Source organism: Salvelinus namaycush, chromosome 7 (genome assembly GCF_016432855.1).
Source record: "Salvelinus namaycush isolate Seneca chromosome 7, SaNama_1.0, whole genome shotgun sequence".
Lineage (NCBI taxonomy): Eukaryota > Metazoa > Chordata > Actinopteri > Salmoniformes > Salmonidae > Salvelinus > Salvelinus namaycush.
Genome location: NC_052313.1, coordinates 22,172,039 through 22,232,986, shown reverse-complemented (window position 1 = coordinate 22,232,986; position 60,948 = coordinate 22,172,039). Strand labels below are relative to the sequence as shown.

General features: G+C 41.0%; 4 protein-coding genes across 6 annotated transcripts in view; 2 read left to right on the top strand and 2 right to left on the bottom strand.

Annotated features, from left to right (window-relative positions):
• Positions 1-498: 498 nt before the first annotated feature.
• On the bottom strand, positions 499-12,125 carry prtfdc1a (phosphoribosyl transferase domain containing 1a). Of its 2 annotated transcripts, XM_038997755.1 has the most exons (9): positions 12,008-12,125; positions 11,662-11,768; positions 10,411-10,594; positions 7,971-8,036; positions 4,761-4,778; positions 3,006-3,088; positions 2,461-2,507; positions 2,043-2,119; positions 499-918 (listed from the first exon to the last, which is right to left on the bottom strand). In XM_038997755.1, exons 1-9 carry the CDS (start codon positions 12,056-12,058, stop codon positions 871-873), a joined length of 681 nt encoding a protein of 226 aa, XP_038853683.1. In that variant the 5' UTR covers positions 12,059-12,125; the 3' UTR covers positions 499-870. The 2 variants fall into 2 exon arrangements, with proteins under 2 accessions (XP_038853683.1, XP_038853684.1); XM_038997756.1 differs by lacking the exon at positions 4,761-4,778.
• Positions 12,126-12,772: 647 nt separating this feature from the next.
• On the bottom strand, positions 12,773-15,705 carry enkur (enkurin, TRPC channel interacting protein). The gene is made up of 7 exons (XM_038997244.1): positions 15,659-15,705; positions 14,567-14,646; positions 14,384-14,433; positions 14,032-14,238; positions 13,751-13,857; positions 12,928-12,937; positions 12,773-12,895 (listed from the first exon to the last, which is right to left on the bottom strand). The coding sequence occupies exons 1-7, from the start codon at positions 15,703-15,705 to the stop codon at positions 12,773-12,775; spliced, it is 624 nt and encodes a 207-aa protein (XP_038853172.1).
• LOC120051096 (threonine synthase-like 1) lies at positions 15,660-20,877 on the top strand. Of its 2 annotated transcripts, none has more exons than XM_038997753.1 (3): positions 15,660-16,418; positions 17,541-18,986; positions 19,276-20,877. In XM_038997753.1, exons 2-3 carry the CDS (start codon positions 17,565-17,567, stop codon positions 20,077-20,079), a joined length of 2,226 nt encoding a protein of 741 aa, XP_038853681.1. In that variant the 5' UTR covers positions 15,660-16,418; positions 17,541-17,564; the 3' UTR covers positions 20,080-20,877. The 2 variants fall into 2 exon arrangements, with proteins under 2 accessions (XP_038853681.1, XP_038853682.1); XM_038997754.1 differs by having other exon boundaries at positions 15,664-15,786.
• Positions 20,878-44,800: 23,923 nt separating this feature from the next.
• The window catches only part of gpr158a (G protein-coupled receptor 158a), a 108,594-nt gene continuing 92,446 nt past the window's right edge, over positions 44,801-60,948 (top strand). The window contains exons 1-2 of the mRNA XM_038997243.1: positions 44,801-44,837; positions 49,633-50,341. Of these exons, the coding sequence (XP_038853171.1) occupies positions 44,801-44,837; positions 49,633-50,341 (746 nt within the window). The remainder of the gene's footprint in view (positions 44,838-49,632; positions 50,342-60,948) is intronic.

Genomic DNA, 60,948 nt, shown 5'->3' with positions numbered 1-60,948 from the left:
GCACTAAAATCTTCCCAATGGATCATTATTTTCCTGGTTCATTGTATATACTGTATAGCAGCATACATGTTTGGATAGTCGTTGCCTCCTTGCATGGTTGAGCTAGCTTCAAGCTAATGCGAACCATGTTTTGTGGCTTTCCAGGAGGGTTTCATGTTTGATTCCAAATTTTATCATAACATATAATGATTTACTAAGATAAAAGACAGAAAGACAAAGCGAGAGAAAGTCAACTTATGCCAGATAATAAACTGAGCTCAAATGACACTGAAGCTAAACATGCAGTGTAGTTTTGGATCAACAGCTGGGTAGAAAAGACATAACATACATTTCAGGTGCTCCCTTTTTAGGTCAACATTCAACTCCTTCTTTAAACCTCTTCTCTTTCAATCAAAAGCACTCGGCCACTGATAACCCAGACACTTTATCTTCACAGACGCAGGCACAAATAATTTGTTATTCAAAATTGCATAGTTTATTTTTTTGTGCTTGGCACATATTAGATCATTGGGGACAAAATTAGTATTTTACATAAAAAGTTATAAATGCATATTATGTAAAAGCATATTCTGCCAACAATGTAATATGATGTTTACAAAAACAATAGCATATGTAAAAAAAAAAACTCCAAAAAACATTCAGTGTGACTATCTTAAAATTTGGCAATCAAGGTTGTACGTAACATGATTAACACAGATCTCATATTTTTTTGCATAAAGCACATGCAAGGTGTGTCTCTTCTTATGAAATGAATAAACCAACAATAATCCTCAACAGAGCACGAAAGAAGATATGAGAAGGGAAGGCACTTGCTGCCACATGTTGAAAACACTGCAGCTCTGAACAACCCATGTATGTGTCGACTTCTCTTCAAATCTTGTACTTCACCTTTCCAATCTCACTTATGACACAGATATGCTGGAGGGAGGAAGAGAAAGAGTGTTGTTCCCCTCAGTCAGATGTTAAATCAAGCGAGCAACACTTTGATCGTTTATAGACCGTCACTGAAATATGTTTTAATCCCCCATGTTTACAGAACATAAATTAGTAATTTGTTGTGTTTATCTGCTGGAGTGTTGAAATACCACGGTGATGACGAGCCCTCAGAAGATAAATGTTTTGAGCTGATTAGAGATTGTGGAGGGATGTGAATTTGGGAAAGCAAGGTCAGACTTTCCCCATATGACAGGAATCATCTCGCCTCTCCATTATGCTAGTGCACTGAACTTTACATAATTTAAAGATGAAAAGTTCAAAGGTCATCCAAGGTCAATCTCAAACTGATAAATGAACACATCCTTGATAACAATCATATGACTGTACTGATATGTAGCATGTGCTAACTGGTAATACTAATAGTCATTAAGTGGGGAATTAAGATGACTCACTCCGCCAGATAAGCAGATCCTAACCCTAACATTCCTTTCTTCACCTTCCTTCCAATTTCTGTAATGAATACACACACACACACACACACACACACACACACACACACACACACACACACACACACACACACACACACACACACACACACACACACACACACACACACACACACACACACAAAATGCACACAGGCCAAAGGGGTGGTTGTGTGTCTGGGGTGCTGTGTTTCAGATAAATCTGAGTATCTCCTTGATACAGGTATTCATAATAGAGGTAAGGGCAGTACATTTAAAATAAGAACACTGTAACTTAATTTAACATAGGAGTGTTGGCATGGGGCACAGCGCAAGAGGTCAGGAAAACATACAGGTATTCCATAACATACAGTGCACACATATACACCCCCGAACGCACACACTCTCGAAGGCCCATGCGCCCCAACAAGCACCCGCACCCGCGCGCAAGGACACACGCACACACACACAGAGAGAAAAATACACACACACAGAGGATACCTGGGTGAGTTTAGATTTCAGGGAGAGAAGTGTCTCTTTGACTATGTTTACTCTCAGCTCCCGGCTCTTTCATCCCTTTCAAACAGCTCTTTAAACTAAAAGGTCATGTGTAGTTCAGAAATAAAAGTAGAGCCTTACATTCAGGTCACGGAAATACTCGTTGTAGTCCAAAGCATAGCCCACGACAAAACGGTTGGGAATTTCAAACCCCACATCTGTTGAGATAAATACAGACACAGAAAATTACCGTAGATATGTGTAGAGATGGCCTGAATAAACCATAAATTCAAACTTGAGTCAGTGCCAGGGGTTATATCAGGTCTGCATAACAGAGAATCTTCTTGAAAAGTCTCACGATCAAGCACCAACCACAAACAAAGAACCTTGAAATGATTTAAACATAGAACATAGAACATTTAAAATGCTACCTCATTCAAAACCACCTGGGCTTAGACTGAGATACGAGTAACATGACATGTACAGTATAAATCTTGTTCTGACGGCTGAATGAAGGATGAGTGACATCCCGGATGGCATTAAACAGAGATGCACTTACAGTCTGGAAGGCTTCCAACCACATTAGAGACCCTTTTCACCAGCAGACTGAAACAGACATGACAGTACAAGAATTAACAAAGCTAATATCCACAATAATTTGCAATGAATCATGCAGAAGAGATTTGAACTCGGATTTAAAAAAATGTACAGTGAAACTACATAAGCAGTTCATGACTAGATTATAGTGAAGATGGCGATAGGGTAGCTATTCTTATCATTCAGACAGGAAAAACACTGATTACGGAAGCTTCAAAGGGGGAAACTAAGGGAAAACAGTACAGTACCTATACCATTCTAAATCAAAACAATATTGTGCAATACATATGGATTGATTTATGAAAAAAATGCAATACTAACAGAGTTGTATTCAAGCAATGAAACACAATTGCAAACTTTACATAAAACAGAAGACAAATTCAAGTTGAAGTATGGTGACTGGAGGCATGCATATCTATAGTCCCTGCTGTAACTACGGAAGAGTGACATCTTGTTCCTGTGACAGCCCCCCCCGTGGACATGGAGAGCTCTGACAGACTGACTCACCCGGCGACCTTTACCATCTTGGGTTCAAAGGCCTCCACATGCTTCAGAAGGGCCTTCATTGTCTTTCCTGTGTCGACTATAGCCTAGAGGCAGGGGAAAGAAGAGGGACAGAGGGAGGGCCATAAATGTGGACTGCTCTCAGAAGAGAATGGATCACAATAGAAAATCAACCAATAACATGCAGTATGCTATAACGTAAATTAATCCATATAGATTTTCTACAGATGTCAAATTGTTCCTTGAGTTCTGAGATTAAGAACTACACGAATTATATAGAAGTACAGAATGCAATGTGACAAAATTCATGCAATTGTGTATGTGTGTCACACAGCCCATCTAGAATATTGATTGAATCTTAGATGCTGTTATTTCTCTAGAGTGGGGCTAAACAGCCATCATGTGGTGAAGGCCTAGTGTTTATGCATGGATGACATCAGTCTGGAAACTTTCACATCTGAAACATCTCAAAGGGAGGAAAAAAATACAAAAAAGAGAGGTCTGGCCTATGTGCACCTGGAGGTTGGAGGGTAGGAGGAAAACTATTCATTTAAAGCAATTATTGCCTGTATGCAATGATAGGCATGTTATATGTTATGATGTAATCTATGCAATTTATCAATCCCTTGCCGTTTGGCTGTTATTGCATAATTTAAGACCTGATTATCAAATTAGTGAATGAGAATAAGTGTCATGCAGCAAGACAATGATCCAAAACACACAATCAACTCTACATGAAAATGGTTCAAAAGCAACCAATTTGACATTTTGCAATGGCCTAGGCAAAGTCCAGACCTAATCCCAATTAAGATGTTGTGGAAGGACTTGAAACAAGCAGTTCATGCTTGAAAACCCACAAATGTCGCTGAGTTAAAGCAGTTCTGTATGCAAGAGTCAGCCAAAATTCCTCCACAGCGATGTGAGAGACTGATCAACAACTACAGGAAGCATTTGGATGCAGTCGTTGCAGCTAAAGGTGGCACAACCAGTTATTGAGTGTAAAGGAGCAATTCCTTTTTCACACAGTGGAATTAGATGTTGCATAACTTTGTTAATTAAATAAAATAAGTATATATATTTTTTTGTGAACTCATGTTCCCTTTATCTAATATTAGGTTTTGGTTGAAGATCTGATAACATTCAGGATCAGAATCATGTAAAAATAAAGAAAATTAGTAAGTGGGCAAATACTTTTTCACGGAACTGTACTTTGTAAACAACAGGAGTGGACTAACAGTGAAATGCTTACCTAAGGGCCCTTCCCAACAATATAGAGAGAAATAATTTAAAAAGTCAAACACGTAATAATAGATACACAATGAGTAACGATAACTTGGCTATGTACAATTGGTACCAATACCGAGTCGAAGTGCAGGGGTACGAGGTAATTGAGGTAGACCCTGCATGTACATATAACTAGGAATAAAGTGACAGATAATAAACAGTAGCAGCAGCTGATGTGATGAGTCAAAAACGTTAGTGCATAAAGGGTCAATGCAGATAGTCTGGGTAGCTATTTGGTTAACTGTTTAACTAACTAACTATTTAGCAGTCTTATAGCTTGTGGGTGGAAGCTGTTCAAGGTCCTGTTGATTCCAGACTTGGTGCATCGGTACTGCTTGCCTTGCAGTAGCAGAGTGAACAGTCTATGACTTGGGTGGCTGGAGTCTTTGACAATTTTTATCAACTTTATTCAAGGCATCAAGGCAAATTCAAGGCATTTGCAATACTGTACCGTGAGATGATGCAGTCACTTACCTCTACAATCAAGACATTCTTTGTGCCATGTAAAAAAAAAAAAAGAGACAAACCCATTTTTAATATCTCTGAACTGAAACATCACAACTTCCATTCAAACATGGGGGAAAATACTTGGGAGTTTGACTTCTCATTTCTTAGACTGTAGCTATAGTGACAATCTTGGATCTAATTTTAGTCCCTTAGAGACACACAGACATGTCATTATACTCCCTCATAATGTACGGTTGTTCCTAACATTGAGCCAAAGGCCCTTCCAAATGTCTTAGACAGTAAAGATAATTACAGTTGGACACTTTCTCTGGTGCAGGGGTTCAAATGACAGCTTTTTCCCCCTTGGCTGTGTATGAGGCTCTTTGTCTGGCTGGTGGAGTGTATCTATGGTTTGAGGCGAGTGCTCTGAGAGAATGCAGGCAGGAGGCCAATGTTGTGGGCCTACACGCTACACCTGAACCGTGTTATGTAACGCTATGAACAGGGAGTAAGGATACGTAACTATGCTGAACAAAATTATAAACGCAACAGCAACAATTTCAATGATTTTACTGAGTTACAGTTCATATGAGGAAATCAGTCAACGGAAATTCATTCATTAGGCCCTAATCTATGGATTTTACGACTGGGAATAGAGATATGCATCTGTTGGTCACAGATACCTTGAAAAAAATGGGCCTCATAATGGGCCTCAGGATCTCGTCACAGTATTTTTGCTATCGATAAAATGCAATTGTGTTTGTTGTCCGTAGCTTATGCCTGCCCATACCATAACCCCACCGCCACCATGGGGCACTCTGTTCACAACGTTGACATCAGCAAACCGCTCGCGCACATGACGCTATAAACATGGTCTGCAGTTGTGAGGTTGGTTGGTTGTAGTGCCAAATTCTCTAAAACTACATTGGAAGCGGCTTATGGTAAAGAAATGAACATTAAACTATCTGGCAACAGCTATGCTGGACAATCCTGCAGTCAACATGCCAATTCCACGCGCCCTCAAACCTTGAGACATCTGTGGCATTGTGTTGTGTGACAAAACGACACATTTTAGAGTGCCGTTTTCGTTTCCCCAGCACAAGGTGCACCTGTGTAATGTTCATGCTGTTTAATCAGTTTCTTGATATGCAACACTTGTCAGGTGGATGGATTATCTTGGCAAAGGAGAAATGTTCACTAACAGGGATGTAAACAACTTCGTACACAACATTTGAGAGAAATAAGCTTTTTGTGAGTATGGAACATTTCTGGGATCTTTTATTTTAGCTCATGAAACATGGGACCAACACTTTACATGTTGCATTTATATTTTTGTTTAGTGTAGTAGAGAGAGAGAGAGAGAACATGGAAACCTTGAGCAGAACTAACCTGCTTTGCCACATGGAAAAGATGTGCACAAAACAGCCTCAAACAACCACATTAGTGATTTTTATATGACCTTATTCGATATGGATTACATTTCCCCTCAAGAATGTTAAAGATACGAAACACAAACACTTGGAGGTAATAGGTGCATTATTCTACCAGACAATGTGCTACATCATTCTAACCCCCTCCACTACTCCCAAAGGCTTGTGCCCTCATACTGCTATCTGTTCTATTGCTGAAATCCCAAATAGAATCCTGTACATGCCTCCCTTCTGTTGATGATGGACTGGGAAGGGAGGTAGGCTATAGAAACTCGACCCCATGCAGAGATTCCTGCAAAATCAAGTCATTTGACAGATCTGTTCTTGAACCTATCCAGCCAACCTCCCAACTTACATATTTGCAGCAGTGTTATGCATTTTAACTTTAACACTCCTCGCCTTTCCATGATGACATTTGGGATTAGGAAAAGCAAGTGCTGTAAATGGTATGCCATTGCCAATATGCTAGTTGACGGTTGGCCAGAGTCCATGTGCCAAATAACTAGCACCCCTTATGACTGGCACATGCCCCAATGACTGGCACCACTCAGTTGTGCCATGGGGTGACGGCATGACGCTGAGATGGCAGCCATTTAGTGAAGATTGATGTCAGCCATCTAGTTACCCTTAGTGAAGATTAATGTTCCTGACTTGTGTAAATTTGCTGGGTTAGACAGACAGGTATTCTTGTTGACCTCCTAACCCTAAGCAAAAACAAATCTTAGGTAAGGTTTTTGCCATTTTCAGTTTTATGTAAAAAAAAAAAAAAAACTTCTCATGACATTGCCTGCTGTCCTCTTCTGACTCCTAAAATATACCTTGCTACTGAGATAGAGACAGTAACTATGTGCTGTAAGACTACATTCTATCTAGATGGGGGCGTCAATTCCAACACCACTCACATACCACCCTCTTGAGCACCCTTGACTTAAACTCCATTAAATCTTTCATATGGGGTAGGTTACAGTGTGGGGTGGATGATGGTCCACCAAAACCCTATTTTTCATCGTCAAGTATTTCCTCAGAAAGAGGATATTCCTGGTGCAACCATTCCTGTACTGTCCACAGGACTAGATTAGTGATTCATTCTCAACCTGGTGATGGCTGCACCACACTGACAAAGTGACTCTTATGAAGGGTACACAAAGAGGACGGTTGTCGGGGAAGACCCAAAAATGTATGACGCGCCTAATGAACGCAGGATGACACCCAGTCACTGGGTTCACTCTCTTTGCTCCAGTCCAGAAATGTAGTTCAGTAGACACAGTTTTACACAGGAATGTCTAAAACGGTCTGTCTCTTATGGAAGGACCTAGCCCTTGCCTCACGCCATAGAGTCAAAAGATGTATTTTCATTAAATGGATCTACTATGCCTTGTGGTGATACGTTGGGACCACTCCTTAGACATAGAGGGCCACACCTATGTGAAATATACCAGGGTAGTTCATCCTTCAGCTCAATCTTCTTATATCTTCTTATAGATCGTATACCTTATCTGAATTTGTCTTTAAAGTGTGTATGTGTCTTTCCCTTTCTTCCTTCACCACCCAAATGAGCACACTGATGCATTTCCAAGAGCTTTGTCGACGCTCAACAGCAGAGCTGAGAGCTCCCCCTTGTGGCTAGTTATGACCTTATATCAAAAACGTTCTTAATGTTCAAATTCTTTAGAACAAAGTGTATCTGAATGCATAGAATCTAATTTCCCAGAGAGGGATAAAAATGGAAAGATTATTTACAGAAAGAAATATGGTTTGAACAAATGTCCATATAAAATCATTACAATTTATTTAGGCACGTACATACCTTGCCTCGTAGAACAGATAGATCTTGACTACCTATTATGTGCAGGTCCTCTGTTGATTGGTCATTCTAGAGAAGAAGAAAAAAACTTTCTTGAGTGTGTGAACAGTCACCATTCTGTCCTGGACAGAGGCAAGACACAGATAACCTGACAGAGATGTCCCCAAACATGACATCCAGGATGACTACGCTGCACAGATCAGGGAATTGTCCATGACGGTGACTGTCTAGTGTCTACGTAATCACTATCATTTAGACAGTGAGGCTTTAGATGGAATGGAAAAAGGCGAGAATGAAGGGCAGTAACAATGGAGAAAATACAGACACTCAGGTCAGCTCAATTCTACCATCATGCTGGAGTCAGATATTTCAGATGCTGAGTTAGCCAAAATACAAAATCCCAAGTGAAAGGGAAAGGGGATATCAAGTCAGTTGCACAACGGAATGCATTCAACTGAAATTGGTCTTGCACATTTAACCCCTCAATCAGAAATGTGCGGAGGGCTGCCTTAAATCGATGTGACTTAAATGCATGGCCTTTCATAGGAGTATAGCGAACAATGAGGGAACTGAAAAAGTAATCATTTACAATCATTTCTCATTTCACGTTTCATTTCCTTAAACTAATTTCCTAACGCTCATATCGAAGCATCCTAAAGTACACTATATATACAAAGGTATGTGGACACCCCTTCAAATTTGTGGATTCGGCTATTTCAGCCACACCCGTTGCTGACAGGTATATAAAATCGAGCACACAGCCATGCAATCTCTATAGACAAACATTGGCAGTAGAATGGCCCGTACTGAAGGCACCGTCATAGGATGCCACAATTCCAACAAGTCAGTTCGTCAAATTTCTGCCCTGCTCGAGCTGTCCCGGTCAACTGTAAGTGCTGTTATTGTGAAGTGGAAATGTCTAGGAGCAACAACGGCTCAGCCGCAAAGTGGTAGGCCACAAACTCACGGAATAAGACCGCCGAGTGCTGAAGCGTGTAGCGCATAAAAATCGTCTGTCCTTGGTTGCAACACTCACTACCGAGTTCCAAACTGCCTCTGGAAGCAACGTCAGCACAAGAACTGTTCGTCGGGAGCTTCATGAAATGGGTTTTAATGGCCGAGAAAGCCTAAGATCACCATGCGCAATGCCAAGCGTCGGCTGGAGTGGTGTAAAGCTCGCCAACATTGGATTCTGGAGCAGTGGAAACGCGTTCTCTGCAGTGATGAATCACGCTTCACCATCTGGCAGTTTGATGGATGAATATGGGTTTGGCAGATGCCAGGATAATGCTACCTGCTCCAATGCATAGTGCCAAGTGTAAAGTAAATGGTCTGGGGCTGTTTTCATTGTTTGGGCTAGGCCCCTTAGTTCCAGTGAAGGGAAATCTTAACGCTACAGCATACAATGACATTCTAGACGATTCTGTGCTCCCAACTTAACTTTGTGGCAACAGTTTGGGGAAGGCCCTTTCCTGTTTCAGCATGACAATGCCCCCGTGCACAAAGCGAGGTACATACAGAAATTGTTTGTCGAGATCGGTGTGGAAAAACTTGACTGGCCTGCACAGAGCCCTGACCTCAACCCCATCGAACACCGTTGGGATGAATTGGAACACCGACTGCGAGCCGAACCTAATTGCCCAACATCAGTGCCCGACCATACTAATGCTCTTTTGCCTGAATGGGAAGCAAGTCCCTGCTGCAATGTTCCAACATCTAGTGGAAAGCCTTGCCAGAAGAGGGTAGGTTATTATAGCAGCAAAGTGGAGACCAACTCCAAGCAGGTGTCCACATACACTACATGACCAAAAGTATCTCAAATTGATTGTGTAGCTCAACAAAGACACTTAGAGGGAGGCCTACATATTTTTGCCTAATCCAATGAAATCCGTAAATAAAAGGAAGTGACATACATACACAGACATACTATATACACAGACAGACAAACTATAAACTCTTCCATCTCCAAACATGAACCAATTATTAATAACAGAAACAACAGGTTGTTTCGATATCTAATTTTCCTCTCTTATGTTGAATAAGCCTTTTCCTAACTGTTCTGGTCGGAAGTCAGCGCTAAAAGATGACAATTTCGAGATTTGAATGTTATACATTGAGGATACAGCATCTGAACAGGCTTCCCAGTTGCTCTGGTGAAGGGAAGCCCAGCTGCATAAACAATACATGCTGAAGATTTCAAAGGACAAATAAATAGGATATTGAGGAACCAACCAAGGTGCTCCTCAACTACATTAAACTAGAGAACGTCATATTCACTATGTTTATCTTTAACTTCATCACAAGCGACTGATAAATGATGTGATGATAGAGCCTTTCAAAAGACTCTTAAAGAACTTGATGCACTGTTGTTCACTGTACATTATTTATAGTCAATGATTGACTACTGTTGTTGTTGTTGTTGTGTGAGGGTGGGGTTACATACCAGGTAGCTCTTAAGCCTAATAAACTCCACTCTGGTCTCCAGGTGCTTGTTGGAGTTGCGGCATTGTACCTTAATGAACTCCACCAGGTCGGAACAGAACTTGTACCCTCCCTTCAGTACACACAGCACCACCATGTCATGATCCCCAATGTCATCCATGATGTGTCGGGCCAGGCGCTCCGTCCTACAGTACAAATCATGTTAATCCTTCCCAGGAAATCACAATTACATAGACAGAGCAGTGTGTGTGTGTGTAATTACATTTCGGGGTCACATGATACCAGAGTTGATGCTTTATCAATAATTGCCAAGGCATGCAGTGTGTATGATGTGCACACACACACACACACACACACACACACACACACACACACACACACACACACACACACACACACACACACACACACACACACAATGGCATCGTTTATTGTGTACTTTCAATACACAGTTCTCAACTCAATGACTTCTTGAAGTCCTCCAAGCCTCCCTGGTTGGTAAAAATGTGGCACGCACCAGCATTCCTTTCCACATGAGGTAGAAAACCTGAACTGTGAACCCAGGCCAATAAGTGCACCAGGAGAAGACCAATAAAGTGGATCAAGTTAAGTGATAAAGATAAAAACCGGGGTGCTGGCCTCCCGGATGGCGCAGTGGTCTAAGGCACTGCATCGCAGTGCTCCCAGAGACTCTGGGTTCGAGCCCAGGCTCTGTCGCAGCCGGCCGCGACCGGGAGGTCCATGGGGCGACGCACAATTGGCCTAGCGTCGTCCGGGTTAGGGAGGGTTTGCCGGTAGGGATATCCTTGTCTCATCGCGCACTAGCGACTCCTGTGGCGGGCCGGGCGCAGTGCACGCTGACCAGGTCGCTAGGTGTACGGTGTTTCCTCCGACACATTGGTGCGGCTGGCTTCCGGGTTGGATGCGCGCTGTGTTAAGAAGCAGTGCGGCTTGGTTGGGTTGTGTTTCGGAGGACGCATGGCTCTCGATCTTCGTCTCTCCCGAGCCCGTACGGGAGTTGTAGCGATGAGACAAGACAGTAACTACTAATAATTGGGGAGCAAAAGGGGGTAAAAAACGGTGGTGCTATTCCTATTTAAGATCATCCTTTAAGCACAGTAATGTAGTAACGTATGTTCCATATTGTAAACTACAACAACATAAATAGAATGGTAGATTGGCTTCTGATCACCTCAGCAAGCTGGTGAAAAGGTTTGTATGAATTTCCTCCAGATTATAAAATAAATATTACCTGTCCATGATAACCCCATGTGGAATGTAGACACTCTCTATATCTTCGCGGTAATGCTCTGGATAAGTGAAGAGCTCTAAACTGTATCCGGGCCAATCATCTTTAATCTAAAATATGATTAACAAAGATAAGAAACACTTGCAAAATTATGATACATTTATTCACGAAATATTCCCATAGGCTATATCTGTAAGTAGCCTATCAATTTAAAAAGTTCATGATCTGAAGACAGTGCTTGATCAACTGAAATCAGCTCCAACAAGTTACTCAAGAAAACAAATCACGATAGGATAAATATTGGTATATTACAATAGACCACTACAAAACAAAGTCTGAAGCTATTTACCACAATTCCGCCTTCCATTCCTGTGGCTCTGGATGGAACGCATTCTGCCATGATGTTTTTCCGCGATGACAGACAGTTGAAGTAAAACTTCAGTCAGTAGACTGAAGGGGAGCGAACAAATTACTACAATCACAAGCAAGATAACGGTGAAGTAAGTGTTCCTCGAAGTAACTGACAACTTTTCCACTTTATAAAGAGAGAATATTTGTGCAATTTTAGGCTGAAACTCAAAACTAGCCAACAAGTCAAGCATGCTGTGGTCATGCTAAAGTCATTAGTGTGACTATAAAGAGGTGGTTGTTGTTTTCCAGTCCTTCTGAATAAACCACCGAATGGCACAATTGGATCCACGGGGGTGGATAATCAGCTGCACGGGATTTCATGTAGTAGTTTTCCTGTAGGCACGGATGCTTGCTAAAAAGGAAAAGTTAATCATTTGGTTCAAGAAACTGTGGCAAAGGACCAGATAAGTATAGGCTCATTCAAGGCTCTTGTACAATGACCTACAAGGATTACATCATGACGTAGTATGTAGTAATATTTATAAACTGTTGTAAGCAGATTTTCACAAATATATTTAAATATAGTGCAGAGTTAATTTAGTTTACCAAAACAATGTGAAATCATAGACAGGCAGTGAGAGGGATATGACAATTTGCCAGACAATTTCATATCTAGCACTCAGGGCATATGTTTTTTTTCCTCACTGAATATCTGTTTACAATTCTGGCATTTGCCATTGAGACTTAAGAGGTGTCATGTGTGTTAGTTGTTGTTGACGATGTAGATGGTCTTGTATCGCTTGATGAGGTCAATGTCCCTCTCCAGCTGCTTCATCTCCAGCTCCAGACGCTCCTTGCAGTACTTCTTGGGGGTGGTGTCCATGACAACAGAGTCCCTGGTACTGATGGTGCAGCTCCCCCAGTTCTTCTTCAAGCCCCGGACAGAGAATGACCCATCAATAACACAGGCAAGGGAGATGAGCTTTCCATTCTTGCTCAAGAATAATTAATTATCAATAAGCCCATGTATGTCAGTGTAATGGGAATGTCTTTCTGGGAAATGTCACTTTTAAACCCCTTTGAATGTATGCAGGTGCTTAACAGAATTTGTAAGCCTATTCATCATTTGATACATTGATCAAATATTGAACCTTATCTAAATGACTGATCAGCTAAAACACATATATTAATGTAATGCATCTTTATGATCTATTCTAGGACAGATTCTATTGGCTTGGTTCTAAGGACCTATGTGGTTTACCTGTGTGATGTTTTTTTTCACTCATCCTCAGAGAGCTGTATAATGGCGCCCTTTCTCATGCTGTCACACCTGTCCTTGTGATTGTCTCCCCCCCCTCCAGGTGTCGCCCATCTTCCCCATTATCCCCTGTGTATTTATACCTGTGTTCTCTGTTTGTCTGTTGCCAGTTCGTCTTGTTTTTCAAGTCAACCAGTGTTTTTGTTCTCAGCTCCTGCTTTTCCCAGTCTCTCTTTTTCTCGTCCTCCTGGTTTTGACCCTTGCCTATCCTGACTCTGAGCCCGCCTGCCTGACCACTCTGCCTGTCCCTGAGCCTGCCTGCCGACCTGTACCTTGCCCCACCTCTGAATTGTTGACCTCTGCCTACCCTGAGCCTGCCTGCCGTCCGGTACCGTTGCCCCACCTCTGGTTTACTTACCCCTGCCTGCCCCTGTTGGAATATTAAACCATTGTCAATTCAATGTGTCTGCATCTGGGTCTTACCTTGATTCCTGATACATGCGCTCATTGACATAGCTCTCATACTTGTCCTGAACCCTCCTCACCTCATCAGCATGCTGCTGCAGGTACTCAGGGTTCTTTCCAAAGTCCTAGGGAGAGGATGGGCAAATAGTTATGTTGGGCGCCTCTTCAGTTCAATTCAAATTGATTGAGTGTCCAGTCTTGGTGCAATAAGTGTCTTTTCTTTGACTAGCACTACAAATTCACTACCTGCTTGACAGACAAAGTGAAAGCAGTCTTTTCATATGTAGTGAAAAGCTCACGTTTTTCTTGATGTACTTTGGGACCAGTCCTGAATTTTCCAGGAGCTGTTTGTCTCCAGTTTTAGTGTCGGCGTAGATAGGCTGTGGCTTCCTTAGCACTGCCATGATGTTCTCAAAGAGCTCCCGAGTTGCGCAGCGGTCTAAGGCACTGCATCTCCATGTTAGAGGCATCCCTACAGACCCTGGTTCGATCCTGCCGTGATTGGCAGTCCCATAGGGCGGCACACAATTAGCCCAGGGTCATCCAGGTTAGGGGAGGGTTTGGTCAGGGTAGGCCGTCATTGTAAAATATGAATTTGTTCTTCACTGACTTGTCTAGTTTAATAAAATAAAAAAAGGCATATGTCTTTACAAAGTCCTTTTTGGAGTGAATACCCATAATTCGATTGTCTGCTTTGGCCGCTATTTGTGTTTTCTTGAAAGTATCATACAAATGTGAAAAAGTTTCTCTAGTGGTGTAAAAATATAAACACAGAATTAGATTTAGGAAATGACCTCAAGTGATATTGAGATGTAATCTCGCCCTATTGCTTACTTTCAGTAAGTTTGGGTTCCTTGGAGTGCTCGAGCAGATATTTCTCTGGAGAGGGCACTTCTACTTTTGTTGGCCCCAGTCTTGTTTGGAACCTTATTCATACTTTTCGCATGCTTAACTTGTGCCCTAAACGTTGATATAACTTGACAATGGAATAATAAAAAATAAGATAGATATAGTACAGTAGCTAGATCATTTCAGGACATGAGTGCAAAAATCTGTCAGAAGCCCCGTGCACAGTGGTGCAGTCTTTTTCACGGTGCAGGTTGTGGCAACAAAGTATCCCCACACATTCCCAATCCCCCACACAGAAACATAGGTTTAAGAAAAATACAAATTAAGCTAGCTAACGTTAGATACAGTAGATATGCCCATGGGCTGTGTGCAATGCAAATAAGTTTACATAGCTAGCTAACGTTATACAGTTACTTTGTTAGCTATTAGTAGTTCACAGTGTGGGGAGAATATTCATCTTGTTTCTACCTTTCCTGATAAAGTGAGAGGTAAAATCCTCCATCTAAGATTTGAATGCAATCTGCGTTTTATCTGTTTTGCCTTCTCCCCGTTTACATGTAACACGGTACTTACGAAATACAGTTTGTCCCTTCACTTTTCCCGTACAATGTGTGACAATGCGAAAACAATGACATATACAGTGATTCGAGTTGTGGCCAATGAATAATGGTAAAAGGCCAGCAACACTCCGTATTAATCAGAGCGCAATTAAATGACACCATAATACATTCTTCAGACCCCACTGAGTATTCCCTACAATAATCTTACTGTGGCACCTACAATACTTTTCGCTCAAAAACCAATATGTATTCCATATAAAGTGATTCACATTGTGGCCGCCAATGGAATGGGTGGAGCAAAAGGCCAGCCTCATTTCTTAGACCTTGGAACATGTTTTAAAACATACATTGAATGCAAATGTCACTTAAATATGAACGAATATGATTCATTGTTACTGTTTAGACAATCATTTGTAATATACTGTATAATTAATAATACAGGTAATTGACACTTTTCTACTATTACGTAGGGGACATGTATTTCGAAAATTTTCGAAATTCCGTGACCCGGAAGTACCTTTTTAGTGTTGCTGACGAGAAGCTTAAGTTGAACGTGGCTGACATTGGTTTACTTTCATCAGCTCTTTCTTTACTCCAATAATTAAACGTTACTAGCTAAGATACTGTAAAAAAAATATAATCCAGGTAGGCCTAGTGTATAAAATATATTAAAAGTCATTATCGACTGATGCATGCGTCACATGATATCAGAGAGCAATCCCTTCATGATATAAAAGTTGCTGTAGCAAGCTAGGTACAGTAGCTATCTAAATAACCTATCTAGATAGAAACAGTAGATAGGTAAACGAAATTATTTCCAAAGATATGTGTTAAACAGAATAGTATTTTAGAAGACAGAAATGTAAGTATGAGCCCTATCGGGTCTATTTAGCCCTTGATCATGACTCAGTTCCATTACATTACACAAGTCTTTTGACGAAGGCGGCTTCTTCAGTGGGGTGTTTTGTTAAGATACCTGACGCTCGATCTGAATATTAATTAACACGCATTGCTTGCGGTACGGTATTGGAAGCATAAGGACCTTATCTTTCATATCAGCGAGAAATAATCATTAAAAAAGGCTAAATAAACCCCTTGATAGGGTGGTTTGTGTTCCCATACGGCCATATCACCATGTTACAGCGCTTGTTTACGGAAAACAGGAGCGACCACGTGCTAATTAGCTTTATCGCATGCTCAGAAGTGTAGCAGAAATGTAGTTTCGTTGGATGGAGGCATGCATCCATAGCTGTATGGATCTGTGCAAAATTGCTACAGTAAGTACACACTTGCTTTCAATGAGATTGACAGATCTATTTCTATGTTAGTTTCGTTGGGTCCCCCAAAAAGTTACATATTGCAGCTTTAACCCAGCATTGGGATTGTTCTTATGGACAGAGCTAATTGACTACCACAGTATGAGTCATTAAACCCAGAGATGGTTCCAATTGTTTATCCGCCATACATTTTTCCATCTTGGATTTTAGAACTACTTCATATAAGGTCTGTGTTTCGTGTAGGCTTATCCTGCCTTGACGTTTTGATAACCGAGCAAATCGCTCTAGGACAAGGTAACTTTTATCAATAATTAGCAATGCACATTTTTGAGTAAATTGAGGCTAATATATTGATAAAAACGCACCCTGCCCGAGAAAGAATTACACGGCTATCAAAACGTCACAAGGTAAGCCTACACCAAACACACAATTAATTGTAATTTCTTTGTAAAGTGAATGGCGGAAAAACCATTGGAACCATTTGTGTTTTTATGGGTATTATGATGCGTCCACTGTGACGGACTATAGCTGAGAACTGTAGGGAGAAGGCAGAATGCCGCTTAGTGTTTGATAGCTAGGGTCTATTCATCTTTTTAAAATATTTAAAATCATATTCTTCACCAACCATCTCCCTGACTACCTTCCTCTGATCAAGCCATGAACTGTCCCTCTCCACCTTTGGCACTCAGACTTGGCCTGTATTGGTTGACTGTATAGTTAGGTCAACCAATACATAATCATGAGTAGTCTAACTATGCAGTAGCTAGGCTACTCATGATGATGTATTGGTTGACCTAACTATACAGTTGCTAGGCTAGTCATGATGATGTATTGCTTGTTTGTGTTTTGGCTTTTGAAGCACTTTGAGGTTATGAAAAGGGCAATAGAACATGTGTAAATTATTATTCACACTGGTCTAGTAACTTAGCTACAGCTAAACCTAGTAACTGTTCAAATACTATAGCTATAACCAGGATAGATTGTTATCAACATGTACAGTAGCTACATACATTTTACATTTCAACAGCTCCTAACAAGGAACTTACGTCACTGAACATATTGCCTGTTATTATTTGATGTCATTAACCCTGTACAATCAGTCTTATCTTATCTGTCTTACAGATTTGACATAACAACCACATCAAAATGCTTCCAGTAGCCTACTGTCAAAGGGTGAAAATGTTTATAGCGATGGAAGTGTTGAACAACACACGGCAGCTTGCTCTGAAAGCTGTGAGATGGCGGACAAGCACAAGCCCTTTCTCAATATCCAGATCGTGGCTATCTACTGTACCCCAGATAGAGGACCGAAACATCCTGCTAATGGGTCCGCCTGGAGCAGGAAAAACCTCTGTGGGGCGTGTTGTTGCTCATAGACTGGGAGTGCCTGTCATTGACGTGGACGACCATATCCTGGAGGTGACATGGAAGATGCCGGTGGCTGACAAGCTGTCCGAGGTCGGAGATGAACATTTCCTGGAAGAAGAGGGTCGGGCTCTTTGCAAATTTTCCACCTCTGGTAGTGTCATCTCCCTAACAGGATCCAACCCACTCCATTCTGGGGCTATGCAGCACCTCAAACGCACTGGACTGGTAGTGTATCTGGATGTAGCCACCGATGACATCATACAGAGGCTCTCCAGGATGAAAGTGAACAGGATTGTGGGCCAGGAGGCTGGGGTACCCATCAGGCAGATTCTACACTACAGGAAGCAGTTTTATGAGAAATGGCTTGACACTAGAGTGCTCTGTGGGACTGGAGATACTGTTGAGGAGATTGCAGAGAAGGTGCTTCAGGCTGTGGAGAGATACCAGAACTCGAAATCGGAGACCTTTGTGTCAACCAGGAGGGAGAATGGATCATCTAGTGAATCAAAATACTTCAGTGACGTTGTTTTAGAGGGGTTAGCTCCCGATGGTGGACTATACGTGCCCCAAAAAGGCTTTCCGAAGCTCGACGTACGAGAATGGCTAAGAATAGCAGAAATGTCCTATCCTGAACGAGCCTTAGCCATGCTTGAAAAGTGCATACACCCCATGGACATCCCTGGTACCGATCTCAGAAGAATGGTGTTCAGAGCTTACGGGGTTAACTTTGCCAGCGAGGCCATTGCACCGGTGAAACACCTAGTTCATAACCAGTTTGTGCAGGAGCTCTTCCACGGCCCCACTGCTTCCTTTAAAGACCTGGCCTTGCAGTTGATGCCTCAGCTCTTCGCCTATTGTCTCCCACAAATGTGCAACTACCTCATCCTTGTGGCAACATCCGGTGACACCGGCAGTGCAGTGCTGAGTGGGTTCGGCAACCTTCATGACCTGGACCGGCAGAGGGTCGGCGTGCTGGTGTTCTTCCCAGAGGAAGGAGTGAGTGAGATCCAGAAGCGACAGTTGACAGCCTACAAAGAGGGCAACGCCAGGGCTGTCGGTGTCCTATCCGACTTTGACTTCTGCCAGAGGGCCATTAAGACCATGTTTGGGGATTCAGGTCTGACAGGGCATTTGGTTGTGGAGTATGGCACTGTCCTCAGCACTGCTAACTCCATCAATTGGGGAAGGCTGCTACCACAGGTGAGGTCCTGCTGTAAAATGACACAGTAGTACTTGTGTTTTTAAGGCTCAGAAAATGTGCTTGATGTATGTTATTTTTTATTTCTATTATAGGGGATTAACAAACCCATCTTAATTATATACAGGGGTAGGGGTGAATACATTCTAAATTAACATTAAATGCATATAGCTATCCTAAACAATTAATTGTTTTATTTATTCATTTCATTCAGTCTAGGCTACTTAATGTCTTGGTATGTTGTTGTACAGCTCAAGTAGCATTACTTCATTACCTCCTGTTTCTCCCCAGGTGGTCTATCACGCCTCAGCATATCTAGATCTTTTCAAAGATGGGGTTATCAAGTTCGGAGAGCCCATCGATGTATGCATCCCTACCGGTAACTTTGGCAATGCCATGGCAGCCCTGTACGCAAAGCAAATGGGAATCCCGATAAGAAAAATCATCTGCGCTTCCAACCAAAACCGAATCGTTTCTGACTTTATTACGACAGGGGTGTGTGATCTCCGAAACCAGCCTCTCATTGCCTCGCTTTCCCCAGCCATAGACATCCTCAAATCCTCCAACCTGGAGAGATTTCTCTACCACACCTCAGGTGGTGATGGCTGTCTTGTTAGAGATCTGTTCACGCGCTTAGAGAAAGACCAGTACTTCAAAGTCTCTGAGTCATTGCTCCAAAAGATCCAGGAGGATGTGGTGGCTGGCTGGTGCTCTGAAGAGGAATGTCTGGCTGCCATCCTAAATGTTCACACCAAAACTGGTTACGCGATGGACACACACACCGCCGTTGCTAAGGCGGTTGCCGACCGGCTACAGGACCCATGGTGTCCAGTGGTGATCTGTTCTACAGCGCACCACGGGAAGTTTGCCCCCACCGTCCTCAAAGCGCTGCAGTGCCCGAACAACCCCTCAGATCCTGTGGACCAGCTGAGGGAGCTGGCCTCTGTAGCGTCCACACCTCGGATGCACCAAAACATGCTTCAGTGCCTGAAGGAAAACAGTAGAGGAGAACATACAGTGTGTCAAGCAGATTTCAGTGTGTTAGTGGAGGAGGTGGAATCCATGATTCAAGACTCTTTCTTGAAAGTTCTTTAGGTCTCTTTCAGATAAACAAACCGATAAAGACTCTGGGGTAGGGTGGTACTTTTTTATTTTCATTCAGTGTGTTGAGGAGGGCAGTTGAAAATGAAAGTCAACCCATGAATTAATAAATCATGAATTCATGTGGGGGTTTTTTGTCTTATGAATTGTGCAATTGATCTCCTTATTTGACAGAATTTGGGTTTAGATGGATGTTTCTACAGCGACTGGGGATGTCATAACATAAGTCTTCTGTGCCCACTAGATGGTGATATTTACCACATGGCTCCTATGCAGCCAAGAGGTCCCTTCAGGTTTCATGATATGTAGTTGTGGTTCAGAAGCTCCTAACTAGCCCCAACGGCTCAATACATGAGACTAAATTGTGGAGTCATTACCTTGTGCCAAAGGAACAACTATATATAGAACTAAATATGCTTGTTCATGTTTGTTATGTAGTATGGTTTAACCCAGATGTGCTGTTTGTTACAAGCATTTCACTACCACCCGCAATAGCATCTGCTAAACATGTGTATGCGACAAATACAATTTGATTTGCTCTTGTTTTTTTTTTTACAAATGTACATTCATTTCCCTTCTTTTGTATGTACTATGTTATGTAACTGTCATATTACAATCCTAAACAACACGAAGGACATACTCAGGTTGATTTTCATCTGTCCATTGGTATTAAATATTTGTTTGTGTGAAGTAATTTTCTCTTTTGATATGAAGGTTTTTGAGTATAGCTTCATCCACTGAATGACAGTTACACATCAGTCATAGTGATCCATAAATAAGAAATACAACTTTGCTGGGAAAATATTTCTCTAATTAACAAACCAAACTGCTCTCTGAGAATGAGTGCAATTGTATCCAGAACCAGAAGTTCCAGAACCACCCTCATCCTCCACTTCCAGAGAAGCGATGAGAATAGCTGAGGTGCTGATAAAGCAAAATTGCGGATCTCTCCTCGTGACATTAAAACCTGGCTAATTAATCTCGACGAGGTTCATGGTCCAGTAATTGCTGGGGAAAGTTGGAGAGGCAGTGAGAACCTCCTATCAATGTCCACACACTCATTAACTAGGCTTCTACTAACACAGCTGGCCTTTTTTGCTGCACAAAATCCTTTTGCTGTTTGCACTATTCCGCAGCTCTTTCATACTACTACATTAGCTGTCAAGCCAAGAAATAAGAGTCAGGTTTCAAAGCTATTTACATTTGTATTTAAATGTTAAGCCTATTTTTCTGTCATTTTTACTCTCTTTTGTCTCTACCGTAGATAATTTCAGGCCCATGCCGAAATTGGTTGTGATAGCATAGTATTTCATCATGACACATGAAGAGGATAAACAATAGGGACACACAAGGAAGTGACTTTGCTTTTCCTGTTCAGGTTCCATATAGACAGAAATGGAATGAGGAAGGGCATCAGTATTGTCCCCCAAACACCTAAAAGATTAGTAGAAGATAAGTTAGTATGATGTTCAAGGTTTCAAAGCCAACTATGGTATCAGTATGACCTCATTATCAGAAGTAAACCTAGGTCCAACAACGCATGTATATTCAACCTAGGAGTGAACCAGGAAATGATCTGAAAATATAGAATGGAACATGTAATTTGCTCCTCTACTATTCAAGCCTACAAATCCTCTCCCATTGTGCTGCTAACATTCGACCAGCTTAAAATAGAACTGTTCGCCATTCTGGAAGGCGACACACAATGAATGATAATTTCATGCTGGGGGACTTTCTCCTACCTCTCTCCATCTACGGTGATAGAGAGGACAGAAATGAATCCGTCTCCGTGGATATCAATGGAGTCATTTAAATCCATGCAGGTGCTGCCTCAGCAGCTGGAGGGGGGAGGGAAAATATATGTTTCATAGATCTCCAGGATTGCTTATGACTGCAGTTGTTAAAATAGATCGAGGTTCAGGCCACGTTAGATGAAACACTTCTCCGGCATGCCTTCTCGTTTGGATCACTGTCTCTGGCAGAATAGTGAAGAGCTTGTTTGTTTTTTTGCCTTGTCTACATTTATTCAGCTGTCGAATGCAGTTTGCCTTGCGTTATGCGTTGTCTTATCATTACACAGATGCATGACAGTTAAAATTAGTCTGGTTTTTGTGTACTTAAATCTTTATGCCGTATTCTGATGCTAACCAATTAAAATGTCCAAATGTTGCCACAACGCAGGTTGTATGGAAACATCTGGCAAGTTCCCTCTGTAGAGTTCTGTTATTCTCCCACATCAACTGTGTCTTCACAACAGAACTGTGTGTGTGTGTTTGAATGTGTGAGAAATGGAGAGAGAACGGAGGGGCCTGGTTTAAGGTGATCTATTTGTCTTGTCACAATGAAAGGCTTCTGCACCTGGGTTATTGGGCCTGAGGGAGATAGATAGAGAGAAAAGGACTGGGGACATTAGGATAAATTATGGGTTAGACTGTTTGTGTGCCGAGTGAATGCGCACCTGTGTGTGTGTGTCTCTGTCCACATTATTTGTGAGTTTGCCATTGTATCTATCCACACTGTATTTGTGTTAGTGTGCACTGAAGGGTGTGTGTAACCGCACTATATGTGCCTATAGCAATAAATGTGTTGGTGATACATGCATGTTTACATCTGTGCCTGTGTGTGCATGCGTGTGTACACAGAAACCTACACAGTGCTGCAGTCTTATTAATCAGGCTATTTGGCAGGTGTGTGAAAAGTGTGGGGGAGGTGTGTTTGTGTCTGAGAGAGAGAGAGAGAGAGGACTGTTCCTCAGCACCTAACGGCCCACGGCTGGGTGAGCAGGGATAATTGCAGGTGCCGGCCTGTTTCCATCTCCTTAACGTAGACCTGTGGCATAATGGAAACTGCTCATTTGCCATGAAGGAGGGAGGGAAAAAGAAAAGAAAGGATAGAGAGGTTAGGAAATGAGAGAGGGGATTGCTATGGTTCTGTGATAGCAGTTCTCCCAAAATATGTTATATTTTATTCATACATTTGTGTTATTCCTTCTTTTAATGTTATTCAATTGGAATCCAAGGTTCCATGGTTCCATGAGATGTATAGGCTGTATGGAAATGTTACTGTACTAAATGACCAGTTGAAGAACAGTGTGATTATGGTGGCCCAGAGGTGTGTGCTGCACGAGTTTCGCATTTTTAAACAGTCACACCCATATTGATCAGGCCACACCTCACCACACCCACCAATCGGGAGCAAACGTACCTCAAAGGCTATTATAAAGAATCGACACACCGTTTTGGGGGAACGTTTCACTCAATACAAACACTCACGCAACGTAGCAAACGTTGAATCGAACTGAACGCACCCTTGGTTTGAGAGAGTGGGTGCGTCAGGATGGGGGAAGCCATCTTGACTGTCTGTGAATGTTAGAAATGTTTGTAACTGGGCAATTCCACAGTAACAGAATGATGTAGATACTCAGAATTCTTCCTTTAAAATGTATTCCAAACAAAAACCAATGATTGCAAAGTTAAACAAACCATACAACATTTCCACAGAACATTTTACAAAAAGTAATTTACTTGAAGAACAGTGCAAATGCAAAGTTGACTATCAGAATGATGGTTTGTGCTGTCTTTCTGTTAGGGTTAACCCACTTGATGGGAATTGTAATGTGGCTCATGTAATGAGGATCGATACACTGCCCTCTCAGAAAAGACTACCTGTGCACCGACTAACCTCACACGTCCAGAGCAGTGTTCCGATGGCCCCACGGCCGCCATCCCACTTCGGATACCAACGAAGCGAACTCAGGTTTTTGGCGTGAAAGGCAAACACCCTACACATCGCGCCAATAGGGTTAACCCATTTAACGGGAATTGTAATGTGGCTCATATAGCGAGGATTGCTACAATATCATACAAAATGGATGATGGACAAGCATACATATCATACTAAATGGAGGGATACAAATCTAACTTTAGAAGATGATCGTCAACCCGATCAGAAACAACTTTTATTTCCTAAATGGCGTAGACTGATGTATTCACTGATGTATTTAATGCTGACTTCCAGAGTTCCTCTGTGGAGATGGGAGAACCTTCCAGAAGGACAATCATCTCTGCAGCACTCCACCAATCAGGCCTTTATGGTAGAGTGGCCAGACAGAGCCAGTCCTCAGTAAAAAGCATGACAGCCCGCTTGGAGTTTGCCAAAAGGCACCTAGAAACAATATTCTTTGGTCTGATGAAACCAAGATTAAACTCTTTGGCCTGAATGCCAAGCGTCATGTCTGGGGAAAACTTTTTTTTTACCCCCCTTTTTCGATCTTGTTTCATCGCTGAAACTCCCCAACAGGTTCAGGAGAGGCGAAGGTGGAATCTTGCATCATCCGAAACATGACCAGCCTAACTGCACTCCTTAACACCCGCCAGCTTAACCCGAGCCCAGAAACACTGTTCAACTGGCGACTGTGGTCAGCCTGCAGGCACCCAGACCACCACAAGGAGTCACTAGGGCACAATGAGCCAAGTAAAGCCCCCCCCCGGCCAAACCCTTTCCCCACCCCAGACGACGCCATCCTGTGGGACTCCCGGCCACATTCCTGGGCTGTTGTGGTACAGCCCAGGAATGAACCCAGGTCTGTAGTAATGCCTCAAGCACTGTGATGCTGTGCCTTAGACCACTGCGCCATTCGGGAGGCCACTGTGGTGATGTTTTTCAGCGTCAGGGACTGGGAGACTAGTTGGGATCGAGGGAAAGAAGAACAGAGCAAAGTACAGAGATATCTTTGATGAAAACCTGCACCAGAGCGCTCAGGATCTCTGACTGGGGCGAAGGTTCACCTTCCAAAAGGACAATGACCCTAAGCACAGAGCCAAGACAACGCAGGAGTGGCTTTGGGATAGGTCTCTGAATGTCCTTGTGTGGCCCAGCCAGAGCCAGAACTTGAACCCAATCTAACATCTCTGGAGAGACCTGAAAGTAGGTGTGCAGCGACACTCCCCATCCAACCTGACAGAGCTTGAGAGGATCTGCAGAGAAGAATGGGAGAAACTCCCCAAATGCAGATGTGCCAAGCTTGTAGCGTCATACCCAAGAACACTCAAGGCTGTAATCTCTGCCAAAAGTGCTTCAACAAAGTACTGAGTAAAGGGTCTGAATACTTATGTAAATGTAATATTTTATTATTTTATTTTTAATACATTTGCAAAAATCTCCCCCAAAAATTCTGACATGCACTGTCAACCGTAGAACCGTGTATAGACAGGTGTGTGCCTTTCCAGATCATGTCCAATCAATTGAATTTACCACAGGTGGACTCCAATCAAGTTGTAGAAACATCTCAAGGATGATAAATGGAAACAAGATGCACCTCAGCTCAATTTCGAGTCTCATAGCAAAGGTTCTGAATACTTATGTAAATAAGGTATTTCTGTTTTTATTTTTCATACATTTATAAAATATCATAAATTTTTTATAAAATGTCTAAAAACCTGTTTTCACTTTGTCATTATGTGGTATTTTGTGTAGATTGACGAGGGAAAAAAATATTTGATCAATTTTAGAATAAGGCTGTAACTTAACAAATTGTGGAAAAAGGGAAGGGGTCTGAATACTTTCCTAATGCAGTCAAAGGTTTGGACACACCTACTCATTCAAGAGTTTTTCTTTATTGTTACTGTTTTATACATTGTAGAATAATAGTGAAGACATCAAAACTATGAAATAACACATATGGAATCATGTAGTAACCAAAACATGTTTAATGAATCAAAATATTTGTTATATTTTATATTCTTCAAAGTCACCACCCTTTGCCTTGATGACAGCTTTGCACACTCTTGGCTTTCTCTCAACCAGCTTCACATGGAATGCTTTTCCAACAGTCTTGAAGGAGTTCCCATATATGCTGAGCACTTGTTGGCTGTTTTTCCTTCACTCTGCAGTCCAACTCATCCCAAACCATCTCAATTGGGTTGAGGTTGGGTGATTGTGGAGGCCAGGTCATCTGATGCAGCACTCCATCACTCTCCTTCTTGGTCAAATAGCCCTTACACAGCCTGGAGGTGTGTTGGGTCATTGTCCTGTTGAAAAACAAATGATAGCCCCACTAAGAGCAAACCAGATGGGATGGCGTATCGTTGCAGAATGCTGTGGTAGCCATGTTAGTTACATGTGCACTGAATTCTATCTGGCCTTCTCTGTCCACCCGGCACAGCCAGAAGAGGACTGGCCACCCCTCAGAACCTGGTTCCTCTCTAGGCTATCTAGGGAGTTTTTCCTAAACACTGTGCTTCTACATCTGTATTGCTTGCTGTTTAGGGTTTTAGGCTGGGTTTCTGTATAGCACTTTGTGACATCTGCTGATGTTAAAAGGGCTTCATAAATAAATTTGATTGATTGAAATAAATCACTGACAGTGTCACCAGCAAAGCACCCCCACACCATCACGCCTCCATGCGTCACGGTGGGCACCACACATGTGGAGATCATCCGTTCATCTACTCTGCATCTCACAAAGACACGGTGGTTGGAACCAAAAATCTCAAATTTGGACTCATCGGCCCAAAGGGCAGATTTCCACCGGTCTAATGTCCATTGCTCGTGTTTCTTGGCCCAAGCAAGTCTCTTCTTCTTATTGGTGTCCTTTACTGTAGGTTTCTTTGCAATTCAATCATGAAGGCCCGATTCACGCAGTCTCCTCTGAACAGTTGATGTTGAGATGTGTCTGTTACTTGAACTCTGTGAAGCATTTATTTGAGCTGCAATTTCGGTGGCTGGTAACTCTAATGAGAGCCGGTTTCATCATAGTGCTTGATGGTTTTCACATTTCACACACAGTTCTTCACATTTTCCGGATTGACAGCACATTTCAGGCTGGATCTGATTTATCTGTAGAGAAACTGTGCAATGTGCACATTGAGTTCACAGAAGAAGAAAAAACGAACAAAATGGAATTCAAATAATTTAACTGATGTTTTCCAATTAGTTGTTTAAAAAGCAGTCTCTTTACAATGCGTTATGATAATCTATAATCTATATGAATAGGCATACAAAATTAGGAGTAGACAAGACATTTGATGCAAACTTATAAGTATAACTTTTCTATTGTCTTAAATCATATTAGACTTTGACAGTTCAGTCCTGCTAGCTCGCTGGAGAAGGCTTGGCTTGCTTGCTCGAAGGCAGCTTGTAAAAAGATAAAAACGGTTACAAATTTAGTCTAACACGTTTCTAATTTGGAAAATAAAAATGTTATATTAGAACATTATGCCTATCCCAATCACAAATTGGTCAAGGAGCACAAATCGCATTTCTATAGTTGCATGGGATCATTTGGAACGGGGAAGTTATTTTCCGAGGGTCTGATAGCTTCCAGAAGTTCCCTTGCAGTGGGAAAGTTAGACTAATCAAAAATAAGGCTAATAGATTTTTTTCTGTAGGAAATCCCTTTAGCCTATACTTATGTGTCATCCTATGAAGTGGACGTTATGTTGCACATCCCTATCTGATCTAATTCAATTTTGCCATACTAGTCTGATGAGACCATGCATGCAACAACAGGAAGTATTCTGCGTTCACGTGCAAGTCAGAACTAGGAAACTCCTACATTTTCGACTTGCTAACAGGTTGTAGTTATACACTTGCTGTGTTCAACCAGTTAGCAGGTCGAAAATATCAGAGTTTTCTAGTTCCGACTAGCATTTGAACGCTGCAGTGCTAACACCAACCGAACATGATGGACAATGTTGATAGGCAAGTGGAATGATGTCTTCTTCTTCTCTGGTATAATGGCGTTCGCAACATTTGGATGTGCATTCCAAAAATCTACTGTGCTGGTGGATAATAAAGATCCCAAAAAGGAAATAATGCGGGCTAAAAACGATTCATATAAACTATCAAAAATATATTTAAACTAAACCAAATCTACCTGTTTTTTTGAAATCCAAAATTCTAATCAGGTCCCTACACAGGCTCAGAAGGATCCTGTGAGAGCGGGACATTTACTGGCGACAGTGCTTCTGCCGGGAAGTCTTGGAGCCCCAAAAACTACTCAGCTGCAGATATAATGATGTCCAGCTTCTTGGACTTCTTGGAAACTTGTGCAGTACAAATAATATCTGTGGCTATGAAATCGATCTTCTTCACAATGAGTGTATCCCGATCACTTGATTGCGTTAAAACATTTGCAGCTGGTTGCGGTGCATCCATAGCCATATCTTCTTCAGCATTGTGGTCTCTTGGCCCTTCGACTCTCTTCCCTGCCTGCACATAGGAGATCTGCTGTACAGCCCTGATCCTTGACTCCTCAATCTCTTTCATCCTAATAGGACACTCAAGGAAGTCCAAAATATGATCCCCACCACAGTTGCAACATTTTCCATTCACAGATTCAATAACATACTTCTCCTGTTTGCAAACATTTGACACGTGGCCATGATATATTTTGCAATTCCCATACTGTAGTGGTTTGGATACAAATGCTTTCACCGCATACCTCACATTTCCAAGCTTCACATGTGCAGGTAGTCTCCTCAAACAACAATAGTGTCGATAGGCTTTTCTCCTTCTTTCCATTTACCATATGGGTCAGGCGACATGAACGGTCCACTCCAGGGAGTTTCTGAATAAGGTACTCGTCATCTAGATCTAACGACACTCCAGATGTACCTCCTCTCATGAATCTCTCTCCTTTGTGAGGATCAAAGGTGACAGATCAGCTGACAATGGCTGACAGATAGCCAGACGCTGCCTCTCCCACAGGAGAGGAGAAGGGGGATTTGGGCTGGTTTGATGACTTAACAGCCAGTCGTAAATAGTTTGCAGAAACTCTCCCTCTGGCTCTCTAGTATGGGAAGACTGATATCTCTTTGTTACAGAGAGACTTTTGCCACCAAAACCTTTTTCTCCAAGAGACTGAACTTTGGTCTAAAGAATCATTCTGTCACATTGTTTATTATTTTGTGATGTCATTAAGGATGGTATAACAAAGTAACTGTAACTCTGAAAGTGTACACATCCTATTTATCAAGTTTACACCTAAATGTTGTATGAAATATATTATTAAATATGAGAATACTTTTGTGAAGATAGCAATGTGATTTTAGCCTTCTAAATGATAATTGTTTTTCATTTAAACTTGTGGCCAGTCAGTAACCACGCCCAAGTGAGCACAGACATTGTGTCGGCGTGATGGAACACCCCTTTTTACCCAAGGATTAAAACCTTGGTAACGAAATGTACATTAGACCAGCCGACGTACAGCACGAGCTGGGAGTTACAAAATGGTTAAAACTACAAGACCAGACAGCGTGGAGCGGTGGCTACACGGCTGAAAATGGTGAGACCCATATATTGCCGGCTTACTACTGGCATGTAAAGTGGTCAGGAGCTGAACCCTGAATAATCAACCATTGATACCAAAAGACGTGAGACGGTGGTCTACACGTTGAAATGGTTAGAAACTCTGAAGCTCTCAACCTCAACACAAGTGAAGAAAATCACCTATGAGACCAGAAACATTCACAGTCTGCAGCTGTGCATGTTAAAGTGGTCCTAGAACTTTGACTAAAGACACAAGGTGGGAAGGAGAATCCCCACAGACAACCATTGGTACATCTGAAGTATCTCTTCTAACAACCACTCCACTACCAGAAAAGCTCTACAAAGGACATTGTGACCTCTGGTGGACAAGCCGAGCCTTACACCGAACGGGACAAACCAGAGCCTTACATCCATCGACAACTTCATCCTAGGAGTCATCGAGTTCAACAGAGATAGATGACGATCAAGGACAGCTACGCGTAAATATATATATATATATTACACTTCTTATCCTAATGAGTGGTGGTTCATGTGCAAAGTATTACTATTCCTTTGAGTGTAGGTTCCAAATGTAACAACGATAAGTTGACTCTCTTTGTCTTTCCCTCTCTTTTTATTGACCCTTCCCTCTCCATATATGCAACAAGCTGTCATATCTTGTCAGTCCACTAGGGACTTTTATCTCATGTAAGTGTGTATGTGTATTCTGTGTTATTATTTAGTTTGTTAGTAAATAAATAATTAAATCAATTTGTGTAGTACTGAATATTTTCATATGGGCTAGGGTTCTGCGATGTTCAGAATGAGACTGATGAGGTATTAATTAATAATTGACTGTTATTGATGTTAGAGATATCTATATATCTTTTGAGTTCAATCCGGGAGATGGTAACTTGTTAAAAAACTTATTCCGTGGTGCCCCAAATTCCTAATAAGTTAATTGTGATTAATTGAATCGAGTAACAATTAAACATAGTTATTTATTTTATCAACTAACAGTCATCAGATTAATGATAGTCACGTCACAACACTCCTTTGGCAGGCACCCTGCTCTGAAGATCAATACAGGTTATTTCCGACGTGGGCAATTTTGCCATATTCAGTGCACGCTTCTTCTGTCCTTCATCTACACAATTAATCAAAACAAGGCCGCTTCTAGTCACCTTGATTGAATCCACCTTTCCCACTGCTCTCCTCACAGTCCTACATAGTACAAATGGATCTCCCAAATGAACCTCCTTGTCCAAATAACGCAGTCCAACAACAAATGCATTATTGGAGCAATGCTTGTCTTCCACTGCAACTTTTGCTGGTTTTGTTCCACTCTTTGATTTCACAATTTTCCATTCATTGTCACACACTTCACTTACCACACTTCCAGATTCAAGTAACATTTCCATGGACGCTGCCATTTTGGAACCGTAATTGACAACCAGTTTTTGCTGTCACATGGAATGAGGTTGTAAGGTAAAAGGGGGAGGCGGGATCAGGTTGGCCCATTATTTCCAATGAGGTTGCAGGGCGGGGCCAAGTCTGCTCAGTACACCACAGAGCACATGCACACTACATAGTTTTTTTTTTGCAGTATTTGTGCACACACTGCAGGGCTCATGCACAATTTTCGGGGACCATTTTGGCTCTTGAGCACTGCTTTCAAAACTACTGGCTTAAAAGTATACACAACTTTAGTAGAACCTCTTTAAATTATACAGGGCCCCAGGACTAGTGGAAGCAAAATAGCCCCATAACATCAAAGATCCACCACCATATTTTACAGTATTTTACAGGTATGAGGTTATTTTCTTCTCATGTATTCTCATTTGACTCCAAACCCACCACTGGTGTGTGTGGCCAAAGAGCTCTATTTACATGCCATCCAGCAGATGTAAAGGCCTGGAGTTTGCAAAACGGCATTGACACTTGGATTGGAACCAGTGCTTTGATCAGATGATATGAAAATAGCGCTCTTTGGCCATGCACACAAGTGGTGGTTTTGGCGGGCTAAATGAGAATGCATGAGCAGAAAAGAATTCCATACCTACTGTAAAATATGGTGGTGGATTTTTGATGTTATGGGGCTTTTTTGCTTCCACTGGTCCTAGGGCCCTTCGTTAAGGTCAACGGTATCATGCATTTTGCCCAGTACCAGGACATTTTAGCCCAAAACTTGGTTGCTTCTGCTAGGAAGTTGAAACTTAGCCGAGACAATAACTTCAAGCACACATCAAAATACACAAAGAAATGGTTAATTGGCCACAAAATCAACATTTTGCAATGGCCATCTCAGTCTCCGGACTTCAAACCCATTGAAAACACATGGTTTTAATTGAAGATGGCAGTGTATAAGCACAGACAAAGTATATCAAGGATCTCGAAGGATTCTGTATAGAAGAATGTTCTAATGTGCTTTCCAGCTCATAAAACATTTTAGAAAAAGGCTCAGTGCTGTTATTCTCGCAAGGGGAGGTATTGAAAGGTATTGAAAACAGGAGTGTCAATAATTTTGACCCCTACCTTTTTGTAGAAAAAAATAAAATAAAATTCTCAGAACAATTGTACTAGTATAAAATAATATAATTTCCCCCAAAACGTGAGCATACAATATACTGTAGCTCAGTATTTTAATTATTTATTTTATACGGTCATTTTTGCTAATCTTTATCAATGGTGTCAATCATTTCAGACCCCACTGTAACTTCAGTTACTAACTTATTTTACTTAGACAGATTAAGTTTTCCTCACAACATTATTCTACATACTATGTACTTGAAGCCTCAAGGTCATGGGGTTCATCATTATGTGGGTTCTATGAGACACTGCTATCAGTTCCACTTCAAAGGGAAGTTCACCATCAAAATAGTCTTTGGCATACTCAAAGAGCCACTCTGATCCCTCGTTAGGGCCTTACAGATCTATTAAACTGTTATCTTTGTAATTAAAAACCTGGGACTTTGACACCAAGAGTTACGATGACTTACTCATCTTGGCAGAGTGAGGAAAAAAACAAGGACTTCCTGCTCTCATTTTTTAAATCTCACTTCTGTTATCTCAGGAATTTCAGAAAATACACAGGAGATTAAACTTTACTTGTTTAATATAATTTGGTTTAATGTCACCAACTTTATTAAGTGCTCCAAATTACTTCAAATATTATGCAGTGGAAGGACCGCCAACAATGAGCCCAAGACCATACTTCATGCTTTTTGGATTGATGACCTTTTGACCTTATAGGCTATATTAGTGTGTATGTGATCCGGTCACTGCGGACATCTCCTGTTTGCAGATTCTATCTGATCTAGGATAGGTCCCAATTCTTGTTATTCCAGACTGATCCAGTAGGCAAACAATGTCTAAATGAACGATGGCTAAATTAACCTACATGTCACCACAATCTAAATAACAATAATTGCTGACATTAACCTTCCTATGATCACTAGTTTATAAAAAGTATCTTTTGGAGGAGAAGGCTTGTTAAGTCTTTATTTAGATCTGGATTCTCTCTCTTTCTCTCGCTCTCCCACCTACTTCAAAGGGATATTTTCAGGTGAGAATCAATGTATTTGCTAATTAGTAGAGAAGCCTTAGGTGAACAAGATGTTCAGATGTGCTATGTGGCTGTTCCGGTACATCTTCCGGACGCTCCCAGTGATCATTGGGTGAAAAATATCCCTGTTTCCTTCCTTCATTTGAGTAGCTCTACTCACCCTTTCTGCTTATATGAACATGGCAAGCCCAACCTACGGACATACAGTACAACTGCACCTTTAAACAAACAGGCCCACACAAAGACAAACACACCCCACAGACACATGTAAATGCACACCTACATACACAATCATCATGGATCATTCAGACACATTCAGCAACAGCCATGATAGCAACATTCCAATTAACGATGAACAAAATTAGAGCCAGGCACCTGAGAATGGTTTCAAAATGGATTCCATCTAACTTCAACCTCCCCCGACGAGGCCGAGCTGTCTGTCGGCGAGCGTTGAGGGTGGTCAGTCCTCTCGCTCTCTCTTTGTGACGAGGGAAAGAAGAATCCATTTCTCATATGGAGTCTGGGAAATCAATGACTGTGAGATGGATCTGTGTGAAATGCAATATGAGCTCTGTCTCGGTGACTGACAGGTGACTGACAGGGGTTAACTGCCACATAGAGACAGGCTGGTTGAGAGGTGTAAAACAGTCCTCCTCAGACTGGCACTCAACCATGCCAAGGAATTGGAAATTGAAACGTGTGGGTGGTTGTGTGCACAGGGCAGGGTAGATACACAGAGGATGGCCACGGCTGAGCTTCGGACGGTCTGGTCTTTGCTCTGTTGGATTTTCTACTTGATCATGTTGATGGTATTGATATATGGCATCTTATTGTATATTAGTCTGTTTATACCTTCATATTTGCATAATAAGATCAGTTCATAACTGTTCAACTGCCTGAATGATGGTGTCCCGAAAACAGTGCATTGATATACACGAATGATAATTCATGAACAATATCAATCATGGGAATACAGTACAGCACAATTAATTTAATAATTCCAGTATAATTAAAAGCTGATGAAACATTGAACTATTGGGATATGATATTTAGATATCCATGCTAATTATTTTAATATTAAAAAAAAAATCTAAATCTCAAACGTTGTCCTTTGAGATGTCCTTTGAGTTGTGCTATTTTGTTGTTTCTGAGGTTGCTTTGTGGCGGATATGTTTTGTCAAAGTGAGCATGGTGTGACTGCAAATGTTGCTCTAAATTTGCCCGTTTAAAACAATTGACTGCCTTCTGGCAAATAAGACCAAGTGAGCTAGTCCCATCATGCAGTACAAACAAATACTTGTCTGTCCATTTCTATTGGAACTTTCTGTGTTCTTCTTGATTTGACCGTAGCCACCGGAGTCACATTAGCTATGTTAGCTAGCTGCATTTCTCCGCCGACATCTTCCTGATTTTCCTGGTTCTCCGGTGGTTGTTCGTTCATAGCTGTCACGTTGTTCTCCAGCTCTTCCCCCTCATTTTCATAGTCAATAGATTATTATTATTATTTTTTTTTTATCGATCCACGTCGACTAGACTGCAAAATGAGCTGATAGCAAAATGATATGTGTCAGTCGCTATAGCTGAGCAGTTGCGTTCTATTTCGGCAAACGTTCTATTTCGGCCTTTCTATTCAACAGCTGCGCTATACTGCCATCTATCTGCTGTCCAGAGAACAATAGATATACTCAATGAAGTGACCCAGGCCTGCATTAAACACATTGATTTATGTATTATGAATGAAAAATAGGAAAATGACTGCAAACTGCAAATTAAGGGCTTGCGGCCGCATGCGGCCTGTGGGCCGCGCAATGACTACCACTGACCTATAGTAACCTCCCTGCGCAAAAGAGCCTTGTAGTGAGGTTTGAAAAGGCTTCTATAGTTTGTAATTTCCACTTTGACTTTTCAGGCTTGATTTTCCGTTATGAAAAATGTACATGGTATCAAAAGTCCATTAATTATAATCCACATAATAATTCACATTTCCTGTTGCTGCGGGATTATTTTCCTGCTGTAGCAAACTGGCTGTTGCATACAACCAGCTTCCATTCCCACTGTCACGAGGGGATTCATGGCTTACTTAAAATGAAATGATCAACCCTGTTACTTTATTTGGCACCTAATAATATATGCCATTTAGCAAACTCTTTTATCCAAAGTGACTTACATTCATGTGTGCATACATTTTACGTATGGGTGGTCCCTGGAATCAAACCCACTACCTTGGCATTACATGCTCTACCTTAGGACCTAAATAGGCACTTAGTAGGCACTTAATAGCCACTTACTATAGTCTTTTTTTTTTTAAACCTTTTGAAATGGGAAAACATGTTTTTTATGAAGTTGAACATGTGCTCTTTATGACAGAATGTAATTCTATTTTTTTTAACCAAGTTGCATTCTCAAAGGGCACCGAATCAAATCAAATCCACACACAAAAATAAGCTGAAAACAACAGACTGTATCTTGAAATGTTTACTTACGAGCCCTTTCCCAACAATGCAGAGTTAAAAAGCAAGAAAACTGTGCTAACAAATAATACAACGTAACACAATAAAATAACAATAACAAGACTATATACAAAGAGTATACCGGTACCGAGTCAATGTGCAGGAGTACGAGGTAGTTGAGGTGCTTGAGGTAGTATGTACATGTAGGTACAGGTAAAAGTGACTAGGCAATCAGGATAGATAATAAACAGAGTAGCAACAGTGAAGAGTGTGAAAGTGTGTGAGTGTGCGGTGTCACTATGCATGTGTGTGTTTTATGTGTGTGAGCGTATGTAGTGTGTGTGTGTGTGTGTATGTGTGTGTTGGAGGGTCAGTGTAGTATACATGAGTGTGCGGGTAGAGTCCAGTGTGTGTGCATAAAGCCAGAGAGTCAGTGCAAATAGTCAGGGTAGCCATTTGATTAACTGTTCAGCAGTCTTATGGCTTGGGGGTAGAAGCTATTTATGAGCCTTTTGGTCCCAGACTTGGCATTCCGCTACCGCTTGCCATGCGGTAGCAGAGAGAACAGTCTATGAATCAGTGAAATTACCCATTTAATGTTAAATAGGTTATAGGTATCAGTTGATATTTAGTTGTGAACTTCTTACACAATTGTACCTCAAGAAAACTCCCAGTACAACCTCTGGACTACTTTTTTTAATCAAAGAAGTTAAATAAAATACAAAAAAAGTGAAATAATGTATTTGACGTTCATGTAATCTCTGTGGTTACGTTGCCAAAATAGTGACTCTGTTGTGTTCTTTCTCAAGTCTAACCTGTAGTAACCCAAGCCCTATGATCAACTTCCTTAGGGGGATATTTGTATAGTTTTCTTATTTGTTTAGGGAAGTTGTTTGACTTTCCACAATTGTATTATTTTTATAAAAGCCTTTTATTCTTTTATCTAAATTTGCAAACAACCCAACCCTTCTTGTTCCGAAAGGTCAGGTGTACCGGAGGAGTACAGTTTATGAATAAATATGGCTGTCAGTCTTTAACCCGTCTCTAAGTTATAGAAAGGCCACCAGCAGTCTCAGCTTTCTACTGTACCTGAATGAAGAACAAGCTCAAGTCATAGGATGGGCTGCCAACGTACAGACTGCATTGAGAAGCCCTTGTCGAATCTCTTTGAGAAATTTGGACGAATTGTTGGCACCTACCCGGTCTGGTTTTTTGTTATAACTCTAATAGTATCCGGAATTCTGGGAGGAGGGTTTTATTTTCTGAAAGACAGGGTGGATAATGACATTGAACGACAATTTACACCAAGGAGTGGACCCTCAAAGATTGCTCGGGCCTTTGTCAAAGAGAACTTTCCAAATGACGACACAGAGTTCTCAAGCCAGAGGCTCTATGAAGAAGGGAATTACGCATCAATCATCATGGTATCCAATGACAAATCAAATATTCTAAGCACAGAAAATTTGAAGAACATTATCAAAGTGAACAATAAAGTTAAAGATATCTCGGTTGATGTAGACCAAAGGGAGTTGAGGTTCAGCCATTTATGTGCAAAGACAAATGGACATTGTGTGTCAAATGAGATTTTAGAAATTATTGACTTCAATGCAAGCAGAATTGAGCAGACAAACATTACTTTCCCTCTATATACACACAAATCAAGACAACTCTTTCTGGGATCTGCAATAGGCGGGGTTCAAGCAAATGTCAAAAGTGAAGTCAAAAGTGCCAAAGCTGTAAAGCTTTTCTACTTCTTGGAAAGTCACACCACCAGAGCTGAGGCATGGTTAAAAGAATTCCAAAGGATCCTATCAGATGAGAGAGACAATGAAAATATGAAGGTATGTATGTCATTGAAATAATAGCATATATGTACTATAGCTTTAGCCAACCTTATGAGAGCATTATGACGGACAGGGTTGGGTAGGTTACTTTCTAGATGTAATCCGCAAACATCCTTTCTGAATTTAAAAGTAATCCAAGAAGTAATTATCTAGTTTTTCAAAAGTATCTGTAATCTGATTACAATATTTTTGCTGGTAACATAACCGATTACAGTTAGTTTTTTATAAATCAGATTACATGTAACATGTAACTTACATGTAATCAGTTGCTCCTCAACTCTGACTACGAAACATTGAAAGAAAGTGTTATCAAGAAAACAAACTTAAAGTACTGGTGTACCACTTCACAAGAAGGTTACACAAATCAACATTAACTAATCATTTTACATTTAGCAGATGCTCTTATCCAGAGTGACTTACTGTAGTGAGTGCAAAGGTTTATGTACTTGTCCCCCACGGGAATCAAACACACAACCCTGGCGTTGCAAGCACCATGCTCTACCAACTGCGCCATTATAAGCTAACAATTATCAATTTGATTCACAAAACATGGACAAAACTTATTTTATATTTGTTATATTTGTTTTACTTTTACTGTTGACAAGCTATATCCCAAGTATAAATACAGGAAAGTGCACACACAAAAGGGTAAAAAAAAATGTTTTGAGAAAAATAGATGCAAACATCAAGGAGTAGGTCTGATGGGCATTTGTGATGTCATCGGCCACCCCCTTGCTTGAGAAACAATAGAGGAGCAAAAGAGAGCAAAAGAGGAAAGTGCCATCCGTCAGCATGGACCAACATCCATGTGGAACGTTTCCGACTTGTAGAATCCACGCCCCGAAGAATACAGGTTGTTCTGTAGGCAAAGGGGGGTCCTAGATGGGTGCACCTAATAAACTGGCAGGTGAATGTATGTTCTTGGTAACAAGTAAGTATCTGGTGGCACGAATGGGACATTAAGGGCATTTTCTGAGCTATAGTTCGAATCAGAGTTTGACTATTTGTTACGTTGTATTTTTGTGATTTTTAAACTGGTTGGTTTCATATGCCCAAAATGTCAAACGAACAAAAAGTCCTAAATAAAACCACGTGTTCATGCAATATGTTTGTTTATTGGACAGACATAATCACGTTAAATCCATTTATGATTATCATGAAGCATCACTTGTCTTCCAATCTTCATATTACTTTCGCTCTGGTCTTTCAACAAAGTGCGGGAGCGCAAAAACTGCTCTTACTGCAAGGTGAATAGGTTATATTCAGTAGCCTTTATACCGGTATAGCCCCCATATCCCTTAATCTGCATCGGATGCGCTCATAAATGCGCTCCTACTCACTGAATGTTTCAGAGATATCAAGTTATGATGCTGCGTGTATTTAATAAAATGCTCCCAGTCAAACAACCAATAATAATGTGCGCTTCTGATTATTTTCCTGTGTTTGGTCCGGACTGCATTCTCACCTACAGCTAACCGAACCATGGTATGAACTGAATATGACCGAGACCACCGTGGTTGAGCGAGCCACGGTGTGCTGTTTAGTGCGCTCCAGAATGCACACCCGTTCAAACAATCCAACTAAGGGGGTGAACGGAAACCCACCAGAGTGCGAAACCCCCTAATGCATTCCAGACCAAACAGTCGCAATTTCAAATCCCAAGAGGATTTATGTCAAGTGTCCCTGAGCACTTCTAATTTTTAGTTGGCGTTTTTACTGAGTCAAGTCAAGGTTCGGTAGCCGAAGTCTACACCCCTTCATAGGTAGGTGATTCGTCAACAGTACTACTGTTAAAAGGAGTGGGAACTATGGACGGAATTTTTCAATAAAGTGTTTGTTGTCATTTAATGAAATGCGACTAGTTTTCATGCACATTTTTTTCACTTGAGAAATACTGCACCAAACATCGTAGTTAGATGTAAAATTGCGCGACTCTGCAAAAAAAGTCTAAATTAATTACAGATTCATTGATTTATCTTAGATTATTACAGAATATTTTGAGGAAGTGTGTACTGACTATGTTGTAGCTACCTTGCCTCAAGAGGGACAAACAGTAACATTGCCGCTTTTTTCTCGTTTTTCAGGCGAAGGCCTTTAAGGGAATATGGGAGGCACAGACATTCGTATCGCCAAGACGGATTTCTTCTAGGAGCAAACCAAACCTATTATCAATCAATCAATCAATCAATCAAATGTATTTATAAAGCCCTTCTTACATCAGCTGATGTAACAAAGTCACAAAGTGCTGTACAGAAACCCAGCCTAAAACCTCAAACAGCAAGCAATGCAGGTGTAGAAGCATTTTGCAGCCGCCTTTACAGAAAGAAACATGGAACTGTCACTTCTCTTTGCTTATTTGATCTGTTCTTGCCATAATATGGACTTGGTATTTTACCAAATAGGGCTATCTGCTGTATACCACCCCTACCTTGTCACAACACAACTGATTGGCTCAAATGCATTAACAAGGCACACCTGTTATTGAAATGCATTTCAGGTGACTACCTCATAAAGCTGTCTGAGAGAATGCCAAGAGTGTGCAAAGCTGTCATCAAGGCAATATCTAAATATAAAATATAAAATGCATTTTATAATGTAGAAATTAGTAAAAATAAAGAAAAACCCTGGAATGAGTCGGTGTGTCCAAACTTTTGACTGGTACTGTATGTACCGGTAACCTTATTTTAAAGCATTAACAAGTACGGTAATGGCATGGCTACAGCACTTGAAATATAGCACTCTATGTGCTTTGCTAGGCAGCTAAACATTGACTGGAGAACTGCAGCAAGCTAGCTAGCTGCAGTACCTTCAGAAACTATTCAGACCCTTTGACTTTTTCCAAATTTTGTAATGTTACAGGCTTATTCTAAAATTGCTTACATTGTTATTGTTTTCTCATCAATCTACACACAATACCCCATAAAGACAAAGCAAAAACAGACATTATTACTAATTTATAAGAAAAAAATTATTGAAATATTACATTTGCATAAGTATTCAGACCCTTTATTCAGTACTTTGTTGAAGCACCTTTGGCATCGACTACAGCTTAGAGTCTTCTTGGGCATGACGCTACAAACTTGGCACACATGTATTTGGGGAATTTCTCCCATTCTTCTCTGCAGATCCTCTCAACCTCTGTCAGGTTGGATGGGGAGAGTAGCTGCACAGCTATTTTCAGGTCTCTCCAGAGATGTTCGATCAGGTTCAAGTCCAGGCTCTGGCTGTGCCACTCAAGGACATTCAGAGACTTGTCCCGAAGCCACTCCTGTATGGTCTTGGCTGTGTGCTTAGGGTCATTGTCCTGTTGGAAGGTGAACCTTCACCACAGTCTAAGGTCCTGAGCACTCTGGAGCAGGTTTTCATCAAGGATCATTCTGTACTTTGCTTCGTTCATCTTTGCCGCAATCCTGACTAGTCTCCCAGTCCCTGCCGCTGAAAAACATCACCACAGAATGATGCTGCCACCACCATGCTTCACCGTAGGGTTGGTGCCAGGTTTTCTGCAGACATGACACTTGGCATTCAGGCCAAAGAGTTCAATCTTGGTTTCATCAGACCAGAGAATCTTGTTTCTCATGGTCAGAGTACTTTAGGTGCATTTGGTGCAAACTCCAAGCGGGATGTCATGTCTTTTACTGAGGAGTGGCTTCCGTCTGGCCACTCTACCATAAAGGCCTGATTAGTGGAGTGCTACAGAGATGGTTGTCCTTCTGGAAGGTTCTCCCATCTCCACAGAGGAACTCTAGAGCTCTGTCAGAGTGACCATCGGGTTCTTGGTCACCTCCCTGACCGAGGCCCTTTCCCCCCGATTGCTCAGTTTGGCCGGGCGGACAGATTTAAAATCCTTCAATGAGGCCTTCAATGCTGCAGACATTTTTTGGTACCCTTCCCCAGATCTGTGCCTTGACACAACTCTGTCTTGGAGCTCTACGGTCAATTCTTTTGACCTCATGGCTTAGTTTTTGCTCTGACATGCATTGTCAACTGTGGGACCTTTTATAGACAGTTGTGTGCCTTTCTAAATCATGTCTAATCAATTGAATTTACCACAGGTGGACTCCAATCAAGTTGTAGAAACATCTCAAGGATGATCAATGGAAACAGGATGCACCTGAGCTCAATTTCAAGTCTCATAGCAAATGGTCAGAAAACGTATGTAAATACGGTATTGCAAAAATGTATAAAAAACAGTTTTCACTTTGTCATTTCGGGGTATTGTGTGTAGATTGCTAAGGATTTTGTTTTATTTGATTAATTTTAGAATAAAGCTATAACGTAACAACATTTTGAAAAGTCAAGGGTTCTGAATACTTCCTGAAGACACTGTATATGACAAAATGAATAGAATATAAACTATGGACGATATTTTCAGAACATTGCTTCTTCAATGTATTTGTTAATCATTTTCTCATGCTAAAACATAAATGAATGCAAATGTATGTAACCATATTCTAAAGTGTTACCAAGTACAGTAGTGGCATGGCTACAGCACTTGAAATATAACATTCTCTGTCCTTTACAAACCAGAGGAATCTTCTATACCACAGTTACGATACTGCTCTTATGGATTATTGACTTTTAAGTAGGCCCTATATTGAAATAAATATATTTTCTTTAACAGTTGCTTCTCCGTGGAACATTTCATTGTGTAGGTGTCTTACTATACATCACAATCGAAGCAGGAGGAGATAGAAAAACACACCACAGACGGGATTCCATTGTTCTCAGCCACATATGCTCTTGCCATCGCCTTTTCAGTCATATCTTGCCTAAGGTAAGCAGATTTGTTGTTGTTGTTGACCAAATTGACCAGTCGCTGTCAAAGTATGGTAAATTGTCATTCAACTGTTGATCATTCCAAGTAAATTTGGTTGTTTGTGGATGACAACCATTTTGTCTTAGGCTGGACAATGTGAGGAACAAAGTGTGGGTGGCTGCTATTGGTGTCCTCTCTGCTGGCCTGGCTGTGCTGTCCTCATTTGGATTGATGTTTTACATTGGAATGCCCTTTGTCATTACTGTGGCAAACTGTCCTTTCCTTATACTTGGTAAGATCATTTATGGAGTCAATAATAAGTCCATTTTCAATGTCAGGTTAAATGCATTTCAAAGCTCCAACTGACTCTGTTCACAAGATGACAACAGCATGTATACTTTACAGGAATTGGTGTCGATGACATGTTCATTATGCTGTCAAACTGGCAGCAGACCAATGTCAAAGACCCCGTGGAGAAACGCATGGCACACACCTACAAAGAAGCTGCCATGTCTATAACCATCACCACCTTGACTGACGTCCTTGGGTTTTACATTGGACTCATGTCCGACTTTCTGTCAGTACAATATTTCTGCCTGTATACAAGCACTGCCATTATATTTTGCTACATTTACAATGTCACATTCTTTGGAGCTTTCCTGGCATTGAATGGGAGGAGAGAAAGAAGCAACAGACACTGGTTGACTTGCATAAAGATTCCATCTGAGAATCCCAAAGAATGTTCTAATGGGTATAGTATGTGTTGTGTGGGAGGGAACTATGATAAAGCCACTGGGACAGAGAAAGAACAACCAATCAATCATTTCTTTAAGAAATACTATGGTCCTTTTCTGACAAAACCATGGACCAAAGTAATTGTAATCTTTATTTATGCTGGATATTTGGCCGCAAGTATCTATGGGTGTTTTCAAATACAGCAAGGAATTGATCTTCGTGATTTGGCGGCTGATGACTCTTATGTTATTCCGTATTATGACAATGACAGGCAATACTTCTCTACTTATGGTCCTAATGTCATGGTAATTGTCAGTGAGAAATTTCCATACTGGGATAAGAACAAACGATCTGAACTCCACTCCTGCATGGATGACTTTAAGAAGCTTCCATTTATTACGGATGATTTGTATACATCCTGGCTAGATTACTATGAAGGCTATGCACAAAGTACACATTTAAACATTGATGATGAAATTGTATTCAGTGCAAATTTATTTTTATTTCTGAATTTGTACCCTGATTTTAAGCAAGATGTGAACTTCACCAGTAATGCTATCCATGCTTCTCGATTCTTCTTCCAAACTGTTAATATAGTCAATGCCAGTATGGAAATTGAAATGGTGAACAGCCTTAAAGAAACAGCAGAAAGTTGTAGTGTTGTCCCATTGATGGTTTACCACCCGGCATTCATCTACTATGACCAGTATGCTGTTATAGTGAGTGGCACCCTTCAGAATATTGGAGTCACGACAGCAGTCATGTTGATTATCGCCCTTTTACTGATTCCAAACCCTCTCTGTTCTCTGTGGGTGACATTCTCTATCGTTTCTGTCATTGTGGGCGTCACTGGTTTCATGGCATTGTGGGACGTCAATCTAGACTCTATATCCATGATCATTCTTGTTGTCTGCATTGGTTTCACCGTTGACTTCTCTGCTCATATATCCTACGCCTTTGTCTCGTGCAAAAAATTGAGTGTCAATGAAAGAGTTGTTGATGCTCTCTTTACTTTGGGCTATCCCATAGTACAAGGGGCTAGTTCGACCATTTTAGGTGTGGTGGTTTTGGCTGCTTCCAAGAATCATATTTTCAGGACTTTTTTTAAGATTATGTTCTTGGTAATGCTTTTTGGGCTCATTCATGGCATCACTTTCCTCCCAGTGTTTCTAACTTTATTCACATCCAACTCAGAAAAACCAAAAAGTGATCTGAAAAAAGATTTTAAGAGTGGGGTTATGCCTGAAATGAAACTTGACAAGAAGTGTGTAGCCTGTGACAACAAAGTATTTCTTACCGATCATTTTTGCAATGACAAACACACAATATGTACACAGAAAACCCACATTTGTGTGATACAAAACAAAAACAATTTGTCTCACACAATTTGGGCCACAGACCCTGACTGCCCATGAAGCATGATGGTGATACTAGCCCAGGATGTCTTCATGTACTGTACAGTTTCGATAGATCTGTCACTGAAGTTATTATTTACCACGTGTGTCAATTAAGGTGCTGTTTACAGTTGTATTTCTTTGGTTTGTCTGTTTTTTTTAACCTTTTAATATGGTATACAAAATCTGCTTATTTTGTACTTTGACTGTATCTGTTGACTTGTGTCCTTTTTAAATGTCAAATAAAGGTTGCTTCATATGCCCCGTTTAAATGATATCCAATGGGTATCCAATTGTATCACAAGTAGAAATCCTAAGAATCTTGCATTTTTTGTTGTTGACATTATTTAAACTTTAAAATTTTATTTTACTGTCACTGGTGTAGAGAGGAGTAGGCAGTCAGGTTTAGAACTACTGAATTTATTAAGCACCCTAGAACAAAGCAGGACTAAACCCAAACACTGTTGTGCTCAAAATATATCTTCATAATCAAAAAGGCATAGGGCAAACCCGAAGTGCAAAATATAAATTACTCAGGAAATAGTAGGAGAGATTCCTCTCAGGATAACAAGTAACACTTACAATGACCGACAAAGACAAGTGGCAGAGGGAGTATATATACAGTGATAGAGTGGGTAATTGGAACCAGGTGTGTGTAATGAAGGGCGTTTGCCAGCAGTAGGTTCGGCAGCAGCTAGAAGGACGGCAATGCCGAACGCATGAGCTGGACAGGAGAGGGAGCCAAAGTGAAGGCTGGTGTGACATTTACAACAATTACCTGACGTCTTAGATCACTAAATCAGCTAAATTACCTATCAATACAAGTCTTACAGCTTTTTCAATTCCAGGAGAAATGGCTAAATACATTACTTCCATCTCTAAACTGTCAGAGAGATCTGGACTTAAATGTCTCTCAAAGTGCCAATTACTCTGTATTAAGGTCCTCTGATAAATTATAGTGTACTTTGAACACTGGCATGTCTTTTTAAGAGACTTAAAAACAACTTCAGTTTGTCTGTCTAGAATAAATAATTTGAAATTGTTTACATTTGATTGTCTGGGTGTGAAGATATTGAGCAATCTGTCTGGAAAATGTACACCATACTTAAGCAATAAGGCCCAAGGAGGTGTGGTATATGGCCAATATACCACGGCTAAGGGCTGTTCTTAGGCACTACGCGATTACCAACGTAATTAGAGCAGTAAAAATACGTTTTGTCATACCCGTTGGCATTCAGGGCTCGAACCACACAGTTTATAATTTCTAATAGCTACTGTTATAAAACTGGTTGCTTGGATCCTGGATGGTGATTGGACGAGCAGCGTTCCAAGCTGTGCTGTATAGGCCGCCACAGACACCTATGCCTGATAACGGTTCCATCTGAAAAGTATCACTGCTCCGCAAGAAGAATATTATGTTCATGTTGCTGTTCGAATCATCTCTTGTGTTTATCCCAATTCGCACATTATTTCCCCTTACTTCCAGGCTAGCATTTAGTTTGGCACGGCGGGGGTTAATATAAGCCTCGGAAACAATGTTTCACTTTTCGATGTCTGCACTAACGTCCAGAGTGAACAGTACCCAGAAGAGACAAGACGAGACAACTTTTTCTGAGCCAGTGGATATCACGCATCAACGTCATTATCATGGACATATCCAAGTAAATGCCAATTGAAAAAAAGCTCAGACAAACGAAAATGCAGCTAGTGTACTGTCATTCCAGGTTTAGTGTTTGAGTGACTCAGTTAGCTAAAGTTGGCTAGCTAGCTAGCAAGTGACAAAAACATTAGCTGTCCAGCCTGCATAGCAACAATTTTGTTTAGAACGGATTGTATTATTTTTGCATAATTACTAAAAAATAATTAAAGTCGTTAAACCAAAATAATTTACTACCAGATTTTTGTTCGGGCTACATATTCTGTTGGAAGAATGAAATTGTATGAAATTACTTATCAAAAATAACGGTTTAATTAAAACATCTAATTCATTGTTATTTTAAACATGGTAACAGTTTTATAAAATCAATAAGGCACACGAGGCAGTGCTGTATCATGAATACAGTCACAGGTAAATGGGTTGACTGGCCCAGAGCAGAACAATTCCATTTACCTGTGACTGTATTCATGATACAGCACTGCCTATGGTGCCTGATTGCTTAAATATAATGGCATAATGGTGACCTCTTTCAAAATGAATTTATCAGTATATGTGTTTGCTTATGTATCAAATTGCTTATCTGTGCCATTTACATTGCATCCCTCATGTGAATAGTGTTGTTATTTTGAACTGAAACACAATTTATGCAATTCCTCAACCAATATATTGGAAAAGCAGAGGTTTGAGATGTGGCTGATAACGATGGGTGCACCTGCTTCTGCTGATCCATAAGTCTGTCTTGGATGTTGGGTTTAGTTCCCTAGTGGCCCTCAGGAGGCACCCCAGCACCCAGCTGTCACACACCCTCCCTCCCCTCCGTCACGGCTGTATTCCCCCAGCCTTAGCCTCCTCCCTGGATGAGATGCCTCCAGCCCAAACAGCGTGACTTGACATGCCCCTACACCCCAGAGAGAGATAGGGGAGAGAGAGAGAGGTAGAGGGAGAGGTTGAGAGGGGGATGGATAGAAAGAGAGAAGGAGGGGGTGGAGAGAGATAGATCGAGAGATGGAGATAGAGGTGTGTGTGTGTGTGTGGGGGGGGGGGGGGGGGGGGGTGAAAGACATGCAATGAGATAGATACAGGGTCCACATGAGTTAATGAAGCCATGATCTTTCAATGATGCTTGCTTGAGTAACACAAATGAGGGACCCACAGAATACTTTAGATGAGTTTATTGATTGGAAGGTGCACAGGTCTATAGTAGATTGTAGGGGAAATACACGCCTGAATTTGCAAGGTGCTGTAGGCAGGATATAATATAACAGGCTTCAAGGCACGCTTCACCTCATTTTATGCCTCACAAGAGGTCTAAAGTAGAACTGGAGTCCATATTCTATTCTATTCTATTAGTCGGATTAGTTTGGAATCAATAAGGTGTGCAGCTACATTAGCAAATTCATAGAAATGGCTTCATTCTTTGAATGTTTTCTTTATTTATTCTCTTGTTGAGAATACTGTACACCCATGAGGTTAGAGAGTTATAGCTTGATTGACAACTTGATTGATTGTGAGGATAGCGGGACCCATTGAAAAGGTGTCAAAAGACTAAGATGCAAAGGTGACAGGAAATGTGTTGTGAATGCCTGACTGTTGTATTGATGGTCTTGGTTGTAAAGAATGTTGTTGATGAAGCGAAAAATGGACTTTAAATATTCATGCCCATAAACATTTATGAGGGTTATAGTGACACCCTATGGTCAACAAGATATCACAGACTCACGTCATTTCTTGACGTCCTTGGAGAAACGTTATTTTTTACTAGTAACCTGACTTCATCTCCCGTCATCCTGTATTTAAGCACACAGCTCCCGCATAGGCTCCAGACGATCTAGGTATATATTAGGCACACAGAAACATCTACTATTTGCACAGAATGCATTGATTGTAGTACACAATCCATAACCATGTAATATAAACTGGATATGGAATTGAGTAAGAATGTTGGCCATTGTGTGTGTGACAGTGTTTCACTGCAAATTGCGTCTCACATATCGTTTCATTTATAAAGACGAGGGAAACTGACATTGCATAATATGACAGTGTGTACTTGTGCAACTCAAGCCACGCCCTAGAATTAATTTAGGATGTCTAAAACGAGAAAAATCTGTTTTTGTGCCACATGACCCAGTGATGCAAGTCCAAAGAAAGATGAAGTCGTTTGTTATTTGATATTACCTTGTTTACAGACATGAGCCAACGGATTAAGCGGTCGTGCAGCTACAATGACTCATTGCACCATGATTCACAACTTGAAACGTTTTACATTCAGCCTGTTCTATTTTCCGGTGGTCCCTCATCGCCTATTCTTGGACCATATTTGTCTGCGAGGCAGAAAGGATACAATACAATTTCGATGCCATATAGCCTACTTTGGCTGCGTCTACAGGCAGCCCAATTCTGATCCTTTTTTTCACTAATTGGTCTTTTGACCAATCACATCAGTTCTGAAAAAGATCTGATTTGAAAATATCTGATGTGATTGGTCGAAAGACCAATTAGTGGAAAAATATCAGAATTCGGTTGCCTGTGTAAACGCAGCCATTGTGACATCTTTCAAGATGTATTCAAATGTGAATAATCAATTCGTGATGTATGGTTTTGTATTTAGCCTACATTGCGGTTGCCTCCTAGGCCGGTAGTCACTAACGGATTTATTAATAAAGACGAAAGCAACGTAATCTGCGCTGTGGCATGTTTTTAGCATTAATCATCAATCCATTTGTAGCCTATACCTATTATAGAGTAGGCTTTAGCGCCTCAACAGATTGACTATGCACAATCTTAACCCACAACTGACAATCTACTCCTCCTACAACGTCTACATTTTCAATTTGTAGTCAATTCTGCTGTTATCCCTGTTGACTAGCCTATGGACGGCGTCTTTTATAACACTTAGCCTAAATAAATAAACACAGCGTATTTTACGACAAAATACCTTTATCAATAAAATCCCAAAATAATGTAAACCTATCTTTAGAACGTTATTATAGATTAGAATAACCGAAAGTCTCCCTCTAAAAATCATCATCTGAGAGAGATCACAGGTTGCTGAGCGAGCGACTCCTTTCCTTGCCTGTTTTTCTCGAGCGCAGCTTTCAGGACTGGACAGCTCCTTCGCCGCTCCACCTAACCCGCGTTCCCATTGCAATGATTGACAGAGGAAACGGCCATACGCGAATCAAGGGCACTTTAGAAATCCTATAAGATAATGAAGGAGACGGGCTTTAAGAACGAATGGTTCCCGATGTCCCCACGGTTTAGTTACTGCTTGTTGTGGACGGAAGAGGGCGGAGTGTGTTTGTCACCCAAGTGTGAAGTACTGACTCGGTGCTTCCAAAAATCGGAGGATTTTCCCCCCGTTTCAATTCAGGCTGTGTACAAACATCACAGTCTAAGGAGGACGCCAAGCAACACCCAAGCCCGTCTTGGATGTTATTTAGATTGGTTTACCAAACGGAATCAGAGAGGATATAGCAGCTGCAAGCGGGAGACACAATAACAAGCCAAACGTGACATATGTTTGGAGACAAAATAAGGGATTTGACTAGAGATTTCAAAATAGTTATCTTATTTTCAGGAGCCAAGTGTGGAACTCGCGTGAATATCTACAGGTGAAAAAAAAAGATTTTGTAACTGAGAAATTGGTTCGCTCTATGGTGCCCAACGCAATCATTTGCTGAGCATCAACCCAGTCGCCAAACATCTGTAAAATGATTGGGGATATGGCTGTTTTCCGGTTATCAATACTGTTGCAAGTGGGATTTGTTATTGGATCAAATTATAGACATGTGGAGTGGCCAGAGCACGAGCGAGATATCAGAGCACAGCAGCCGATCTACAACACTCATATCAAGTACCAACAAGCACATCTTCGTGCGTCTCATCCGCCAAAAGGCGCGACAGAGCGCTCTGTCTTGCCGCAGACTATTGAGGAGCATCTTCCTCGGGTCGTTACGGCGTTTTTACACACAGGGGATTCTACTACCTTAAAACATGCCAACTGCTCACGGAGATACGAGCTCAGTGCTCTGCGAGGAAGGTCTCATACGGCCCCGCATTATACCATGCACAGCGTGCTGGACACTGTGATGCACGCTACTAACTTCCTAAACATGATACTGCAAGCCAACAGGTCAAGGGAGCAGAGTCTCCGACGAGACATTGAGTGGTACCACGCGCTGGTCAGGAGTATATTGGAGGGGGACTCCAAGATCCACAGGGCCGTGGTCATATTCAACACTGAGTCGTCTGCCCAAGGCCCCTCTGTCTTTCTCCAAGCTACGAGAGCAGGAGGCGAGATAGTTCTCCAGGATCTCTCCAGCACGGCCCACCATCAGCTCAAAAACAGAACGGCCGAGACAGAGTGGTACCACGACATCAAAGACAAGAAGAAGCCCCACTTCCACAAAAGGGTGTTGAGCCAAGACATTACATCAGTTGACGCTTCTCTGAAAAGAGGAGAGAGTTTCATACCTGACAAATCCCATATCAAATGGTCAGCACCATACCTGGAGTGTGAACACGGGAATTTCATCCCGCGGTGGCTTTTGACCCTATCAGCTGGTTTCTATGGCCTCAAACGCAACCTGGCTCCAGAGTTCAGGTATGGTTGAACTACTACTGTTGTTTCAGTCATTATTCATAAGCATTGCACCCAGGGGAAACCAGAATAGTAGGCCTATGCTGCTGCTGTAAGGTAACGTTACTTTTGGCACATGAGTAAAGTAGTGAGGCAGCGGCATGCTGGTGTCTTTGTGTAGCCTATACTTTTTTGTTTAAGTCACCTTTCTTAAAACACCCCAATGCACAACGCAATATAATACATTTCAGTTGGCGTGGTAGGTCTACTGGTGCTCCGTACTTTTGCGTGAAAGCTAATGATTCATTTCAAGTTATCTACCGCCGCCGTTATTTCCAACGGGTGTCGCTCCTTCTCTCGTCTAACAACGCGCGTTGGGAAAGCGTCACTGCAGGTGCAGAGGATGATGCTAAAAATAACTCCCGATGTTATTCCGTTGCAACGATGGAAACCTCTGGCTAATTATTTTTTCAAACTCGTACATCTCCTTTACGACTCATACAGTGTTGGGTGCGAAAAGAAACCCTTCTATTTTCATATCACTCAAATGTGCATAACAAACATAATATCCTGGTATTTCGAGTAAAACTGCATCCAATTGAAATGCGAGACACAGTCTCACGCAAGCTCCAGGGTGGCCAGTTTGCGTCTCAGCTGTAACGAGGAATGTTGAAATATATATTCTTGAATATGAGTGTTTTATCTATTATTCATGCTCCAATATGTTTACCACCACTACTGTCTAATAGCTCTCCTGTAAGTGTGGTATTACCATGTTTACGACAACAGTGGAATAGGTAGCCTAGCCTAAGTGAGGCTCAATAGAATTTTGACCGACATCTTCGTTATACATTTTTTATTCAGATAGATAGTTGTGTGCACTGCGTTCAATTAATCTTTAATTGATACACACCAGGGTTGCTCACGGAAAGGCATGGATTGCAAATGAGACATATAGTGCTGAACATTGTATATAGGCTTACTATAGCTAGGTTACATTAAGCTTTGGAATCAAATTCATTTTCTATTCAGTTTCTCTTTCCTCACTGCAGATGCAGCATCATGTCCATTTGTGATACCAATGTTACTTCAATGTAACAACAACGTACATCAACTGTGTAAACTCAATAACAACATCATACTGGTTAAATAGTGGATGTTATGTATTGTCTCAGGTCCTTAGGGAGTGGCCACAACAACAGCAACCAATGGTGCATCTTTTCAATCCAATTGATCCCACAGGTACTTTGGAAATGTCTCACCAGTCAGCATTATACATTCTCTTCTGAAAATCATTATTGTGAATCAGTATCCGTACATAAAACATTTGTGTTTCACCTCAATGATTAGTTAAATAACAGCTTGTATCAGTCTGGTCTTTTCTTACCCCCACATTCAAACTACATGAGAACATATTGTGATGCTGTCATATGCCCAGCCATTAAGACTGCTGTGTTACCTTTTGTTTAACACAGAGGATAGGCCTATCTGGTTATAAGATGACATGTGGTTCATCAGGTTTTTACTTAGTCAACATTTTGTTTTGTGACCCCCTTCCCTCCACTTTCTCTTTGAATTGTGTGATGTTCAATTACCTCTATATATATTCTCTTAAAACCTTTCTGTCCCTTACCTCCCCCGTACACAGATACAAAGGGGGAAATGTTTGCTAATATACTGCGTCAGACATCACTTCTTAGTCCCCTATCCAGATCAATACGCAATCAATACAATGATGAATTAATAATGAAAGATGTTCAACAACAACCCTTGGCCATCTTGATTCCAGTCCTTTAATTCTTCAACAGCTACTTTTAGTTTTTACTAATAATGCACTCATTCTGAATTTGGGAATTGTGCCTCATGTTAAAATTGTTGCCCACAACACGGAGAGGGAAACTGTGAATAAGTCAATGTCTTTCTACAGTTATTCAAAGTAGATTTGAGTAAACTTTGTAGTGGTGCAAACACTTACTAATCTGTCCCTATACGGTACAGCAGATTGGTACAGTAGAATGAGTGTGTGTCTATATGAACACGGGTGGATGTGTGTGTGGCAGATCAACCTGCTCACATGGAGGTGTGTGAGCTCACACTTTGAACATCCTCTCAATTCATCAACATTTGCCACAGGGGACAAGAGGGAGGCCACAGGGTGTAGTTAGAACAGTGTGTAGAGACATGCTATCTGTACAGTTCTGGCCCTTAGCTATACCCATCGGGGATGAGTGTGTGTGTAAGAGAGACAGAGAGAGAGAGAGAGAAAGTAGTGTATTTGTACATGTATTTATCCGCTTATTTTAGGCACTAAACGATCTCCATATATATTTCCATTCATATAAGTTTGTGGCCTAAACTGTGCGGAAACTACAGACAGAAGTTGGCAGAAGAGGAGTCTTGTGAGGTTTCTGGGCATCCTAGAGCAAAACGGAGAAAACCATCATGTTAGTGAGAGTCTCAGCTTTCAGTAGCGTGCTTTGTAGGCGAAACCGTTTGGATGCTACAGACTTTTATGCGACAAGACCGATTTTCGGGATGTCTCATGGTCTGATAAACACAGCTCTAGCTCTGTCACCTTTCACCACAGATGCCCAAGGGTGATATCGGCGGATGCGGTGGATTGAGACGCAGCCCATGCAAAAAAATATATCTCTAGCTTAAAGGGACAGATTTTGATGGGGATGTTTTTATTATGTTAATTAGGTTGTACCATTGTTTGGGTGAAATAAAACGCCTCCCTTTTCCCTGCAATATTCCCTATCTTTGGTTATGTTACACTGACCTTAGCTTTCGCTGCCTTTTTTCCATTTGCAAGTTTTGGCACGTTCATTCCAGCAACATAGCACACGGCATAGCACTGCTGGTTTGCCTCTGAAGCTAAGCAGGGTCTGTCCCTGGATGGGCGACAAGACGTAGCTGGAAGTTGTGAAAGATGTATTTAAAAAAAAAATATATATATATTTCACCTTTATTTACCCAGGTAAGCTAGTTGAGAACAAGTTCTCATTTACAACTGCGACCTGGCCAAGATAAAGCAAAGCAGTGTGACACAGACAACAACACAGAGTTACACATGGAGTAAACAATAAACAAACCAATAACATAGTAGAAAAAAGAAAGTCCATATACAGTGTGTGCAAAAGGCATGAGGAGTTGGGCAATAAATAGGCCATAGGAGCGAATAATTACAATTTAGCAGATTAACACTGGAGATCTGTGTCTTAAACACCCCTTTCAAATTAGTAGATTTTCCTATTTCAGCCACACCAGTTGCTGACAGGTGCATAAAATCGAGCACACAGCCATGAAATCTCCATAGACAAACATTGGCAGTAGAATGGCCTTACTGAAGAGCTCAGTGACTTTCAATGTGATACTGTCATAGGATGCCACCTTTCCAACAAGTCAGTTCCTCAAATTTCTGCTCTGCTAGAGGTGCCCCAGTCAACTCTAAGTGCTGTTATTGGGAAGTGGAAATGTCTAGGAGCAACAACGGCTCAGCCGCAAAGTGGTAGGCCACACAAGCTCATAGAACGGGACCGCTGAGTGCTGAAGCGCATTACAAAAACAAAATAACAAAATCGCCTGTCCTCGGTTGCAACACTCACTACCAAGTTCCAAACTGCCTCTGGAAGCAACGTCATCACAATAACTGTTTTCTCGGGAGCTTCATGAAATGGGTTTCCATGGCCGAGCAGCCGCACACAAGCCTAAGATCACCATGCACAATGCCAAGCGTCGGCTGGAGTGGTGTAAAGCTCGCTGCCATTGGACTCTTGAGCAGTGGAAACACGTTCTCTGGAGTGATGAATCATGCTTCACCATCTGGCAGTCCAATGGACAAATCTGGATTTGGCGGATGCCAGGAGAACTCTACCTGCCCAAATGCATAGTGCCAACTGTAAAGTTTGGTTGAGGATAAATAATGGTCTGGTGCTGTTTTTCATTGTTTGGGCTGCATCAGATGACCTGGCCTCCACAATCCCCCGACCTCATCCCAATTGAGATGGTTTGGGATGAGTTGGACCGCAGAGTGAAGGAAAAGCAGCCAACAAGTGCTCAGCATATGTGGGAACTCCTTCAAGGCAGTTGGAAAAGCATTCCAGGTGAAGCTGGTTGAGAGAATGCCAAGAGTGTGCAAAGCTGTCATCAAGGCAAAGGGTGGGTACTTTGAAGAATCTCAAATATAAAATGTGTTTAATACTTTTTTGGTTACTAGATGATTCCATATGTGTTATTTCATAGTTTTGATGTCTTCACTATTATTCTACAATGTAGAAAATAATAAAAATAAATAAAAACCCTGGATTTTTATTTAACCAGGCAAGTCAGTTAAGAACAAATTCTTATTTACAATGACGTCCTAGGAACATTAGGTTAACTGCCTTGATCAAGGGCAGAACGACAGATTTTTATCTACGCAGCTCAGGGATTTGATCTAGCAACCTTTAATTACTGGCCCAACGCTCTCACCACTAGGCTACCTGCCGCCCCTGAATGAGTAGGTGTGTCCAAAATTTTGACTGGTACACCAGGATTTTTTCATGTTTTTCCTTGTAAGGGAGCTCACGCTCCCATTCTGATCAAGCTGGTAAGAACCCAGCAAGGAAAAGTGTCCTTCCCTTTTGACCATATAATTAGCACCTTCTAAACAAATAGTTTTCATCTCATGTACTTGGATTGACTTTATTCCCAGTAAGCAACTGAACTCAGTGTTAGAGGATAACATATAATGAAGGGATTAACCTCTCTTTGCTTGACATTTGGAGTCCTTTAAAATAAGATTTGTTTTCATTTGTGCACATTATCGCAGGTACTAGGAACAACTTTCCTTGAATATTGACAGGCCAATATTCAAGCCGTGATTGCACGGTTGGATACATTAGTCCATCTAGTTTCACAATGCGGTGTCTCGATTACATCAGTTTGAATAGACATTCAGAGGAGCTTTGAGTTGAAAAGACCCCATGAAAACATAGATTCTCTACTCTGTTAATGTGATTGCAAATCCATTCATTATGCACACTACTGTAGTAATACAAAGAAAAGAACAAGAAGGATCATGACCGATATACTATCTACACGTTTATTACTCTATTCAAGATACAAATGTACTGTAGACTAGAAAATGAGTGTTAGAGAATGGATGAGGTAGAGTACACGCTTGGGAAAAAAGGGTTCCGAAAGGCTTCTTCGGCTGTCCCCATAGGAGAACCGTTTTTGGATCCAGTTAGAACCGTTTTTTGGTTCAAGGTAGAACTCTTTTGGGTTCCATGTAGAACCCTCTGTGTAAAAGGTTCTATCTGGAACCAAAAATGGTTCTTCAAAGGTTCTCCTATGGCGACAGCCGAAGAACCCTTTTAGGTTCTAGATAGCACCTTTTTTTCTAAGTGTAGAGAGGAGACAAGGACAACCATTTAATATAGTTATATACAGTATGCAGTGGTAATATCTTGGCACTGCCATGATGACAATACACTAAGCCAGGCATAATATACATGGTCACTTCTTCATGTGCTGTATTCAATCAAAGCTCCTCTGACCAAAAGTAATTTGTTTAGCCAGCCCAAGTCACATGCTTGCCCACATATAACCAAATATATCATATCTTTCAGAAGAGCACAACACCTTATGCATTATGTCAAAGAATGATCACAATGTCCGATTTTTTCTGGGAAAATGTCTCCAATGTGATGGAAATCTATTAACCTGACAGGACAAGCAGAGACTAATGTGACCAGCTAGCCGCTGGCTGGGCTCCGCCGCTGCTGCCTCCATGAAGCAACGCAACCGGGGTCATTTTATAGAGTTCTGTCGCTGGTCATCAAAGCAGACGGAACGCCCATGGCGACTTTAATGTCACAGAAAGCACTGAACGCCATTCTCTTGAGTGCTCTCGCTTCTCTGTCATAGCGGCACTGCACTTTAAACACCCTCACGTCAACCCTCTTTTCTTTAGACCGTAACCCAGAAATGATTGAGATGATTGAGCAATACCCCCATCTTTATCAAATTAATGAAAAGTGAAAGTATCCATAGTATTGAGAAGATCAAATTTAAGATAATCTCACCATTACTTTTAGTTCAGCTAAACATGCAGAAACATGGCCATAGCTGAATTGTTTAGCCTTTATTACGCCCTATATTGTTTACAGCATGTATCTTTACCCCTAACTAGCCAGCCCAAACACATCTCTCATTAGGCCTTCTCTACTGTATTACAGCTCTAGCTCTCTGCAAAAGATTACATGGGGATAAATCTAAAGACATTACAGGATTAAAATCCCTGTAGGCGATCTGTCATGCAACAACAGATGGTGATTTGATTATCATGAATAAAACCACTGAGATGGTTATTATTAATGAAATGGTTATTATTAATTGCTTTCTCTCTCTATGTAGGGGAAGTCGTGTTTTTGTGTGTCCAATGAGCCTCAGCCGTTTACTCACTGTTCACATTTACCTGATTGGCAACAGAGTATTGACAAGTAACCTTACTGAGCAGTGGAGCCATGACATCAATGGAAAATGTAGGTAAATCCTAGGGATTGTTAGCTAGCCATTGCACATGTCAAATACAACGTTGCTACAGCGCTGTAAACCATATAATTTACCCTGGCATAACGTTATTGCAACATTACGGTAGGTTTTGTGTTTGTTGCAATTTGAAGTCCCTGATCCCAGAGAGTATGGCTGTCAAAATGATAATTTTCTGTCCTCTCTGATCTTCACAGCTTACTAGCATATTATTCCACTTAGCTAGAGGCATACTGGGGCTTCCTTACTAGCTGTTTCTGGAAGGCCACCATCTCAGCAGATGCTATTGGCACCTCACTGTGCTCCCACTCTGGAGGACAGTGGGATGTCCCGTAGCAGTCAAGCTGTCCAGATAGCAGTCAGCTGCTAAGCCAAACTGAAAGCCGGCTACATAGTTCTCTAATGGAAACCATTTGACCATTGGAGAACATAACAATTTTTTTGCTCTTGGTCTTTCTAGTTAGTATAAGCTTTAGGATTTTAAAGACAATTCTGAACGACTATTCTGCCCCCAAAACCACTCATGTCATCTCCAATTTGAACGTCCACAGTGCAAGGTGTTCTACATTGGACGGACCAAGAGGCGCCTTCAAGACCACTTAGTGGACCACAAGTACGCCATACGGGTAGGCAATGAAGACTACCCCATGGCAAGGCACTACAAGTCCTTACACCATGGCGATCCTGCCTCCCTACAAGCTATGGGTATTGATCATGTTCTGGCCTCAATTAGAAAAAGGGGTCATCTTAAACAGCTAAACCAAAGGGAAAGTTTTGGGATTTACAAACTACAGGCCACTAAGTACCCTGGTTTAAATGAAGATATGGATATCTTACCTTTCCTGTAGGGTCGTGAGAGGTCCATTTGCTGTCATCTAGTGGACATTTTGCTCTATTGCCCTCAGCTATGTTTAGACTGTAGTGGTCCATGTCTGCTGTGATCTAGTGTACTATAAAATAGATGGCTCTCCTATTCGTAGCACTTGGCCCAGTCATATTCAAGGTTAGAACTACCTTTCTAGGGGTTCTGATGCGTCTAGCCTTGAGTTGCATTTTTGATAACATATCTACAGTATTTCACTTTTTAATGTGTATAGTATTGCTTGCTAGGTGTTGTTCAATGCATTCTTTAACCACTCCTTCTTCAAATCAGGGTTGATTGAAAAAAGCTGTTCTAAAGAGGACATTGTATTATCATATCTTTGTACTCTCTGACGAAGGCCATGCAGCTGAAACACGTTGGAGTTTTTAAACTTGATTTCCATAGAACATGCCATACAAATAAAGGCATTTTAATTAATTATATGAAGAGTGCCTTGGTCCTCCTTTCTTTTTGATGACTATTCTGATCCATTTAGCATTAGGTCTCAGCATTTCTGCAAATCACTGCACATATTAGCATATTGACTTTGAAACATGTGGAAGAGACTTCAAAGTACGTGGGCTAATATTATATATTATATTTTTTAGGGGGTAGATCAGTTTTAATATTGCAGAGAGATTGTATCTTCCATCCAATCCCCCATATATTATTTTGCAAGTATAATATATATATATATATATTTGCAAAAAAAAATATGCCAATACATATACATACGTACACATATGTATGGGTTGGCAGGTAGCCTAGTGGTTAGAGCGTTGGACTTGCAACCGAAATGCAAGATCGAATCCCTGAGCTGACAAGGCAAAAATCTGTTGTTCTGCCCCTGAACAAGGCAGTTAACCCACTGTTCCTAGGCTGTCATTGAAAATAAGAATTTGTTCTTAACTGACTTGCCTAGTTAAATAAAGGTTAAATACATACATACTGTTGAAGTCAGAAGTTTACATACACCTCAGCCAAATACATTTAAACTCAGTTTTTCACAATTCCTGACATTTACTCCTAGTAAAAAATTACCTGTCTTAGGTCAGTTAGGATCACCACTTTATTTTAAGAATGTAAAGTTCAGAATAATAGTAGAGAGGATGATTTATCTCAGCTTTGATTTCTTTCATCACATTCCCAGTGGATCAGAAGTTTACATACACTCAATTAGTATTTGGTAGCATTGCCTTTAAAATGTTTAACTTGGGTCAAACGTTTTGGGTAGCCTTCCACAAGCTTCCCACAATAAGTTAGGTGAATTTTGGCCCATTCCTCCTGACAGAGCTGGTGTAACTGAGTCAGGTTTGTAGGCATCCTTGCTCACACACGCTTTTTCAGTTCTGCCCACAAATTTTATATGGGATTGAGTTCAGGGTTTTGTGATGGCCACTCCAATACCTTGACTTTGTTGTCCTTAAGCCATTTTGCCACAACTTTGGAAGTATGCTCGGAGTGAGTCATTGTCCATTTGGAAGACCCATTTGCGACCCAAGCTTTAACTTCCTGACTAATGTCTTGAGATGCTGCTTCAATATATCCACATAATTTTCTTTCCTCATGATGCCATCTATTTTGTGAAGTGCACCAGTCCCTCCTGCAGCAAAGCACCCCCACAACATGTTGCTGCCACCCCCGTGCTTCACAGTTGGGATGGTGTTTTTCGGCTTGCAAGCGTCCCCCTTTTTCCTCCAAACATAACGATGGTCATTATGGCCAAACAGTTCTATTTTTGTTTCATACTATATACATTTTATGGGCACAGTCTATTTTAAAATAATTATATTTTGTTTGTTTTCACTCCTGTCCTTCCTCTAACCTCAACCTCTCCCATCTATTTATTTCACAAAAGTCTTGAACCTACAGTGTATATACGTTTTACGGACACAGTATGTTTTACATTAGTTATCTTGTTGTTATTAGTTGTTATTAGTCCCAACCTTCAGATCCATTCAACCCCTCCCATCTATCTCACCATTGATATTGGATTTCTATTTGCTATATATTTTTCAACTGTGCTATGTTTTACAAAAAGTCTGAACCTTTCTACTCTCATAATTTCTACAGATTGTAAAATTAAAAATAAACATTTTTGCTAAAAGTATTATTATATTATTGATCGATTGACTATGACTTTTCAGATCACCCAGTAGCTATCTGCAGAGTCAGCTCCAGGTAAATGTTGCAATCTTCAGCCATTCCTGGACCTGTGACCAAAAACAAGCTACATATGGACGGTACCAAAATAAAAATCTAATGATTCTGTCTCTTTGCAGCAAAATCTGCAGAGCTGGGAAGGTTGTATTCCCCCATGTACTGTAGGTAAACTGGGATATGACTAAAGAGTCAGGGTGATTTTTCCACAAATAGACAGGTATTTTCCTTTCCATGGTAGTAAGATCTTGTCTATTTTTGCTAACTTTCTTTAAAAATGTATTGGAATGAGATCATTTATTTATTTCGGAATATGTATCCAGAGTATGTCCACCTCAGACCATTTTACTGGTAAACTAGACAGCAATGTAAAAGTAGCATTTTTTTGTGATCCAATAAATAATATAGTACACATAATTTGGTTGTAATCCAGAGAGGTTAGAAAAAGTATCTAGATCCTCTATGAGGCTGTGGAGGGATCCAAATAGTGGATTTCAGCGTACAATGACACCTTTGTTTTTAAGCCCTGTGTTTCTAACCCCTTGATATTATTGTTGGATCTGATTTTAATAGCTAACATTTCAATGGCCATAATAAATAGAAATGCCAATAGTGGACCACCTTGTTTTACTCCTCTTCACAGTTTAAAACTTTCTGGGAAGTAGCCATTATTTAATATTTTACACCTAGCGTTACTATACATGACTTCAACCCATTTTATAAGAGATTCTCCAAAATTGAAATATTCCAGGCATTGATGTATAAACTCCAGTCGTACTTTATCAAAAGCTTTTTCAAAGTCAGTTATGAATAGCAGACCTGGTTTCCCAGATTTTTCATAGTGTTCTATTGTTTCCAGTACTTGTCTTATATTATCTCCAATGTATCATCCATGTAAAAAAAACTGTCAGATTAGAATGAATATTATCTGACAATACCTTTTCAATTCTATGCGCTATACATTTTGCTAGAATTTTTGCATCACAACACTGAAGTGTAAGGCGTCTCCAATTTTTTAAATGGACTGGATCTTTGTATTTACCACTTTTATCCTGCTTCAGTAATAATTAAA

Excerpts from the sequence above, each read along its gene's own strand:
- prtfdc1a (XM_038997755.1), bottom strand. The coding sequence starts at position 12,058 with ATGGCAGAATGCGTTCCATCCAGAGCCACAGGAATGGAAGGCGGAATT. Across the intron at positions 2,120-2,460 it reads GGTTGGAAGCCTTCCAGACT|ATGTGGGGTTTGAAATTCCC; the intron begins GTAAGTGCATCT and ends TTATCTCAACAG. Across the intron at positions 919-2,042 it reads AGTATTTCCGTGACCTGAAT|CATATCTGTGTCATAAGTGA; the intron begins GTAAGGCTCTAC and ends TCCTCCCTCCAG.
- enkur (XM_038997244.1), bottom strand. The coding sequence starts at position 15,705 with ATGTCAGCCACGTTCAACTTAAGCTTCTCGTCAGCAACACTAAAAAG. Across the intron at positions 14,647-15,658 it reads TCGTCAGCAACACTAAAAAG|ACTGGGGCCAACAAAAGTAG; the intron begins GTACTTCCGGGT and ends GTTCCAAACAAG. Across the intron at positions 14,239-14,383 it reads TTCACTCCAAAAAGGACTTT|GCCAATCACGGCAGGATCGA; the intron begins GTAAAGACATAT and ends CCCTATGGGACT.
- LOC120051096 (XM_038997753.1), top strand. The coding sequence starts at position 17,565 with ATGCTTCCAGTAGCCTACTGTCAAAGGGTGAAAATGTTTATAGCGATG. Across the intron at positions 18,987-19,275 it reads GGGGAAGGCTGCTACCACAG|GTGGTCTATCACGCCTCAGC; the intron begins GTGAGGTCCTGC and ends GTTTCTCCCCAG.